Source organism: Talpa europaea, assembly GCF_964194135.1.
Source record: "Talpa europaea genome assembly, chromosome: 7".
NCBI classification, from domain to species: domain Eukaryota; kingdom Metazoa; phylum Chordata; class Mammalia; order Eulipotyphla; family Talpidae; genus Talpa; species Talpa europaea.
The window spans coordinates 64,442,365-64,495,718 of NC_140074.1; the positions used below are offsets into that span (position 1 = coordinate 64,442,365).

At 48.7% G+C, this 53,354-nt stretch overlaps 3 protein-coding genes across 3 annotated transcripts; all 3 read left to right on the forward strand.

Annotated features, from left to right (window-relative positions):
* Positions 1-9,159: 9,159 nt before the first annotated feature.
* Positions 9,160-12,172, forward strand: LOC311173726 (alpha-1-acid glycoprotein-like; the record flags this gene model as incomplete). Its single annotated transcript, XM_084237818.1, has 5 exons — positions 9,160-9,273; positions 9,605-9,747; positions 9,949-10,019; positions 10,985-11,088; positions 12,098-12,172. The coding sequence occupies 5 exons, from the start codon at positions 9,160-9,162 to the stop codon at positions 12,170-12,172; spliced, it is 507 nt and encodes a 168-aa protein (XP_084093944.1).
* Positions 12,173-29,838: 17,666 nt separating this feature from the next.
* Positions 29,839-32,846, forward strand: LOC311173727 (alpha-1-acid glycoprotein-like; the record flags this gene model as incomplete). The annotated part of the gene is made up of 6 exons (XM_084237819.1): positions 29,839-29,952; positions 30,280-30,422; positions 30,620-30,690; positions 31,405-31,512; positions 31,660-31,763; positions 32,772-32,846. 6 exons carry the CDS (start codon positions 29,839-29,841, stop codon positions 32,844-32,846), a joined length of 615 nt encoding a protein of 204 aa, XP_084093945.1.
* A 17,112-nt stretch (positions 32,847-49,958) lies between these two features.
* Positions 49,959-52,911, forward strand: LOC311173728 (alpha-1-acid glycoprotein 1-like; the record flags this gene model as incomplete). The annotated part of the gene is made up of 5 exons (XM_084237820.1): positions 49,959-50,072; positions 50,400-50,522; positions 50,723-50,807; positions 51,769-51,872; positions 52,879-52,911. 5 exons carry the CDS (start codon positions 49,959-49,961, stop codon positions 52,909-52,911), a joined length of 459 nt encoding a protein of 152 aa, XP_084093946.1.
* Between the last annotated feature and the right edge of the window lie 443 nt (positions 52,912-53,354).

Sequence of the window (53,354 nt, forward strand, 5' to 3'; positions counted from 1 at the left end):
GGGTTTTCATCTTGGGCACAACGCAGTGAGTCATGCACAGTTACCCTGGCTCTCCCAAGAAGGGCAATCTGGGTCCAAATTGGTTAGGTACACCACCCAAGATCACAAAGCAGGACTTGAACAAATCTTTGGGGTTATTTCCTCAGCGTAGACACAATATCTCATTAGGACCATTGTATTCTCCATGGTTATTCATGGGGTAGGTCACCAGCTAGTCCTCAGACACAGGACTCTACCCTGGATGTGATGAAGAGACATGAAAAGTGGCTTTTTCACTTGGTTGTGAATAGGTGTGTTTCCCTGATGGCCTAACCTCACCTGTGTGTGACTATTCACAAGATCACCTTACATCTTTAAGCCATTGGTTTCCTCATGTGTCTACTGGGGGAAATACCCTATTTTCTGGATTCTTCCATAGACATAATTTTGTATTTTGAGGTCTTTAGAAGGTGATATCCTGCAAACTGACGTGTTTATGATTCAGGATTTTTTTCTCTCCATCCTTGAGTGTTGCTAAACTGGTGGTGAATGTTAATGTAATAGGTGGACCCTTAGAAGCAAGTCTGTTTCATTTAATATGCATTTTACTGATTGAACTGATTTAATCCTCTTTAACAACCCAGTGAAATAGAAGCTTTTATTCTTCCTATTTTGCAGGTAGGGAAACTGAGGGACAGAGACACTAAACGACTTGCCCAAAGTCACACGGTCAGCAAGTGGTAGAGCCAGGACAATGTTTGAACCACCATCTGACATACTTCTGGTCAATTTTCTGTCTCTTTCCTGCCAAACTTCTCTTGATATTGTCAGGGTCAATGGAGATTTGGGCTGGGGGTGGTGGCTACCCAGAATCTCAATCCACAGAATTAGGAAAATATCCCTGAAATGTAAGAAAATAGAAGATAATTGTCAGGGTAGTGCTGAACACACTTGGAGGCACAATTTGTATTACCTCTTTGCAGGGAGAGGAAGACCCCAGAGGCAGCCAGAAGGACAGTGAGAATGAGGACTTTAGAGGAACAGTGAGGACCACCTCAGCCAGTGGATGGCGCTCATAGCCACTTTGATGATACAAAGAGTGGCTTTCTAGACTCCACACCCCTCATGTCAACTCTATAGCAGAAGGCGGAGCTTTTAAAACTCCACCCCCAAGGGCAGGCTGATGGCTAAAAGGGCAGACCTAAGGCTTTTGACTGTTAAACTGTTGGGGCTTTGGGCAGTTGAACCCGTGGGGAAGAGGGGCTTCTGAGAGAAGCTGCCGGCTTGCCACTTATGGCCTTGGCTTAGTCCTTGGACTCTGCTCAGAGGATGCTAACTGGGGTCTGACTCTCAGCATCTGGCCACATGCCAGCCTGTGAATTCTCTCCCTCCTTCCCTCCCTTTTTCTCACTGTGTAAATAAATCCTGTCATTGTTGTTTCACACTGTGTCTACTTTGGGCTTATATCTGCAGTTATACACTGGCATTCAGCTGTGGGGTGAGGAAGCACCAACCAGGTCACGCCCCTGCCCCTTTGTGGTCAGTGTCAGGAGGACTGCCTCTGCGAAGAGGTTCTCTGCTTATCACTGCAAGTGCAGCCTTACTTTTTCCCAATACTCTGGCCACCGAAGTGGGGGTTTTCTCCTGCACCCAATGATCCGGTGACTTCAGAGGACACCTCATGCCCTCAATTCAATTCTGTTCTGACAGTAACTGGAGACACCAGATCGCACGAAGGGAGGGCTCCTCAGTTCCACAAGATCAGTATGAAGTCCAGTTGTCACTTGTGCTTCTGACTGACCGGCCCTATCCTTGAGGCTTTATCATTTGTGAGAGCAACTGAAAGAACTCAGGAAAGCCGCTTTCTTACTAGATCAACAGTTTATTATAAAACAGTGCAGGCCAGGAACAGTCAAATGGCAGTGGGGGTGGGGGTGGTAAAAGGGCAAGTTATGTGGGAAGGGCTGTGGAGGATACAGGGCCTGTAGGTGTATCCCTCTCCATTCACCTCTACGTGGTCCCCAACCTGGACCCTGGAACTTAGGAATTTTTTGGAGGAGTCATTACGTAGGCCTGGTTGGTTAAACCATTGGCTGTCGATGATTCAATCAACCTCCAGTCCCTCTCCCCTCCCCATGTTGTAGAGCAACCCCGATACAAAACGGGGTGCCTGACTGTGGGTCCTCACCCGTGCGCTTAAAAGGACTTATTAATGCTCTACTGTAGGCACACGCGAAAGGTTAATAAAAGGTTTATTTACAAGGGAAGGGGAAATGAGGAAATGTACAACTCAGGGATAAAAGTGGGAGACAAAGTTTTAAATAAGTCCTACCCGATCCGCCAATCAGGAATCCCAAATGGCGCTCTGAGAGCTGGCCGCAAGCCAGGAGCCATAAAGCCAGGAGGCAAGCGACAGCGAGCCCCCCAAGGCCCACGTGTTTGGTTTTTATACCCAACCTGGCTGCTTAACTCCACCCTCAGGTCCCAGCCACCTTCCCTTTGAGACAGGGCAAGCTAGGGTTATTAGGCAGTTTTTAGGGACAGTGCAGGAGGGGACCGCTGAAGAATTTAGGGAGGCTTCAGAGATAAGGACAACCAAAGAAATATAACCAATTCCATTAGGAAAAACAAACATGCCAGGACCAAGGACAACATTGTTAATGCTGGTCCTGGTTTCCTTCAGGTGGTAAAGGGAGGCGGAGATTGGAGAAATGGAGAGTGGTTTAATTTATGGTCACATTAGAAGGGCAGCTGTTTAACTTCAATGCAGGGATGCCCATCCAGAAGACTGGGCCATAAATTTAAAGATGCAACTAATGGGGAAAGAGAAAGCTGTTAGATAAGGAATGTGAAGATCCCCCACTCAGTAGCAAATTGAGTGAGACAGCCGAGAACTGACCAATCACAAAGAGACTGGTGAAGTTTTAGAATAATGAGGGAAAAAAGGTATATATTCCCTAAGACACGACTCTACTTTGGCTTCCTTGCCCCTCCCAGGCCTGGTTCCCTGGCCTGGGAGTCCCACTTTATTTCTGCTCTTTTCCTCCTCAATAAACTTTTTCTTTCTATAAACGAACCTGCCTCGTCTCGCTTGCTTGCCTGAGCATCTGCGAAGTTCCTGCTGCGGCGGCTTCGTGAGACACCAACCCTGGGGGGTCTAGTGGCTGGACTCAGCGCTGCCCTGCAGCCTGAGATCTGTTCCTGGCTGGGAGACTAGACCTGACAATTCCGGTATCACCTTTGGTGGTGATGGGATTTGTCTTTCCCAATGTCTTGATGGCTTTAGTCTGGAGTGGGGGTGGGGTCCACAAAGCCTGCATGGGATTAGCTCAGGACATCATTTCTCCCTAACACCCAGAGGTCTGGAGGTGAGACTGAAAGTTGCAACCCTGTAATCACTGGGTGGGTTCCCCTGGTAACCAGTTCCCAACCTCAGGCTGCCCCAAAGCACTGGCCTCCTCCATAGCCAGCAATCACCTCATTATTGATACGTGATTTCAGGTTTCCAGGCCTAGTCTCCCAGCCAGGAACGGATCCCAGGCTACAGTGACAGCGCCGAGTCCCAAGCACTCGACCACTGCTGGTTGGTGTCTCACAACGCCGCAGCAGGAACTTGGAAGACACTCAGGCAAGCAAGTGAAAAGAGGCTGATTTGTTTAGAGGAAAAAAAAGTTTATATTATTATTTTTAAAGATTTATTTATTTATGCCTACAAGAGCTGGGGGACAGGCCAGTGGTGTGAGGGGTGAGAGGTTTCACCAGAGACAGAGTGGGGAACATAATGTAATAGGACAGCCCTGATATTTAATGGGTTCCTGGCTGTGGGTCCTCACCCGTGCGCTTAAAAGGGACTTATGAATACTCCACTACAGGCACACACAAAAGGTTAATAAAAGGTTTATTTACAGGGGAAAAGGAAATAAGGAAAATGTACAACTCAGGGAGAAAATAGGGAAATAAAGTCTTTAGTGCATCCTACCCGATCCGCTGACCTGTAAACCCAAAGTCACTCTCAGAGCTGGCTGGACACTGCGAGCTGGCGGAGAGCCAAAATGGGGGACCCCCCCAAAGCCCACGTGTCTGTCTTTATACTCACTTGGCTGCTTAACCCCATCCTCAGGTCCCAGCCACCTTCCCTTTGTGGTGATGGGTTTTGGAGTTCCCAGTGTCTTTTGGCTTTGGCCTGGGGTGGGGGTGGAGTCCACAAAGCCTGTATGGAATTAGCTTTAGGACATCCTTTTCCCCCTAACAATAACAGGCTGACTGACTGAAGTACACTGCTGAGGGGAGCAGCAGGAGAGTCAGGAGAGATCTGCTGCGTCAGTGGGTAGCTCCCTGGCTGGCCTGGGATCGAACTTGTGTTGCAGTGGCTGCGGACAGTTTTCATAGGTTGTGTCTTAATGCCTTGCGCCACCAGGGAGGCCCCAAGAAAAATTTATCAAGTAGAAAGGGAACGAAACTAAAGTGGACTCCCAGGCCAGTGGAACCAGGCCAGGGAGGGGCAAGGGAGCCCAGTGGAGTCGTGCCTCAGGGAATGTAGACCTTCTTTCCCTAATTATTCTAAAGCTTCACCAGTCTCTTTGATTCGTTAGTTCTCAGTGGTCTCATGCGCTGCCCTAATGTCACTGTGCCCAGAATGAAGTCTCTGTGTCCCAGCCCTTATCTTAGCATACATTTCTTTCTCATCCTTGCTCTGGCATGTCCAGTTGCCCCTAGTCCTGGGGTGTTTGATTAGTTCCCTTTGAAATTTGTTGCCCTTATCTCTGGAGCCTCCTTCCTCCTCTGAGGCTTTTCCTGTTCTATTCTGACCCTCAGGGCTCTGCGCTTGCCCTAAGACTCATTACTACACAAAAAGACAAGTAGAGATCACAAGGATTTTAGTAGCTGTGCGTGGGCAAACAAGAACAGAGATCAAGGCCTCCCTGGTGGCGCAAGTGGTTAAGATGCAGCACTATGAAACTGAGACAGGGCAAGCAAGGGTGATTAGGCAGTTTTAGGGACAGTGCAGGAGGGGACCTCTGAAGAATTTAGGGAGGCTTCAGAGATAAGGACAACCAAGAAAATGTAACCAATTCTACTGGGAAAAACAAACATCCTAGCACCATTGTTAACACTAGGGGAAAAACAAACATCCTAGCACCACAAATAATCTTGTTCAGGATGGTCCTGGTTTTCTTCAGATGATAAGATAAAGTGTAAAGATGCTCACCGGGAGGGCTAGACCATAAAGATAAAAATGTAACAAATGGGAAAAGACAAACCTGTTAGATAAGGAAGATCCCCCACTCAGTAGCAAATTAAGTAAGACAGCCTAAAACTGACCAATCACAAAGAGACTGGTGGAGCTTTAGAATAATCAGGGAAAGAAAGTATATATTCCCTGAGACACAATTCCACTTTGGCTTCCTTGCCCCTCCCAGGCCTAGTTCCCTGGCCTGGGAGTCCCACTTTATTTCTGCTCTTTTTCTCCTCAATAAACTTTTTCTTCTAAACAAACCTGCCTCTTCTCGCTTGCTTGCCTGAGCGTCTGGGAAGTTCCTGCTGCGGCTTCGTGAGACACCAACCCGTGGGGGTCTAGCGGCTGGGGCTCAGCGCTGCCCTGCAGCCTGGAATCTGTTCCTGGCTGGGAGACTAGGCCTGACAATTCCGGTATCAAAACTATCTGCAGCCTCTGCAGTACGAGTTTGATCCCCTGTCAGGGAGCTACCCACATGGCGCAGCAGAGCTCTCCTGTATTTCAGTCAATCTGCCTGTTCTGTTCCCCACTTTGTCTTTAGTGAATCCTCTCACCCCATACCTCTGGCCTGTACCCCAGTTCTTGTATGCATAAATAAATAACTCTTAAAAAAAAAAGGAATGGAGATCAAGCATATTTCTTTTTTTTTTTTTTTTTAAGACATAAAAACAAGTTTATTGTCAGATAATAACAGGACAGCTCTCTGGACAGAGAGAGGTCCCAAATATATTTCTAATCACACTACATACCCTGAGGGGTCACTTCTGGAGGCCTGCAGGTAAGGCCAGAGCTAGAGGCTCTGGACAAAAGAAGTTGAGTCCTGCTCTGGGTCGGCCCAACACCCACTCAGGCTCCCCCTTGCATCTCTACCCACGAGCAAATACAGGCCCACAGACCAGGATTCAACACCCAGGGGGTAGCCATCAAAAGCACTTAAGTAAAGCCGACTTGAACATTTTTAGCTATGGAGATTTATTTAATGAATTTATTTAATGAATTTTAGCTATGGAGATTTATTTAATGAATTTATCTATTGTGTTCAAATATTTCATAAATGGAAAACCCTTCCTAATGTGAGCAGTCAAGCTCTAGCTGCCAACGTCAAGAGTCAAGACTGTCCACCAATATGTCTTCCATCTACCTCCCTACACATCAGAGTGCTCAGAATGACTACGTGGCCAAATGTTCCTCAGCGATCATGTGTAATGCTTGTAAACACTGCCTATGTCTAACTAGGGAGGCCCTCCCCAATCCTGTGTTGTAAGAAAGTGGACTTTTGGCATGATTGTGAAACAAGGGTTAATATCGCAAGAGTTTGTTGTCTCTGTTTAGAGAGAAGGATGAGAACATTAGTCTTTCCTCTTACCTCTAAATCTCCCCAAATCCTCCCTGACCTCTAGAACAGTGTCCACCTCCTGTATCAGCAGTAGGGAACCCAAAAAGCCCCAGGACACTTGATACAGTGGTTTCAAGTGGTTTCAGGGGTAAAGTGACACGTGGTTCTCTAGGGGTCTGAATGGTGTTGGCGGTGAGAAAACATGTTTAAGGTTTTGGGTCACTTAGCACCAGATCCCAAGTGATTATGTGTTATTTAAAAAACTGTGTGTATGTTATTGGGGTGAAGGGAACTATACCTACTCAAACTCTGGGCTCTGAGCACGAACCCCACTTGACAAAGCACAATGGTGGCGCTGTCGCCACTCAACCCTCAGCCTCTCCTTGCATACACAGTGCCTTGGATCTACCCGTACCCCCGTCAGGTTTCACCAGGACCACACAAGGGCTTCCATCTGTCTCTCAAATCCATGCTCCTATTTCTACCTTCTTTTATCCTCACTGGAGCCAAGAAGACGCTTCCCATCCTACGCTACTTAAAACCTCCCCATTTCTCCTCATACACCCAGAGCCCACTGCCAACTCTTCAGCCTGGCACAGATGCTCTGCAGGCTTCAATTCCACCAACCTCTCCAGCCTCAATCTGGGTTGCTCCAGTCACCCCAGACACCATCACACACTCCAGCTACAGACCTTCCAGGTCCTTCCTGCACCTCTCTCTCATTTGCAATCTTTCCTCTAAAAAAACCCTGATCATTTCTTCAAGTATCAAGTTAGAGCAACACGAATCCAAAAAGCTAATGGAGCTTGCAAAAATAATGAAAAAAATAAGGGAAATTCTAGTGTTGACAAGGATGTGTAGAAAGAGACTTATTTGAACACCAGCAAATTTGTATAACCTCAAAAATCATTATTATTGATTTGTCAAGTTTTGTTTTGTATGTTTTGGAAAGAGATTTTTTTAAATCAAATTCATTGAGGCATAAAATAAAATGTGCACATCTGAAGTTTACAGTTCATTGAATCTTCACCAATGGACATACAGGTGTAAATGCCATCACAAAGATAATACAGAACATTGACATCTATTGCAGAGAGTTCCTTTGTGCCTTTGCAGTTAAATTGTTCTCCTCGCCCTAGGCAACCTCTGACATGATTTCTACATTATAGATGAATTTGAACTATTCTATCGCTTCACATAAATGGAATCATATAGGATGAGCAGACTGACTTCTGCTCAGCATGTTTTCAAGATTTATTCATGTTGTTACCTGCATCTCTGTCATTCATTCCGTATCATTGCTCAGCAATATTACACTGATTGAAATACTACCGTATGCTTTCCCCTTTTCTTATTGGTGGATGGATATGTGAATGGTTTCTAGGTTTCTGCTATTTTGAAAAAAGCTCAAGTCTTATATAGACATATACTTTTCTTTCTCTTCGCAATTTTCACAAGCAATGTGGTCACTCTCTGGATGAGACTTCGAAGGGGCTATCACAGTATAAAACGCTGAAGACATCTGTAGCTCAATAAAGCTGGAAAAGTAAAATAAAAAGCTATAGAGGACAGAATTAAGAAGGGTAGAATTTTGGACATGAATGAGAGGCTACAAATCCATTAAAATGATAACTATCAACTAGGGTGAACCGTGAGAAATTATTCAAAACATAATGCAATAAATAAGACTACACAATGGTCAGCATGCCATGAAAATGTGTTCTGAAAGCATTTATTTGGATGCAAAAAATTGGACAATCCCCTTGTGGTGTAGAAATACAAATGAGCAGTGGAATTATTGATCCAAGTAGTTACTGAATACCCACCATGTGCGGGGCACTGTTCCAGGATTGGGAACACATTGGGAAGAAGACAGACAAGCTCCCCACTCCCGTGCTGGGGGTGGAGACACAAGGTTTTAATGTCCTGTTTAGAGGTAGGGAGATGGTTCCAGTGATACATTTACTACACATAGACGTCAACTGAGATGCTCTCCTCTTTCGGAACTGTCCCTGCCTGCAGGGCTAGCTGAGACCCCGCTGAACTTTTGCTCTTCCATGGTTGTTGCACACTAAGTTGGAGTAGACTCCATATTTGCCCTCACCCTCCAAACTCTCCACTGCCCAACACCCCACATGATACCACACAGGCCAGGGAACTAAGGTGACTTCAACTTTTGATTGGTGCCTCTACCTGCTCAGGTGTTGGTACTTTGGAACAGGAAGTGGATGAAAACCTGTGCAATTGCTTCGCAGCCCCTGGATTGAAATCCACACATGTTAATTGAAACCCTGCAGTCCACGCCCACCTTGGCTCTGAATAGACAGACCTTTGTGCCCTAGACACCCGTCCAGATCAGGGGTCCAAATTAGACTTGGAATGTGGATTTTGGGGAAAGGAGAAAAGGTTTTGTACAAGGTAGTTTCCAAACCCTCCCTGGAATGTGTCCCAGTCATGTCCCTAGATCTCGCCGAAACCAAGGTATTTTTCAAACTCTCCCTGGATTGTGTCCAATGAGGTCCTGAGGTCCCGCCCACTGTTCCCTACAAAAGTCCCTGCACCCTCCAGCTGCCAGTGCTGCCTAGCTGCAGGTGTCTCTCATATCAGTATGGCGCTGCCCTGGGCCCTCGCCGTCCTGAGCCTCCTTCCTCTGCTGAGTGCCCAGAGCCCAGAATGTGCCAACTTCACGGCGAAGCCCATCACCAATGTCACTTTGGACTGGGTGAGTGCCTGCGCACCATTTGGTGACGATCCGTGAACTCTCCTGGGTCCTGGGGTGCATTTCTGATCCACCAGGTAGAAGTTAGAGGCAATTCATGACCCCCAAAATCAGTGGCCCCATTCCAATTTCTTAGTAGGGAACACGGAGCTAGCACAGAGGGGCTACCCGGGCTGGGTGGGTGGTGTTGCATGGAGCGAGCTCTTGGATATGCACTCCCCACCTGGAGCCCAGTCTTCCTGTTTGCAAAATGGAGGGAGATCAGCCCAAGACTCGCCGCAGCAGAGCATCCAGGACTCAGCTCCAGCCTCCATCACCCCTGGCTTCTCCCTAGCTCTCTGGCAAGTGGTTCTGTATCGCGGTGATCTTCCGACACCCTAAGTTCAACCAGTCCGCTAAAAGTATCGACTCGTACTACTTCTACTTTGCCCCCAACAAGACGGAGGACAAGATATATTTCAGAGCGTACCAGACCATGTAAGACTCCCACACTCCCTGCTTCCAGTCCATGTTGCTGGATTGTGTGGATCCTCCCTCTTCCGGGTCTCTGCCTCCACATCCATGGCAGGGGAAGGGATGACTGTAATGGCCACCCAACTCTTGCCTGAATGTCTGCTGGGCAATGGCCCTCTTCTCCCTGACTGTCTTACTGCTTTTCTCCCCGGCTGTCTGGTCTAGTGGGGACCGCTGCATTTACAACAGTACTCACTTGTTGGTCAACCGGAAAAATGGGACAATGATCATCAAAGGTAAGGGTCAGGATGAGGGTAGGGATGGTTAGGAAGGAGGGTGGACCATGTGTAAAGGAGGGGAGCAGGACACAGGACAGGGCTTTGTGCACAGAGAACCCAGGACAGACGCCCATGCTGCACACAGATGCTCAGTAATAACTGCACGTTTTGAACTCGTGCTAGTGCCAGGCACTGTTGGAAATGCTTCACAGCAATGAACCCACTGAATTCTCACCTGCAGCCCTAGGAGAACATTACAGTGATCCGACGAGGAATTGGGGAAACAGAGACCTCAAGTGGTTTCCCCTGCGCCACACACCTGCAATTAGGGACAGGATTCAAATCCAGGGCTGACTCCAGACCTGCCTGTCTCTCAACTGCTTTCCCCTTTGGGAGCTAAGGGTGGTGACTTCACCCAGCCCCACTATCACCACCAGAGGGCACCCAGTGGGAGCACAAGAATGCTGACTCCACTGGCAGGCCTCAGGCTCCTGCTGGGGCCTCACCTCCTCTGTAGATGGCAGAGGGCACTGACAGCTGTTCTCCCCGGGAGGATCCATACTACTCAAAATAGTCAGGACAGGCCTGGCATGCAGTAGGAGCTGGGCCATGTTGTCCTGGCCTTCAACGATGGAGTCTGTGTCACCCTGGACACCCCCAGTGTCCTCGCCTGTGATACATGAACCACACTGACCCTGGCCCTCATTTCACCCAGAGGATTTCTCACCAGAAAATTACACAGAATTTCATGCTCACCTGCTGCTCAGCAAGCACCCCAGGACCTTCATGTTATACTTCTTTCCAGAGGACAAGCAGAAAATGGGAATTGCCATCTATTGTACGTACCCCAAGATATCATCGCACCCTGGCCTTGCTCCATTAATCATCCCCTACTGGGGTTTGTCCCCAGAACCCCAACCCTCCCTGATACGCCCTCCCCAGTATCCCAGCAGCCTCAGCCAGCCCCTTCCTCCTTCCTGCAGCTGACAAGCCCCAGTTGAGTGAGGAGCAGCTAAACGAGTTCCATGAAGTCATAGAGTGCATGGGCATGCACAAGTCGGAGATCATTCCCACAGATGAGAAAAAGGTGAGTGCAAGGAGCGCTGACAGTGCTGCCAGGGTAGCCCATTGGCCCAGGGAGGGAAAGCTGGCACCCAGGGTTGCACAGCAAGACCGATGTCCTGCTCTGAAACACCCTCTTGCTGCAGGGACAGTTGATCTTCGCAGAGGCCACAGGGTGGACTAGAATCCAGGAGGGAAAAGGCAGTGGGAACCTGAAAGAATGCTGGATGAGGTGGGGAATGTGAGAGGCTACCAGGAGGGGGCAGCACAGCCAAGGAGCTGCAGTGGGAATTTGGGGAAGAGACTCACACAGGGAATTCTCACTGATGACTGCTGCCACGCCCAGGTTTCTCATACTCCTACCGAGAGAATGGATACTGGGGGTTTTCAAAGTGCAGCAAATCCAGGTCACCATCCCAACTGTATAACAGTCTCCTTAACACTTTCTTTAAACCTGTGGAAGGATTTCCTTGCTGCTATTTGATGCAATACTCTGAAATCACAGCGCTGATAAGCAGTTTCCACTTACATGAAAGTACTTCATGATTATGAAAATGAGAAGAGCTTCCTCAGCTTTGCCCCTAAGGTCATCTCCCTTGACTACCGTGGCACCCCTCATCTCCTTGCTCCCAGGAACCCTTGGAAAGGCTTATGAACCCAGGCCCTGGAGTTGGTCACCTGCCCTGCAGCCTGCCCCTCCACCCACTGGCTGGGAGCCTAGGACAGGCCACGAGGCTGCCCCAACCTTCAGTTGCACCATCTACAAAATGGGGACGTTGTGAGGGATTCGGGAGACAGGGCGAAATGCTTGGCAGTTACATGCTCAGGAAGTGCCAGCCTTTCTCCCCCATTGTGGAGGTGAAGAAGCTGAGGCTCAGAGAGGGAAAGTGACTCACTCCAGGTCACACAACAAGGAAGCAGCCTATCCTGGGCTGCCGTCCTGATGGCCAGTGCCATTGTGCTGCGGTCAGTCCACTCCTGCCAGCAGCCCCTCGCCTCCCACCTAAGGTGTTTCCTTCTCCCACTACCTCTAGGATCAGTGTGGGCCGCTGGAGAAGCAGCACGAGGAAGAGAGGAAGAAGGAGCAGGAGGGGGCCAAAGAAGAGTGAGCACTGGGTTAGAACATCAGGGAATTTGGGGTTCATTTCCAGCACTTGCCCCACTCTTTGTACCTCAGTTCTTTCCCTCAGATGTATCGGTAAAGTCTACATTTGGCAAAGGCAGGTTGTTCTTTGCTCTTTCACTTATTCATTCATGATGAAGCAGCCCCCAGCTGAGCCTTGGCTGATTATGGGATGAGACCCTTCCTCTGGCTGGGATGGAAGAGCTCCTTGTAACGCCCAGCACATGGGTGGGCTGGATGATACACTTGTGCTTTGGGAGCCCAGCTGGACAAGGTTCCTTCTGCGGTGGGGAAATCTTAGAAGGCTTCCAAGAAGGGACATCTAAATAAGTCTCCTAAGATTAGCGGTGCTGGTGTGCATTGTTAGTTTAGCCCTTGAACCAACACAGGTTCTTTTCCAAAAAGCTGTGAAAAAGAATTTGCAGACAATTTAGATAAGCAGAGAGAAACAAACTTTAAGAAAGTGAATTTATTTAATGCCTGAAAGCAAGGACTCCCAGGTACACTGTACTTGTGAAGGGCAAAAAACCTTTTGTTGGCCTGTGTCTAGGGGTATTCAAACCTTTTCTCTATTCTGACACCTCAGCATCCTAATTTGTGATTGACTCTTTCTCCGAGAGAAGCTAATCCTCCAGGCAGATGTGCCAATTTTCCCAGCTCTTAGATTTTCTTTTTACCCAACCCCATCCAAGGTTTCTTAAAATTCACTGTCCTTATCTCAGAAATCTCTTCTCACTCACCCAAATTTCCAGCCTACACTGTCCCTGAAGATGCTTCATTAACCCGAACATGCCCTGGAGCACATTAGGAGATTAATAATACCGTTCTTCTTGCTATAAGCCAGGTATCTAAGAGAAGAAGTTTAGGGATCGAGGCAGACATAGAAGTTTAAGTTGCTGTGGCTAAGGGATGGCGAGAACTCTGGAACGTGGGCCATTCATGAGGGACCCTACAGCACGCCTCTCCTTGGCCATCTGGCTGGTGGGGAAGGCATGGCAGACATGAAGCTTCTGTGAGCACCTTGACAAGATTCTGGTTTGACAAGATTCTGGTGTCTGGGCCGGGACACAAGGGTAATCGGGAGGACTCGGGACCTCATTTCTCTATGAAGGGTTCTCTGGTGTCCACCAGGAAGGAGGGTAAAAGATCTAGGGGTGAGGTTGGCCAGAGAAACCAGCTGATGGCCTGCAAATGGTTTTGGAACAATTGATATGAGCCATGTGAGGCAGGTCCTCAGAGAGGCATAAGCAGAACTGAGCACCTGAAGCCAGGGATCCAGCAAAGAAGGGGACCTCTTTCCAGACCCCGGGGTTTTGGGATTTGTGGCTGTGTGAGGGGAGCAGCACCACTGAGGTGAGAACAAACACATTAAGTGAATGTCGATACTTGGGCAGCTCCACTGGTGAGCGTCCTGAGCCACCCAGAGTGACAGGATGATGACCGGCACCAGTGCCTGGTCCCGTGACTCACGTCAGCACCCTGTGTCTCCCCTCTAAGGGCCAGGCTGCCCAGACCCAACTCCAGCACCCTTTGCTTAAAGTGGGTGACTGCTCTGTGCAGGGGTAAGGATACAAGGTACTCAAGCTGTTTTTCATCTCCCAGCAGCCTCTACAGCCACCATCTGCGGCCTTGTTTTCCTCCCAGGTCGCACGACCTGCACATGATACCCTGTTAATGCAAAAAGCTCTTGGAGCACGAGCATAGGCACGTGCACCTATGGTTACCCACACCCAGGACAGGCTGAGCAGCAGAGGGCACTGGGTGCGTGCATATGTAAAATTGGACACCTGGGCAAAGAGGACGAGGGATAAAAGGGGAGATTTAGCAGGGGCTCAGTTGCTACCTCTCTGCCTACCTGTCTGGTTCCCTGCTTCAGTGTTAAGGTCCTGTCAAATCTCCCGAGGGCTCCAAAATTCTCTTTTTCTCTGCTTGAGTTAGCAATGAATCTAACCCACCAAGGCATGGGGTCTCTTTTCTGAAGCTGGGGGCCATGTTGGGCCTCATCTCAGCTCCCCCTCCTGACACCCCCCGAATCTGAGCTGAGACTCTCACTCCCAGAGAAGGGGCGGCACCAGGAGTTTCCTACCAGGAATCATCCTCCCTCAGGGTTACTTTAGCAGCTCTCCTTTGCAACACTGAGAAATACCAGCTGAAAAGTGTCCTGGGGGCCTGGGCAAAGTGAGCAGGCCTATTAGAAGAAGAGCAGATGATATATTCAAGTTGGGGTGAAAAACGTCATGGAGGTTTGGGAAGAGAAAAAAGAAAAAGGAGTTTGGGAAAAGAAGGTCATGGAAGCTTAGGAAGGGAACAAAAGAAAAATGTGAGGGAGAAAAATCTTCCTGGAGGTTTAGGAAGAGAAACCTGGAACAAGTAGCAGGCTGCCAGGTTTTCTTGGTGAAATCTCTCACCCCCCACACCTCTGGCCTATACCCCATTTCTTGTATGCATAAATCTTTAAAAAAAACTGGACGGTTGAGATGCCATGGGGAGTTCTGGAAGACATTCCTGTCAATAAGACCCATACCCACAGGACTAAGGTGTGGGCTGTGGGGAGCACATGGGGTTTAGTGCCTGGTGAAGGCAACTGTTTGCTGAAAAGGAGACCTAGGGAGTCCAGGCTTGCAGTTCTGCAAACACCCACATGCTGTTTCTCATGTCTCTGTCCTCAACACAAAGGGGCTCAGGCAGCTCCAGTGCAAAGGGTTACAGATCTGAGATAGGCAGGAGAAAGATGTGGAGAAAGAAGCCAGCAGAGGGGGGCAGGCTGGGTCTTGAAAAGTGCCCCCAACAGCTCCCCCAGGGGAGGGCTTGGCTCCGCATCCACCTTCTACCTGACAGGCGATTTAGAAACCAAATCCTTGACACATGCCACAGGTGTACACGGCTTCGGGAATGATTTTTTGTAGCCTTTCATTTCAGATCAACATTCACCTTCCTTCATTTGCCCTCCTAGTGAAAATAGAACTTTAAATGCTTCAAATATACAGACATCACTGACTGTAGCGGCAGGAATGGCCACAGGGCAGGATCTCTATGATCCCAGGTGACAGGGTAAAGGAGGAGTCCTGGAGCTCTCCGTACCTTTTCAGGCTTTTATTGCGTTTTACCAGGTACACAGCAGGCAGGGGTGCTGGAGGGCCGGGAGGCTGGCAGGCCTACCGCCCGCAGCAAGTGTTAACTCTTCCTGGGCCTCTGGGCTTCACTGGTGGCCACGTTCTCTGGTGACCTTGATTTCTCTGCTGCTCTCGTGGTTCTTCTTGCATCCCCATGATGCCGCCCTTATAAGACCAGTCTTAGCCAACGTGAATCACATTTACCTATGCCCACACCCTACTCCAGGTGCCTGCCATCAGGCATGCATTTAGGACCAGGATCCTTCATCAATCCTAATGGTGAGGGGCCAGAAAAGCCTAATACTTTTTCATTTACCCTACACTGATGCACACACATTCTAAAAATGCTGAGGTCCGTGCTCACGGGGCTTGGGGAGCTGGAGAAGGCTGTCCTGGTGGCCACGGTTGGGGTGGCAGGTAGCTGATCACTGACCAGAACCATACGGTTCCCAGGAGCAGGACTGGGAGCTCAAGATGAGGTCCTGAGAGGGATGGTGGGGTCTTCATCCCAGCAGACCCATGAGGAAGGCGCTCTCACAATGCAGAAGCTGGGAGCATGTCATCCTCAGGCCCGAAACCCCAGTGGTCTCAAACTGTCACAGAGCAACCCTGATATAAAACGGGTTGCCTGATTGAGGGTCCTCACCAGTGCCCTTAAAGGGGGCTTATAATGCCAAACTGCAGACACACACAAAAGGTTGATAAATGGTTTATTTACAAGGGAGGGAGAAATGGGGAAATGAGTAACTTAGGGAGAAAAAGAGGGAGATAAGTTCGTAAATGCATCCTACCCGTTCCACTGACCTGGAATCCCAATGAGCTGGGGAAAAGCTAGCACGCCAGGGCCGGGGCGACCCCCGGCCACATGGCCAGTTAAAAACTCTAACCGAGAACCTAGTTGCTTCACTCCGCCCTCAGGTCCTCCCAACCCTCCCTTCTGAGATCAGGGGATGTGTAGTGCGCAGTGTCTTGATGGAGCGCGGGTGGAGTCCACAAAGCCTGTACGGAGTTTGCTCAGGGCACCCTTTCCCCTAACAACAACGGCCTACAGACCAGCAGTCTCCAGGAGAACGTTCCCACCGCAGAGACGCGAACCCTGGAGTGGCTGGTCATAGGCAGGGGTTCGCTTTGTGCCAGAGACCCTGTTCTTTCACTTCTTTCTGGCCTTCTGAGGAGGCTCCCAGACCAGGAAAACTTGCTTTTAAAAAATAATCTGTCCATCTGGACATAAAATACACATATTAGCAGGAGGTGGGCTGTGCAAGAGGTCTAGAAAAGCCTCCCAGACACTGTGTGAGGACAAAAGGCGCCTCCGTCCCGGCACCCACTCCAGGCACGGCACTGGGAAGTTACTTCCCTTGATAACAAGATGTCCCTCCATTAAGAAAGTCGAAACCAGGCAGGACACCTTTTTCCCATGAGGGTCCTGCAGGGGCTTTCAGGAGAGGCTGCAGCCAGCGCCTGGCCTGGGCAACAGCTTGAGGGGTGCCCTCTTGCTAGCCTGCCCACCTGCCTGGGACCTGGGCTTCTGGCTGCCAACTGAGGCGCCCACTCTGAGTCTGGAGATCAGAAGGGGCAGGAGCCCTGCAGGCTACAGATGTCCCACAGGTGTGCACACAGGGAGAGGCTCATCTTTGTGGTAGAACTGACGCTCTCGGCTGCCTGCACGGCTTGGCTCAGCGTCTTGTTGAGCTCCCTCAGGTCCTCCAGGTACTCATTCAGGAAAGCAGGTGGCAGCACAGGCCCGTCAGCAAACAGGCACTGCCTCAGACACTGAGCATGCTCAGTCCTATCAATGGGCAGCTGGAGGAACTTCAGGGCATTATGCCCGAAGCCAAGCGGCATTTGGCACATCTGGGTTCCTGGCTACATTCTGTATACTAAGGGCTTTCCATGCACTGTTCCCTTAATCTTTACCACAACCCATTTCCCAGAGGGAAACACAGGCACAGATGAGCATGGTCACCTGGCTACGGTTATGCGGTACCTCAGGCAGGTCTGTGACACCAAAGCCCAGGGCTTTCCCCTCCTGTACAGCCACTGCTAGAAACAGCAATCTGGCAAATTCTGTCCCTAGATCTGAGCCCAGGGGGATTTGGTCTAACCTCAGGAGAAGTAAAATATCCCATGGCCAGTGTGGACACGGAGCTTTATCCTGGGTCACTGAATTCCAGCTTCGCTCCCCTACCTCTGCCCCTGCCCCTGAGAAGAGCACAGGCAGGAGTCTCCACCCACCTCAGATGCCTGTGCTTGCAGGAGCAGCTCCTGCCTGCTGGCAAGGAAGGCTCCTAACCACCTGCCTGGACTCAACTGGGAAGGCAGTCCCCAACTGTGAGTGGGTGGCACCTGGGGCTCCTGGTCCCACCAGTGCTGCCCTCAGAGACTCTGGGCTAGAAGCCAGACACAGGCTCTGACAGTGCCGCTGAGAGCTGTTATCCAGTGACAGCACTCTCTGCAAAGTCCAGTGTGTCTCACCTGGTTCTGCCATGTGCCTCATTTAATTCTCACAACTGGGCTGGTGAAGACTGTTGCCCCACCTAACACATGGGGAATGTGAGACTCAGCAGGATTTGTACCCAGGCCACAACGCCAACAAGTGGCAGACATGAGTCCAATGCAGCTTTAATACCCGAGGCCCTCTGCCTCGATGGCCGTGTCTGTTCTGTCTTCATGATGTCACAGCCAAATCCACGTAAAAAATGCTCCTCAAAATTATCAACTATGAAAACCAAGGAAAGTTTGAGAAGCTGGCAGAGCCCAGGGGAGCCTGAGGGGATCTGCCCACTAAACGCCAGGGGTCCTGGATGGGATCCTGGAAAAGAAAAGGGACTTCAAGTAAGAACCATAGAAACCTGAATGCACTATGGACCCTGGGTCATGATGACACAGTGATGGTGGTTCACTCACAAGAAATGCACCATAATAATGTCTGATGTTAAAAGTTGGGGAAAAAATTGCATGTATGCACACAGTTGGGATACACAGGAACTCTGTACTGTCTGCCTAATTTCACTATAAATCTAAAACTATTCTTTAAAAAAAGCGATTAAAAAGCGAGTATATATTACTAGGTTTCCGAGATACCCACAAAGAAATGGATGATGGTTTGGGATCTAGATCTCCTGAGGCTGACCTCCCAGAGGACAGGGCCCTGCCCAATTCCTTCACAGCTGGGCTGAGCACTGTCCCTGACACACAGAACATTCAGGGTTTGTTGAGCAACTGCTCGAGTGTCAGGCTTGAACTGCTCATTATGCACAAGGGGGAAACCTGGGAGTACACGGCACCTGGGTTCTCAGCTGCCTGACACAGGCCTGAATGCTAAGTATCAAGCAGTTAAGATGGAGTGGCTGGGAGGCCAGAATGAAGGTTCTTACCCAGTGGCTGATGGGTAGGACATGACAGGAACTGAGGAGACACAGGCAAAGGCAGAGAGGCTGGTACCGAGGGCACAGCTGCCAGTTCCCACAGTCCAGGGGCTGGCCAGTCTGGTGACCCCACCTGCTTGTTCCTTCTCTTGGGGCTGGACATTGAAGATATGTCTTTTTCTCATGGTGGTCTTCTCTGTCCCTGCCAGGGAGGGACACCAGAGTGACCACATGGGAAGATGTAGCAAAGAAGAAGAGCCCCCACCCCGCCTCACCTCCCTGTTACAGCTGGACACGCCGGCCATGTGGAGGGTCTTTAAGAAACTTTCCTGTTGGCTCTGTTCAGGCTGGTTGGACCTGCCCAGGCCCCGAAATCTGCATTCCAGAGAGCTCAGAGAAAAACCGAGTCTGTCCTTACTAAGGTGGCTGAGTCCGGGTTGGCTCCCTCTGAGTTGGACCCACCTAAACCACACAGGGGACATTGCAGGGTATCAGTGAGAGTTGGTTCCAGAGCTTCTATGGGGGCAGCACCCATTGGAAGTGGAGGGGGAGATGTCAGAAGAGAACTGTCTAAATCTCTTCATCCTCTGAGCAGGAAAACTTGAGGCTCCAGGAGGTTGAGGGATTTCCTGGGTTTCAGAGCTGTGGTGCTGCTGTCCTCTGGCTCTGGCCATTGCTCCACAGGGAGACAAGCCCCTTCCCCAGGTGGGAGTGGCCCCCATGTCCCTACCCTGGGCACCAGGAGTTCCTCAGAGAGTAGGGGAGCAGGAGGAGGGTCTGCATCCTTCTTGTCTTCCTGCACAAATCCTTAGCACTACATCTGGGTGAGTTCCAGGCGGATCTACTGCTTCAGGCCTCAGCTTGGACACCACTTCCTCTGGAAACCTCCTACCTCACCCTCCCTCACCCTCGGCTGAATTAGGTGCTGCCAGTCCTCCTCTGTGCTTCTGTCTCAACTGGGCCACTCTGCCTTGTCACTATAGCTGAGAGGTCTTTTGGGACAGGCCCAGTATGGGGAAGGGCTGGCTGCCTGGATAGATGGATGTTGGGACTCAAGGCAAGACAGAATGACACAGTGGTGAGGAGCCAGGGCTCTGAAGTAAAGACCTCAGATCCAGTCCTGGCTTTGTCACTTTATGCCCCTTAGGCATAGAATGGGCAAAACAGTAAAATGGGTAAAAGCTACTTCAGAGTTGTGCAGACTGATATCTGTAAAACCCTTCGCATGATGCTCTGTATACAGTAAGGGATTAATAAATGATGGTTCGTCATCACTGCTTGAAATGTCCTCAGATCACCTTAGACCTTCCATTAAATGTGGAGCCTCAGGAAAATATATAAGCAATAGAGGCTCACATCAAGAAACAAGAAAGAACTCAGAGAAACAACTTAATCTCAAAGCTCGAAGAACTAGAAAAAAGAACAAAAAAACCCAAAACCAGCTGAAGTAATAATAAAAATCAAAGCAGAAATGAGTGAAATCGAAACTAAGAAAAAATCCAAAAGATCAACAAACCAAAAGCTGGTTCTTTGAAAAAATAAAATAGACAAACTCCTAGCCAGACTCACAAAGGAAAAATGGGAGAAACCACAAATAAATAGGATCACAATGAAAGAGGAGCAATCACAACACACACAGCAGAATAAAAGAACAATCAGAAACTACTATGAGCAGTTATATGCAAACAAGTTCAACAATCTAGAGAGATGGACAAATTCCTACAACTCTACAATCAACCAAAGCTAGATAAAGAAAAATAGAACACCTAAACAGCCCAATTACAAGCAGCGAAATTGAAATGGTAATCAGAAACCTCCCCCAAAATGTGAAGGATCTATACAAAGAAAACTATAAAACACTGTTAAAAGAAATAGAGGAAGACTCAAAGAAATGGAAAGACATCCCCTGCTCATGGATTGGAAGAATAAACATTATTAAAATGGCCATCCTACCAAAAGCAATATACCGATTCAATGCTATTCCAATCAAAATCTCAATGGCATTCTTCAAAGAAATATAACAATTATTGATGAAATTCATACGGAATCAACAAAAACCCCAAATAGCCAAAGCTCTCTTGAAAAGAAAAGGAAGGGAATGGAGGCATCACACTCCCAAACTTCAAACTATACTACAAGCCATAATATCAAAACTGCATGGTATTGGAACAAGAACAGACATTGGACCAACGGAACCAAAAGAAAATCCAGAAATAAACCCACATATGGTCAACTAATCTTTGACAAAGGAGCAAAGAATATGAACTGGGGCAAAGAAAGTTTGTTCAATAAATGGTGCTGGGAAAACTGGGTCACTACATGCAAAAGAATGATGCTTAACCACTACCTCACACCATACACAAAAATCAACTCAAAATGGATTAAAGAACTACACATAAGACCTGAAACCATAAAATACATAGAAGGAAATATAGGCAATACACTAGATGACATGCCCCTCAAAGACATCTTTACAGACACATCACCCAAAGCAGTGATAGTGAAGGCAAAGATAAACAGCTGGGACTACATCAAATTAAAGAGCTTCTGCACAGCAAAAGAGACAATAACCAAAACAAAGAGAAACCCCACCAACTGGGAGAAAAGTATTTCACACAACACTAATGATAAAGGGCTGACCACAATAATCTACAAAGAGCTGATGAGTCTCAACAAAACAAAGAAAATAATCCAGTCAATAAATGGGCAGAAGCGCTAAAAAGAAACTTCTCCAAAGAGGAAATGCAAATGGCCAACAGGCATATGAAAAAATATTCACATCACTAGTAATCAGGGAAATGCAAATCAAAACTACCATGAGATACCATCTCACACCAGTGAGAATGGCACATATTAAAAAACTAGCAACAACAAATGTTGGAGAGGGTGTGGAGAAAAAGGAACTCTCCTGCACTGCTGGTGGGAGTGCAAACTGGTCCAACCACTACGGAGAGCTGTGTGGAGATTTCTTGACCTACTAAACATAGAGCTTCCATATGATCCAGCAATTCCACTCCTAGGTATTTACCCAAATGACACAGAAACATTAATTCCAAAGGGCACCTGCACCTCTATGTTTATAGCAGCACTATTTACAGTAGCTAAGCTTTGGAAACAACCCAAATACCCAAAAATAGATGACTGGATCAAGAAGATGTGGTCCATATACACCATGGAATATTACTCAGCCATCAAAAAGATAAACACATGCAGTTTGCAGCAACCTGGATGGAGCTGGCAGGGATCAAGCTCAGTGAAATAAGCCAGAAAGAAAAAGAAAAATACCGGACGGTCTCACTCATAGCAGGAATTTAGAAAACCTAAACAAGGGACCAGGAAAAAGACTAATTAATACAAAGTAAAAATCAAAATCAACAAGCAACTATAAACCAGAGACACACAATGGGGCGGGGGGCGGGGAGCAGGGAGAGGATGGACTAGGGTCAAAAAAAGGGGGGGTGCAACTGTATGGGGAATATAAGCAAAATGAAAATGCATACATTGTGCAAAAATGAAAAATGATGTAAGAATTGTATAAAATAAAATATTTTAAAAAAATATGTGGAGTCTCAGGCTCAGAAGTGAAACTGGCCTAAGATCCACAGCGGAACCCACCTAGAACTGGTGTTCCTATTCTCAGCCACTGTTTTTCCCACGACTCCTCCTTGTTGGTTTGGGGGAAAGGGAGGCGTGGAGGGAGGATGGAGGGGAGATGAGACATCATCACCACTGCCGCCCCCTGTGCCAGCACCCCCTTGTCAGGCTACTTCGGGAAGAGGGCTGAGCCGGGAGGACAGGAGGCAGGTCTACACCACAGCCTGCCTGCCAGGCCCTCGGCAGCATCTGAGGGACTTTGATGGTCAGGGAGGGCATGAGGCAGTCAGGAAGAAGGGCTGGGGGTGGGGGAATGGGGATAGTAAGGGGCTATGTTAAGCTGTGACACCGCAATTCTTGGCTGGGTGACCTCAGTGACCTGGGGCGCCTCTGTGACCTGGTCAGTGAGGCTGGGGAAGCCGGGCCAGTTCATTCCCAGCCAGGGTGGGCAGAAGGTCATGGAGACAGGGCCTGGGCTCCCCAAGCAGCAAATACCAATGTCTTGTTGTATAACCAAGTGTCAAGAAACCGCCAGGGTGAACTTCGCTGGCCCTGCCAACTCTGGGGAAAAACCTAGGTCAGCCTGTTTGTTTTGTCCACAATGATTCAGACTGTGGGTAGCTCTAGCCCACAGTCACCAGCAGCTTGCTGGGTTCCAGGCCCAGTTCCTGACCAGAGCATGGTCTTGGGTGTGTCCTTCTCTCTCTGGGCCTCAATTTCTCTCTCTGCAAAGTGGGGGTGATATGGTCTTCCCTGCTTATCAACCACACAGTGTGATTGCTCCAACATAGTAGGGTAAATTTTATGAAATATTGTATCCGCCAACTTTTTGAACAAGAAAATCCACAGTTTTGTATAGTTCAACCCCCACATAGCACCACTGAAAAAAACAGTGGCTACAAATTCCTGTGCTCTGGCTGTGAACTGGGAGTCATATGGAGTGTGTTGGGTTTTCATCTTGGGCACAACGCTGTGAGTCATGCACGGTTACCCTGGCTCTCCCAACAAGGGCAACCACGGTCCAAATTGGTTAGGTACACCACCCAAGATCACAAAGCAGGACTTGAACAAATCTTTGGGGTTATTTCCTCAGCTTAGACATGATATCTCATTAGGACCAATGTATTCTCCATGGTTGTTCATGGGGTAGGTCACCAGCTAGTCCTCAGACACAGGACTCTACCCTGGATGTGATGAAGAGACATGAAAAGTGGCTTTTTCACTTAGTTGTGAATGGGTGTGTTTCCCTGATGGCCTAACCTCACCTGTGTGTGACTATTCACAAGTTCACCTAACATCTTTAAGCCATTGGTTTCCTCATGTGTCGACTGGGAGAAATTCCCTATTTTCTGGATTCTTCCATAGACATAATTTTGTATTTTGAGGTCTTTAGAAGGTTATATCCTGCAAACTGATGTGTTTATGATTCAGGATTTTTTTCTCTCCATCCTTGAGTGTTGCTAAACTGGTGGTGAATGTTAATGTAATAGGTGGACCCTAAGAAGCAAGTCTGTTTCATTTAACATGCATTTTACTGATTGTACTGATTTAATCCTCCTAACAACCCAGTGAACTAGAAGATATTATTCTTCCTATTTTGCAGGTAGGGAAACTGAGGGACAGAGACACTAAACGACTTGCCCAAAGTCACACAGTCAGCAAGTGGTAGAGCCAGGACGATGTTTGAACCACCATCTAACATCCTTCTGGTCAATTTTCTGTCTCTTTCCTGCCAAACTTCTCTTGATATTGTCAGGGTCAGTGGAGATTTGGGCTGGGGGTGGGTGGCTACCCAGAATCTCAATCCACAGATTAGGAAAATATCCCTGAAATGTAAGAAAGAAGATAGTTGTCAGGGTAGTGCTGAACACACTTGGCGGCACAACTTGTATTACCTCTTTGCAGGGAGAGGAAGACCCCAGAGGCAGCCAGAAGGACAGTGAGAATGAGGACTTTGGAGGAACAGTGAGGACAACCTCAGCCAGTGGATGGCGCTCTTAGCCACTTTGATGATACAAAGGGTGGCTTTCTAGACTCCACACCCCTCATGTCAACTCTATAGCAGAAGGTGGAGCTTTTAAAACTCCACCCCCAAGGGCAGGCTGATGGCTAAAAGGGCAGACCTAAGGCTTTTGACTGTTAAACTGCTGGGGCTTTGGGCAGTTGAACCAGTGGGAAGAGGGGTGTCTGAGAGAAGCTGCAGGCTTGCCACTTATGGCCTTGGCTTAGTCCTTGGACTCTGCTCAGACGATGCTAACTGTGGTCTGACACTCAGCATCTGGCCACATGCCAGCCTGTGAATTCTCTCCCTCCCTCCCTCCCTTTTTCTCACTGTGTAAATAAATCCTGTTGTTGTTGTTTCACACTGTGTCTACTTGGGCTTATATATGCATTTATACACTGGCATTCAGCTGTGGGGTGAGGAAGCACCAACCAGGTCACTCCGCTGCCCCGTTGTGGTCAGTGTCAGGAGGACTGCCTCTGCGAAGAGACTCTGCGCTTATCACTGCAAGCGCAGCCTTCCTTTCTCCCAATACTCTGGCCACTGAAGTGGGGGCTTTCTCCTGCACCAAAAGATCATGTGACTTCCGAGGACACTTTGTGCCCTGAATTCAATTCTGTTCTGACAGTAACTGGAGACAACACCAGATCGCACAAAGGGAGGGCTCAGTCCCACAAGATCAGTTGAAGTCCAGCTGCCACTCTCGTCACTTGTGCTTTTGACTGACCTGCTATAAATCAGAGGTGCCCAATCCTTCAGGCTTTATCATTTGTTGAGACAACTGAAAGAACCCAGGAAAGCCGTTTTCTTACTGGATTAACAGTTTATTATAAAACAATGCAGGCCAGGAACAGTCAAATGGCAGAGGGCTGGGGGTAATAGGACACGGTATGTGGGAAGGCCTTGGTGGCTCCAGAGCCTGTCCAGGTGTGTCCCTCCCCACTCACATGTACATGGTCCCCAACCTGGACCCTGGAACTTAGGATTTTTATGGAGGCGTCATTACGTAGGCGTGGTTGGTTAAACCATTGGCTGTCGATGATTGAATCAACCTCCCATCCCTCTCCCCTCCCCAGAGGTCTGGAGGTGAGACTGAAAGTTGCAACCCTGTAATCACTGGGTGGGTTCCCCTGGTAACCAGTTCCCAACCTGAGGCTGCCCCAAAGCACTGGCCTCCTCCATGGCCAACAATCACCTCATTACTGATATGTGATTTCAGGTTTCCAGGCCTAGTCTCCCAGCCAGGAACGGATCCCTGGCTGCAGTGACAGCGCCGAGTCCCAAGCACTCGACCACTGCTGGTTGGTGTCTCACAACGCCGCAGCAGGAACTTGGAAGACACTCAGGCAAGCAAGTCAAAAGAGGCTGATTTGTTTAGAGGGGAAAAAAGTTCATATATTTTTTTAAAGATTTATTTATGCATACAAGAGCTGGGGGACAGGCCAGTGGTGTGTGGGGTGAGAGGATTCATCAGAGACAGAGTGGGGAACAGAACAGGCAGACTGAAGTACACTGCTGAGGGGAGCAGCGGGAGAGTCAGGAGAGGTCTGCTGTACCATGTGGGTAGCTCCCTGGCCAGCCTGGGATCCAACTTGTGTTGCAGTGGCTGCGGACAGTTTCGTAGGTTGTGTCTTAATGCCTTGTCCACCAGGGAGGCACCAAGAAAAATTTACTAAGTAGAAAGGGAACAGAACTAAAGTGGACTCCCAGGCCGGTGGAACCAGGCCAGGGAGGGGCAAGGGAGCCCAGTGGAGTCGTGCCTCAGGGAATGTAGACCTTCTTTCCCTAATTATTCTAAAGCTTCACCAGTCTCTTTGTGATTTGTTAGTTCTCAGTGGTCTCACGCACTGCCCTAATGTCGCTGTGCCCAGAATGAAGTCTCTGTGTCCCAGCCCTTGTCTTAGCATACATTTCTTTCTCATGCTTGTTCTGGAATGTCCAGTTGCCCCTAGTCCTGGGGTGTTTGATTAGTTTCGTTTGGAATTTGTTGCCCTTATCTCTGGAGCCTCCTTCCTCCTCTGAGGTTTTTTCTGTTCTATTCTGACCCTAAGGCCTCTGAGCTTGCCCTGTGACTCATTAATACACAAAAAGACACGTAGAGATCACAAGGATTTTGGTAGCTGTGCGTGGGCAAACAAGAACAGAGATCAAGGCCTCCCGGGTGGCGCAAGTGGTTAAGACCCAGCACTATGAAACTATCTACAGCCTCTGCAGTATGAGAGGCTCGCCTATATTTCAGTCAATCTGCCTGTTCTGTTACCCACTCTGTCTTTAGTGAATCCTCTCAACCCCCACACCTCTGGCCTGTACCCCAGTTCCTGTATGCATAAATAAATAACTCTTTAAAAAAAAGGAATGGAGATCAAACATTTTTTTTTTAAACATAAAAACAAGTTTATTGTCAGATAACAACAGGACAGCTCTCTGGACAGAGAGAGGTCCCAAATATATTTCTAATCACACTACATATCCTGAGGGGTCACTTATGGAGGCTTGCAGGTTAGGCCAGAGCTAAAGGCTCTGGACAAAAGAAGTTGAGTCCTGCTCTGTGTTGGCCCAAGACCCATTCAGGCTCCCCCTTGCATCTCTACCCACAAGCAAATGGAGGCCCACAGACCAGGGCTCAATACCCAGGGGGTGGCCATCAAAAGCACTTAAATAAGGCCGACTTGAACATTTTTAGTTCTGGAGATTTATTTAATGAATTCAAGCTTGTTCAAATATTTCATAAATGGAAAACCCTTCCTAATGTGAGCAGTCAAGCTCTAGCTGCCAACGTCAAGAGTCAAGACTGTCCACCGATCTGTCTTCCATCTACCTCCCTACACATTAGAGTGCTCAGAATGATTACGTGGCCAAATGTTCCTCAGCAATTATGTGTAACACTTGCAAACATTGCCTATGTCTAACTGGGGAGGCCCTCCCCAATCCTGTGTTGTAAGAAAGTGGACTTTTGGCATGATTGTGAAACAAGGGTTAATATTGCAAGAGTTTGTTGTCTCTGTTAAGAGAAGCATGAGAATATTAACATGTCTTTCCTCTTACCTCTAAATCTCCCCAAATCCTCCCTGACCTCTAGAACAGTGTCCACCTCCTGTATCAGCGGTAGGGAACCCACAGAGCCCCAAGACACTTGATACAGTGGTTTGTTGTTTCAGGGGTAAAGCAGACGGTGCGAGACGTGGTTCTCCAGGGGTCTGAATAGTGCTGGCGGTGAGGAAGCCTGTTTAAGGTTTTGGGTCACTTAGCACCAGATCCCAAGTGGCAGAAATGCTTTTGTGTTATTTAATAAACTGTGTGTGTGTTGTTGGGGTGAAGGGAACTATCCCTACTCAAACTCTGGGCTCTGAGCACGAACCCCACTTGACACAGCACAATGGTGATGCTGTCCCCACACCACCCTCAGCCTCTCCTTGCATACACAGTGCCTTGGATCTACCCCCAGGCCCCATCAGATCACACCAGGACCATGGAAGGGCTTCCTACTGTCTCTCAAATCCATGCTCCTATTTCTACCTTCTCTTATCCTCACTGTAGACATGGAGCCAAGCAGACACTTCTGCTCCTACCCTACTTAAAACCTCCCCATATTTCCCCATTCAGCCAGAGTCCACTGCCAACTCTTCAGCCGGGCACAGACACTCTGCAGGCTTGAATTCCACCAACCTCTCCAGCCTCAATCTGGGTTGCTCCAGTCACCCCACACACCATCACACACTCCAGCTACAGACCTTCCAGGTCCTTCCTGCACCTCTCTCTCATTTGTAATCTTTCCTCTAAAAAGGCCCTAACCATTTCTTTTAGTATCAAGTTAGAGCAATACAAATTCAAAACACAAATGAGCTTGCAAAAATAATGAAAAAAAAAAAGGGAAATTCTAGTGTTGACAAGGATGTGTAGAAAGAGACTTATTTGAACACCGGCAAATTTGTGCAACCTCAAAAATCATTATTACTGATTTGTCAAGGTTTGTTTTGTATGTTTTGGAAAGAGATTTTTTTTAAATCAAATTCATTGAGGCATAAAACATCTGAAGTTTACAGTTCATTGAATCTTCACCAATGGACATACAGGTGTAAATGCCATCATAATGAAAAATATAGAACATTGCCGTCTGCTGCAGAAAGTTCCTTTGTGCCTTTGGCAGTCAAACTCCTCTCCTCACCCTAGGCAACCTCTGACATGATTTCCATCATTATAGATGAATTTGGACTATTCTATTGCTTCATATAAATAGAATCATATAGCATGAGCAGACTGATTGCTGCTCAGCGTGTTTTTAAGATTTATTTTGATGTTACCTGCATCTGTCATTCATTCCGTATCATTGCTCAGTAATATTCCATTGAATGAAGTACCACCACATGCTTTCCCCTTTTCTATTGGTGGATGGATATTTGAATGGTTTCTAGGTTTCTGCTATTTTGAGAAACGCTCAAGTCTTATGTTAGACATATACTTTTCTTTTTCTTCACAATTTTCGCAAGCAATGTGGTTACTCTCTGGCATGAGACTTTAAAGGGGGTTATCACAGTATAAAATGCTACAGACAACTGTAGCTCAATAAAGCTGGAAAAGTAAAATAAAAGCTATAGAGGACAGAATTAAGGAGGTTCGAATTTTGGACATGAATGAAAGGGTACAAATCCATTAAAATGACGGCTACTAAATAGGCTGAACTGTGAGAAATTATTCAAAACATTTTGCGATAAATAAGACTACACAATGGTCAGCATGCCATGAAAATGTGTTCTGAAAGCATTTATTTGGATGCATAAAGATTTGACCCTCCCCCTGTGCTGTAGAAATACAAATGGGCAGTGGAATTATTGATGGCAATTAGTTACTGAATACCCAGCATGTGCCGGGAACTGTTCCAGGATTGGGAACACATTGGGAAGAAGACAGACAAGCTCCCCACTCACATGCTGGGGGTGGAGATGCAACGTTTGAATGTCCTGTTTAGTGTAGGGTGATGGTTCCAGTGACACAATAACTAGACATAGACATTCAACTGAGATGCTCTCCTCTTTCGGAAATGTCCCTGCCTGCAGGGCTAGCTGAGACCCCACTGAACTTTGGCTCTTCCATGGTTGTTGCACACTACTTGGAGTAGAATCCATATTTGCCCTCACCCTCCAAACTCTCCCCTACGCCACACCCCACATGGATACCGCACTAGCCAGGGAACTAAGGTGACTTCAACTTTTGATTGGTGGCTTGACCTGCTCAGGTGTGGGTGCTTTGGAAAAGGAAGTGGATGAAAACCTGCGCAATTGCCTCACAGCCCCCAGTTGAAATCCAGACATGTTAATTGATACCCTCCAGTCCACGCCCACCTTGGCTCTGAATAGGCAGAACTTTGTGCCCAGACACCTCTCCAGGTCAGGGACCCAAATTACACTTGGATTGGGGATTTTGAGGGAAGGAGAAAAGGTTTTGTACAAGGTATTTTCCAAACTCTCCCTGGATGTGTCCCAGTCAGGTCCCTAGATCCCGCCCACACCTCCATACAAAAGTCCCTGCACCCTCCAGCCGCCAGTGCTGCCTAGCTGCAGGTGCCTCTCATATCAGCATGGCGCTGCCCTGGGCCCTCGCCGTCTTGAGCCTCCTTCCTCTGCTGAGTGCCCAGAGCCCAGAATGTGCCAACTTCACGGCGAAGCCCATCACCAATGTCACTTTAGACTGGGTGAGTGCCTGCGTACCATTTGGTGATGGTCCGTGCCCTCTCCTGGGTCCTGGGGTGCATTTCTGATCCACCAGGTAGAAGTTAGAGGCAATTCATTACCTCAGGCCAGTGGCCCCTTTGCAATTTCTTAAGGAACACTGAGCTAAGCAGAGAGGGGTCACCCGGGCTGGGTGGTTGGTGTTGCATGGAGCAAGCTCTTGGATATCCACTCTCCACCTGGAGCCCTGTCTTCCTGTTTGTAAAATGGAAGGAGATCAGCCCAAGACTCGCCGCAGCTGAGCATCAAGGATTCAGCTCCAGACTCTATTACCCCTGGCGTCTCCCCAGCTCTCTGGCAAGTGGTTCTATGTTGCCGGGATCTTCCGACACCCTCTGCACAATCAATCGGCTAGAAGTGTCCCCTCGGCCTTTGCCTACTTTGCCCCCAATCATACGGAGGAGAAGATATATACCAGAGTGTACCAGACTGTGTAAGACTCCCACACTCCCTGATTCCAGTCCCAGTTGCTGGACTTGAGTGGATCCTCCCTCTTCCTGGTCTCGGCCTCCACATCTATGGCAGGGAGAGGGATGACTGTAATGGTCACTGTTGCCCCAATGTCTGATGGGCAATGGCCCACTTCTCCTTGACTATCTTACTGCTTTTCTCCCTGGGTGTCTGGTCTAGTGGGGACCGCTGCATTTACAACAGTAGCCAGGTGGTGGTCCACCGGAAGAATGGGACAATGGTCACAAAAGGTAAGGGTCAAGGGGAGGACAGGGCTGGTTTTGAGGGAGAGTAGACCAGCCTAAAGGAGGGGAGCAGGTACCAAGTCTCTGAGGACTTTGGGCACAGAGAACACAGGACAGACGCCCATGCTGCACACACCTGTCAGTAATAGCTACACGTTTTGAACTCTTGCTGTGTGCCAGGCGCTGCTGGAAATGATTCACAGCAAAGAACCCACTGAATTCTCACCTGCAGCCCTAGGAGAACATTACAGTGATCCGACGAGGAATTGGGGAAACAGAGACCTCAAGTGGTTTCCGCTGCGCCACACACTTGTAATTAGGGCCAGGACTCAAATCCAGGGCTGACTCCAGAGCTGCCTCTCTCTCAACTGCTTTCCCCTTTGGGAGCTAAGGGTGGTGACTTCACCCAGCCCCACTATCACCACCAGAGGGCACCCAGTGGGAGCACAGGAATGCTTACTCCACTGGCAGGCCTCAGGCTCCTGCTGGGCCTCACCTCCTCTGTAGATGGCAGAGGGCCCTGACAGCTGGTCTCCGGGAGGATCCATACTACTCAAAATGGTCAGGACAGGCCTGGCATGCAGTAGGAGCTGGGCCATGTTGTCCTGGCATTCAATGATGGGGTCTGTGTCAACCTGGACACCCCCAGTGTCCTCGCCTGTGATACATGAACCACACTGACCCCTGGCCCTCATCTCACCCAGAGGTTTTCTCCTCCAGAAAATGACACAGAATATCACACCCACCTGCTGCTCAGCAAGAACCCCAGGACCTTCATGTTATCCATCTTTCCAGAGGATAAGCAGATAATGGGAATTTCCATCTATTGTACGTACCCCAAGATCTCATCGCACCCTGGCCTTTGATCCATTGACCATCCCCTCCTGGGGTTTGGCCCCCAGAACCCCAACCATCCCTGGTATCCTAGCCGAAATATCCCAGAAGCCTCAGCCAGCCCATTGTTCCTTCCTGCAGCTGACAAGCCCCACTTGAGTGAGGAGCAGCTGAATGAGTTCCATGAAGTCATAGAGTGCATGGGCATGCACAAGTCGGAGATGATTCTCAGTGATGAGAAAAAGGTGAGTGCAAGGAGCGCTGACAGTGCTGCCCTGGACATCCCCAGAGGCCCAGAGAGGAAAGCTGGCCACCAGGGCTGCACACCAAGACCAATGTCCTGCTCTGAAGCACTGTCCTTGCTGCAGGGAGAGCTGAGATTCGCAGAGACCACGGGATGGAATAGAATCCAGGAGGGAGAAGGCAGTGGGAATCAGGAAAAATGCTGGATGAGCTGGGGAATGCCGAAATGCTTGGCGGCAGCACAGCCAAGGAGCTGCAGTGGGAATTTGGGGAAGAGACTCACACAGGGAATTCTCACTGATGGCTGCTGCCACGCCCAGGTTTCTCATCCTCCTACCAAGGGAATGGATACTGGGGTTTTTCAAACTGCAGGAAATCCAGGTCACCATCCCAACTGTATAACAGTCTCCTTAACACTTTCTTTAAACCTGCGGAAGGATTTCCTTGCTGCTATTTGATGCAATACTCTGAAATCACAGCGCTGATAAGCAGTTTCCACTTACATGAAAGTACTTCATGATTATGAAAATGAGAAGAGCTTCCTCAGCTTTGCCCCTAAGGTCATCTCCCTTGACTGCCGTGGCACCCCTCATCTCCTTGCTCCCAGAAACCCTTGGAAAGGTTTATGAACCCAGACCCTAGAGTTGGCCGCCTGGCCTGCAGCCTGCCCCTCCACCTACTGGCTGGGAGCCTAGGACAGGCTACGTGGCTGCCCCAACACTCAGTTGCACCATCTGCCAAATGGGGATGTTGTGAGGGATTCAGGAGACAGGGCGAAATGCTTGGCAGGTACATACTCAGGAATTGCCAGACTTTCTCCCGCATTGTGGAGGTGAAGAAGCTGAGGCTCAGAGAGGGAAAGTCACTCACTCCAGGTCACACAGCAAGGAAGCAGCCAATCCTGGGCTGCCATCCTGGATGGCCAGTGCCATTGTGCTGCGGTCAGTCCTCTCCTGCCAGCAGCCCCTCGCCTCCCAGCTATGGTGTTTCCTTCTCCCACTACCTTCTAGGATCAGTGTGGGCCGCTGGAGAAGCAGCACGAGGAAGAGAGGAAGAAGGAGCAGGAGGAGGCCAAAGAAGAGTGAGCACTGGGTTAGAACATCAGGGAATTTGGGGGTCATTCCCAGCCCCTTGCCCCACTCTTTGTATCTCGGTTCTTTCCCTCAGATGTATCAACAAAGTCTACATTTGGCAAAGGCAGGTGGTTATTTCCTCATTTACTTATTCATTCATGATGAAGCACCCCCAAGCTGTGCCTTTTCCGGTCATGGGATGAGACCCTTCCCCTGGCTGGGATGGAAGAGCCCCTTGTAACGCCCAGCACATGGGTGGGCTGGATGATACACTCGTGCTGTGGGAGCCCAGCTGGTCAAGGGTCCTTCTGCGGTGGGGAAATCTTAGAAGGCTTCCTGGAAGGGGCATCTAAATCAGTCTCCTAAGATGTGCGATGCTGGTGTGCATTGTTAGTTTAGCCCTTGAACCAACACAGGTTCTTATCCCACAAAGCTGTGAAAAAGAATTTGCAGACAATTTAGATAAGCAGAGAAACAAACTTTAAGAAAGTAAATTTATTTAAAGCCCAAAAGCAAGGACTCCCAGGTACACTCTACTTGTGAAGGGCAAAAAACCTTTTCTTGGCCTGTGTCTAGGGGTATTCAAACCTTTTCTCTATTCTGACACCTCAGCTACCTACTTTGTGATTGACTCTTTCTCCAAGAGGCCCTACTCCTCCAGGCAGATGTGCCCATTTCCCAGCTCTTAGATTTTCTTTTTACCCCACCCCATCCAAGGTTTCTTAAAATTCACTGCCCTTATCTCAGAAGTCTCTTTTAACTCTCCCGAAGTTCCAGCCTACACTGTCCCTGAAGCTGCTTCATTAACCCGAACATGCCCTGGGACTCATTAGGAGATTAATAATACCCGCTGTTCTTGCTATAAGCCAAGTATCTAAGAGAAGAAGTTTAGGGATCGAGGCAGACGTAGAAGTTCAAGTTGGTGTGGCCAAGGGACGGCTAGCACTCCGGCACTTGGGCCATTCATGAGGGACCCTACTGCACGCCTCACCTTGGCCATCTGGCTGGCGGGGAAGGCATGGCAGACAGGAGGCTGCTGTGCGAACCTTGACAAGAGGCTGGTGTCTGGGCCGGGACACCAGGGTAATCGGGAGGACTCGGGACCTCGTTTCTCTATTAAGGGTTCTCTGGTGTGCACCAGGAAGGAGGGTGAGAGACCTAGGGGTGAGGTTGGCCCAAGAAACCAGCTGACGGCCTACAAATGGGTTTGGAACAGTTGATGTGAGCCATGTGAGGCGGGTCCTCAGAGAGGCATAAGCAGAATTGAGCGCCTGAAGCCAGGGATGCAGCAAAGAAGGGGACCTCTTTCCAGACCCCGGGGTTTTTGGATTTGTGGCTGTGTGAGGGGAGCAGCACCACTGAGGTGAGAACAAACACATTAAGTGAATGTAGATACTTGGGCAGCTCGACACATGAGCTGCCTGAGCCACCCAGAGCAATTGGACGATGACCGGCACCAGTGCCTGGTTCCGTGACTCAGGTCAGCTCCCTGTGTCTCCCCTCTAAAGGCCAGGCTGCCCAAACCCAACTCCAGCACCCTTTACTCAAAGTGGGTGACTGCTCTCTGCAGGAGTAAGGAATACAAGGTACTCAGGCTGTTTTTCATCTTCCAGTAGCCTCTACAGCTGCCATCTGTGGCCTTGTTTTCCTCCCAGGTCACATGACCTGCACGTGATACCCTGTTAATGCAAAAAGTACTTGGAGCACAAGCACAGGCACGTGCACCTATGGTTACCCACACCCAGGACAGGCTGAGCAGCAGAGGGCACTGGGTGCGTGCATATATAAAATCACACTCCTGAGCCAAGAGAGTGAGGGATAAAATGGGAGATTTGGCAGGGGCTCAGTTGCTACCTCTCTGCCTACCTGTCTGGTTCCCTGCTTCAGCGTTAAGGGCCTGTCAAATATACCGAGGGCTCCAAAATTCTCTTTTTCTCTGCTTGAGTTAGCAATGAATCTACCCTACCAAGGCATGGGGTCTCTTTCCTGAAGCTGGGGGCCATGCTGGGCCTCATCTCAGCTCCCCCTCCAGGCACCCCCAGAATCTCAGCTGAGCCTCTCACTCCCAGAGAAGGGGCGGCACCAGGAGTTTCCTACCAGGAATCATCCTCCCTCAGGGTTACTTTAGCAGCTGCCCTTTGCAACACTGAGAAATGCCTGCTGAAAAGTGTCCGGGGGCCTGGGCAAAGTAAGTGAGTGGGCTTATTAGAAGAAAAGCAGATGGAAGATTCAAGTTAGGAGAAAGATTTCATGGAGGTTTGGGAAGAGAAACAAAGAAAAAGGAGTTGGGGAGAAAAAACGTCATGGAAGCTTAGGAAGGGAACAGAAGAAAAAATTAGGGAGAAAAAACTTCCTGGAGGTTTAGGAAGAGAAACCTGGAACAAGAAGATGGGCTGCCAGGCCTCCCTGGGGGCGCAAAATGTTAAGAAGCAACCTATGAAGCTGTCCTCAGCCACTGCAGTATGAGTTCGATCCCCAGCCAAGGAGCTGCCCATATGGCGCAGCAGACCTCACTGGCCAGCTGCTCCCCTCAACAGTGTATTTCAGTACATCTGCCTGTTCTGCTCCCCATTCTATCTCTGGTGAATCCACCCCCCACACCTCTGAACTGTACCCCAGTTCTTGTATGCATAAATCGTTAAAAAAAAACTGGACGGTTGAGATGCCATGGGGAGTTCTGGAAGACATTCCTGTCAATAATACCCACACATACAGGACTAAGGTGTGGGCTGTATGGAGCACATGGGGTCTAGCGCCCGGTAAAGGCAGCTGTTTGCTGGAAAAGGAGACCTAGGGAGTCCAGGCTTGCGGTTCAGCAAACACCCACTCACTGTTTCTCATGTCTCTGGCCTCAACACAAAGGGGCGTAGGCAGCTCTTCAGTGCAAAGGGTTACAGTTCTGAGATAGGCAGGAGGGGATGCTGGAGAAAGAAGCCAGCAGAGGGGGGCAGGCTGGGTCTGGAAAAGTGCCCCCAATAGTTCCCCCAGGAGAGGGCTTTGCTCCGCATCCACCTTCTACCTGACAGGCGATTTAGAAACCAAATCCTTGACACATGCCAGAGGTGTACACGGCTTCGGGAATGATTTTTTGTAGCTTGTCATTTCAGATCAACGTTCACCTTTCTTCATTTGCCCTCATAGTGAAAATAGAACTTTAAATGCTTCAACTATACAGACATCACTGATTGTAGCGGCAGGAATGGCCACAGGCCAGGATCTCTATGATCCCAGCCGACAGGGTAAAGGAGGAGTCCTGGAGCTCTCCGTAGCTTTTCAGGCTTTTATTGGGATTTACCAGGTACACAGCAGGCAGGGGTGCTGGGGGGCCAGGAGGCTGGCAGGCCTCCCAGGTTCCAGCAAGTCTTCACTCTACCTGGGCCTCTGAGGTTCTCTGGTGGCCACGTTCTCTGGTGGCCCTGATCTCTGCTGCTCTCGTGGTTCTTCTCGCATCCCCATGATGCCGCCCAAATAAGCCCAGTCTTAGCCAAGGTGAATCCCATCTACCTATGCCAACACCCTACTCCAGGTGCCCGCCATCAAGCATGCATTCAGGACCAGGATCCTTCATCAGTCCTAATGGCGGGAGGTCAAAAAAGCCTGACACTTTTTCACTTACCCTACACTGATGCACACACATTCTAAAAAATGCTGAGGTCCGTGCTCTCGGGGCTTGGGGAGCAGGAGAAGGCAGGCCTCATGGCTATGGATTGGGGTGGCAGGTAGCTGGTCACTCACCAGAACCTCAGGGTTCCCAGGAGCAGGCCTGGGAGCTCAGGATGAGGTCCTGAGAGGGACGGTGGGGTCTTCATCCCAGCAGACCCATGAGGAAGGCTCTCTCACAATGCAGAAGCTGGGAGCTTGTCATCCTCAGGCCTGATACCCCAGTGGTCTCAAAGTGTCACAGAGCAACCCTGATATAAAACGGGTTGCCTGATTGTGGGTCCTCACCCACGCCGTTAAAGGGGGGTTATAATGCCGAACTGCAGACACACAAAAGGATGATAAAAGGTTTATTTACAAGGGAAGGAGAAATGGGGAAATAAATAACTCAGGGAGAAAGAGGGCTCCCTCTTTTTCGTAAGTTCGTAAATGCATCCTACCGGTTCCACTGACCTGGAATCCCAATGACCCGCCGAGCTGGGAAAAGCTAGCCCGCCCGGGCCAGGGCGACCCCCGGCCACATGGCCAGTTAACCTTGTTGCTTCACTCCACCCTCAGGTCCTCCCAACCCTCCCTTCTGAGATCAGGCGATGTGTAGTTCGCAGTGTCTGGATGGAACGCGGGTGGAGTCCACAAAGCCTGTACGGAGTTTGCTCAGGGCACCCTTTCCCCTAACAACAACGGCCTACAGACCAGCAGTCTCCAGGAGAACGTTCCCACCGCAGAGATGCGAACCCTGGAGTGGCTGGTCATAGGCAGGGGTTCGCTTTGTGCCAGAGACCCTGTTCTTTCCCTTCTTTCTGGCCTCCTGAGGAGGCTCCCAGACCAGGAAAATGTGCTTAAAAAAAAAAAATCTGTCCATCTGGACATAAAATACACATTATTATCAGCCATGGGCTGTGCAGGATGACTAGAAAAGTCTCCCAGACACTGTGTCTGGAATAAAGGCGCCCCGTCCCGGCACCCCCTCCAGGCGCTGTCCCTGGGAAGTTACTTCCCTTGATAACTAAATGTCCCTCCATTAAGAAAATCGAAACCAGGCAGGACACCCTATTCCCATGAGGGTTCTGTGGGGCTTTCAGGAGAGGCTGCGGCCAGTGCCCGGCCTGGCGAACAGCAGTGGGGGGTGTCCTCCTGCTAGCCTGTCCGCCTGCCTGGCACCTGGGCCTCTGGCCACCATCTGAGGCTGCCCACTCTGATTCTGTGGACCAGAAGGGGCAGGAGTCCGGCAGGTTGCGGGTGTCCCACAGGTGTGCACACAGGGAGAGGCTCATCTTTGTGGTAGAGCAGACGCTCTCAGCAGCCTGCACGGCTTGGCTCAGGGCCTTGCTGAGCTCCTCAGGTACTCAAGGTACTCATTCAGGACAGCAGCAGGTAGAAGGGTGTCCTTCCCAGCATGGATCTGCAAGAATGAGGGGGTTCTGCCTGAAAATGCTGGGGTGACGGGCTGACAACCCATGAGACAGATTAGTGCTACCTCCACAGCCAGAGCTGAGTAGTAGATGCTGACCCAGCAGACGGTGCCACCACCTGAGCCCGATGAATGGGCTTCCTGGATCCAATTCTCTGCTTCAGGGGCAATCTCATGTAATTACTGCTCCCCTTCCTACACTGTTCTTTTGTTCAGTTGATAACCAGCCGGACCCCAAGTTACCCCTTAGAGTAGAAGCTACAAAAATGCTCTCCTGCCTAGAAAGGCTCCAGGGCAGGGGCTAGAAGACAGATGGCCAGCAGGTGGCAGCACAGGTCCGTCAGCTTACAGGCACTGCCTCAGACACTGAGCATGCTCAGTCCTATCAATGGGCAGCTGGAGGAACTTCAGGGCATTATGCCTCAAGTCAAGCAACATTTGGCGCATCTGGGTTCCTGGGTACATTCAGTGTACTAAGGGCTTTCCATGCACTGTTCCCTTACTCTTTACCACATCCCATTTCCCAGAGGGAAACACAGGCACAGAGGAGCACGGTGACCTGGGCAAGGTTACGTGGCTCCCTCAGGCAGAGTCTGTGACACCAAAGCCCAGGGCTTTCCTCTCCTGTACAGCCACTGCTGGAAACAGCCATCTGGTAAATCTGTCCCTAGATCTGAGCCCAGAGGGATATGGACTAACCTCAGGAGAAGTAAAAGATCCTGTGGCCAGTGTGGACACTGAGTTTTATCCTGGGCCACTCAATTCCAGCCTCGCCCACTCCTCTGCCTGCCCCTGCCCCTGAGAGGAGCACAGGCAGGAGTCTCCACCCACCTCAGATTCCTGAGCGTGCAGGAACATCTCCTACCTGATGGCAAGGAAGGCTCCTAACCACCTGCCTGGACTCAGCTGGGAGGGCAGCCCCCAACCGTGAGTGGATAGCGCTCCTCAGTGCTGCCCACAGAGACTCTGGCCTGGAAGCCAGACACAGGCTCTGACAGTGCCGCTGAGAGCTGTTATCCAGTGACAGCACTCTCTGCAAAGTCCACATGTGTCTCACCTGGTTCTGCCATGTGCCTCATTTAATTCTCACAACTTGGCTGGTGAAAACTGTTGCCCCACCTAACACATGGGGAAACTGAGACTTAGTAGGGTGTTGAACCCTGGCCACAGGGCCAACAAGTGGCAGACAAGAGTCCAACGTAGCTCTAACACCGGAGGGCCTCTGCCTCGATGGCAGTGTCTGTTCTGTCTGCATGATGTTACATCCAAATACACATGAAAAATGCTCCTCAAAACTATCAACTATCAAAACCAAGGAAAGTTTGAGAAGCTTGTATAGCCGAGGGGAGCCTGGGGGATATGCCCACTAAATGCTGAGGGGTCCTGGAACAGAAATTGGACTTTAAGTAAGAACCATAGAAACCTGAATGCACTAGGACCCTGGTTCATGATGACGCAGCGATCGTGGTTGACTGACCACAAATGCACCATAATAATGTCTGATGTTAAATCTTGGGGAAAATAATCGCATGTATGCACACAGTGGGGATACACAGGAACTCTGTACTGTCTGCCTAATTTCACTATAGATCTAAAACTATGCTTCATAAAAAGCCCCTTAGAAAACAAGTATATATTATTAGGTTGCCGAGATACCCACAAAGAAATGGATGATGGTTAGGGATCTAGATCTCCTGAGGCTGACCTCCCAGAGGACAGGGCCCTGCCCAACTCCTTCACAGCTGGGCTGAGCACTCTCCCTGACACATGGAACATTTCGGATTTGTTGAACAACCACTCAAGTGTCAGGCTTGAACTGCTAATTATGCACAAGGGGGAAACACGGGAGTACACGGTGCCTGGGTTCTCAGCTGCCTGATACAGGCCTTAATGCTAAGTATCAAGCAATTAAGTGGATCGGCTGGGAGGGCCAGAATGAAGGTTCTTACATGGTGGCTGATGGGTAGGGTATGAAAGGAACTGAGGAGACTTAGGCAAAGGAGGAGGGGTGGGTGCAGAGGACGCAAGTGCCCGTTACCAGTTCAGGGGCTGGCCGGTCTGGTGACCCCCACCTGCTTGTTCCTCTGCTTGGGCTGGGCGTTGAAGATATTTTTTTCTCATGGTGGCCTTCTCAGTCCCTGTCAGGGAGGGTCACCAGACAAAGTGACCACATGGGAAGATGTAGCAAGAAGAGGAGCACCGACCCCTCCCTACCTCCCTGTTACAGCTGGACAACCGGCCATGTGGGGAGGGTCTTGCTTTAAGAAACTGTCTGGTTGGCTCTGTTCAGGCTGGTTGGACCTGCCCAGGCCCCAAACTCTGCATTCCAGACAGTTGAGGGAAGAAACTATTCAGTCCCTACCAGAGGTGGCTGAGTCCGGGCTGGCTCCCTCTAAGGGGGACCCAACTAGACCACACAGGGGATATCCCAGGTATCAGTGGTAGTTGGTGCCAGGGTGTCCCTGGGGGTAGCACCACCTGGAAGCGGAGTGGGACGTGTCAAAAGAGAATTGTCTAAATCTCTACAGCCCTCTGAGCAGGAAAACTTGAGGCTCCGGGAGGTTGAGGGACATCACTTCCTCTGGAAGCCTCCTACCTCAGCCTCCCTCACCCTTGGCTGAGTTAGGTGCTGCCCGTCCTGCTCTGTGCTTCTGTCTCAACTGGGCCACTCTGCCTTGTCACTGTGGCTGAGAGGTCCTTTGGGACAGGCCCAGTATGGAGAAGGGCTGGCTGCCTCGATAGATGGATGTTGGGACTCAAGGCAAGACAGAATGACACAATGGTCAGGAGCCAGGGCTCTTGGGTCAAAGATTTCAGATCCAGTCCTGGCTCTGTCACTTTATGCCCCTTAGGCCTAAAAGGGGCAAAATAATAAAATGGGAAAAACCTACTTTAGAGTTGTTCAGACTGATGTCTGTAAAACCCTTAGCATGATGCTCTTTATACAGTAAGGGCTTAATAAAAGATGGTTTTTCATCACTGCTTGAAATGGCCTCAGATCACCTAAACCTTCCATTAAATGTGGAGCCTCAGGAAAAGATATAGCAATAGAGGCTCAAATCAAGAAACATGAAAGAACTCAAAGAAACAACCTAATCTCAAAGCTCAAAGACCTACAAAAAGAACAACAAAAACCCCAAAACCAGCAGAAGAAATAATAAAAAACAAAGCAGAAATAAATGAAATAAAACTAAAAGAAAGAATCCAAAAGAGCAAGGAAACCAAAAGCTGGTTCTTCAAAAAAAAAAAAAATGAATAAAATAGACAAACCCCTAGCCAGGCTCACAAAGGAAAAATGGGAGAAACCACAAATAAAGAAGATCTCAAATGAAAGAGGAGAAATCACAACAGACACAGCAGAAATCAAAAGAATAATCGAAACTACTATGAGCAGTTATATGCAAACAAGTTCAAATCTAGAGAGATGGACAAATTCCTACAACTCTACAATCATGCAAAGCTAGATAAAGAAGAAATAGAACACCTAAACAGCCCAATTACAAGCAGTGAAATTGAAATGGTAATCAAACACCTCCCCAAAGACAGAAGCCGAAAGAATTCTACCAAACATTCAGAAACGAATTAGAGCCTATCCTTCACAAACTCTTTCAAAAAATTGAGAAGCAAGGGATAAGACCAAACACTTTCCATGAAGCCAACATTACAATAATGCCACACCGAACAAGGACAACACAAACAATAAATCTGAAGAAGAAGAAATCAAAAAAACCATCCCTTTTGTTATTGAAACAAAAAAAATCAAATATTTGGGAATAAATCTAACAAAAGAGGTAAAGGACCTATACAAAGAAAACTATAAAACACTGTTAAAAGAAATAGACACAAAGAAATGGAATGACATATCCTGATCATGGATTGGAAGAATTAACATATTAAAATGGCCATCCTACCAACAGCAATATACTGATTCAATGCTATGCCAATAAAAATTTCAATGACATTCTTTGAAGAAATAGAACAGTTATTAATGAAATTAGTATGGAATCACCACAAACCCCAAATAGCCAAAGCTCTCCTGAAAAAAAAGGAGGGACTGGAGGCTTCACATTCCAGACTCCAAACTATACTACAAAGCCATAATCGTCAAAACTGCATGGTTATTGGAACAAGAACAGACACAGGGAACTACTGAACCGAATAGAAAATCCAGAAATAAACCCACAGATTTATGGACAACTAATCTTAGACAAAGGAGCAAAGAATATGCACTGGAGCAAAGAAAGTTTGTTCAATAAATGGTGCTGGGAAAACTGGGTCACTACATGAAAAAAATGATGCTTGACTACTACCTCACACCATGCACAAAAACCAACTCAAAATGGATTAAAGAACTAGACATAAGACCTGAAGACATAGAAGGAAATATAGGCAAAACACTACATGACATGCACCTCAAAGACATCTTTACAGACATCTCACCCAAAGCAGTGATAGTGAGGGCAAAGATAAACAGCTGGGACACATCTAATTAAAGAGCTTCTGCACAGGGACCTCCCTGGTGGTGCAAGGGGTTAAGCAACGCACTATGAAGCAATCGGCAGCCACTGCAGCACGAGTTCAATCCCCGGCCAGGGAGCAACCCACATGGCACAGCAGACCTCTCCTGTCACGCCCGCTGCTCCCCTCAGCAGTGTATTTTAGTCAGTCTGCCTGTTCTGTTCCCCACTCTGTCTCTGGTGAATCCTCTCACCCCCTGCATGTACCCCAGCTGTACATGTAGCTGCTGTACCCCAGCTCTTGTATGCATAAATAAATAAATCTTTTTTTAAAAAAAAAAGAGCTTCTGCACAGCAAAAGAGACAATAACCAAAACAAAGAGAAACCCCATCAACTGGGAGAAAAGTTTTGCGTACAATACTAACGACGAAAGACTGATCACAAAAATCTACAAAGAGCTGATGAGACTCAACAAAAACAAAGAAAATAATCCAGTCAATAAATGGGCAGAGAGCTAAAAAGAAACTTCTCCAAATAGGAAATGCAAATGACCAACAAAATATGAAAAAATGGTCAACATCACTTGTAATCAGGGAAATGCAAATCAAAACTACAATGAGATACCATCTTACACCAGTGAGAATGGCACATATTAAACAAACTAGCAACAACAAATGTTGGCGAGGTTTTGGAGAAAAAGGAACTCTCCTGCACTGTTGGTGGGAGTGCAAACTGGTCCAACCACTATGGAGAGCTGGGTAGAGATTTCTTGACCTACTAAACACAGAGCTTCCATATGTTCCAGCAATTCCACTCCTAGATATTTACCCAAATTACATTAATTCCAAAGGGCACCCTTATTTTTAAAGCAGCACTATTTACAATAGCTAAGCTATGAAAACAACCCAAATGCCCAAAAATAGCTGACTGGATCAAGACTGTGGTCCATATACACAATGGAATATTACTCAGCAATCAAAAAAGATAAATACATGCAGTTTGCAGCAACATGGATGGAGCTAGAAGGGATCACGCTAAGCGAAATAAGTCAGAGAGAAAAAGAAAAATACTGGATGGTCTCACTCATAGCGGGAATTTAGAAAACCTAAATAAGAGACCAGGAAAAAGACTAATTAATACAAAGTAAAAATCAAAATCAACAAGCAACTATAAACCAGAGACACACTATGGGGGGAGATTTGGGGGAGGGGTGGGGAGAGGAAGGACTAGGGTCAAAATAAGGGGGGGGGGCAACTGCATGGGGCATATAACCAAAATGAAAATGCATACATTGTGCAAAAATGAAAAATGATGTAAGAATTGTATAAAATAAAATATTTAAAAAAAAATGTGGAGCCTCAGGCTCAGAAGAGAAACTGACCTAAGATCCACAGCAGAACCCACCTAGAACTGGGTGTTCCTATTCTCAGGCCACTGTTCTTCCCAAGACTCCTCCTTGGTTTGGGGGAAAGGGAGGCGTGGAGGGAGGCTGGAGGGGAGATGAGACATCATCACCACTGCCGCCCCCTGTGCCAGCACCCCCTTGTCAGGCTACTTCGGGAAGAGGGCTGAGCCGGGAGGACAGGAGGCAGGTCTACACCACAGCCTGCCTGCCAGGCCCTCGGCAGCATCTGAGGGACTTTGATGGGCAGGGAGGGCATGAGGCAGTCAGGAAGAAGGGCTGGGGGTGGGGGAATGGGGAGGAGTAAAGGGCTATGTTAAAGCTGTGACACCGCGATTCTCGGCTGGGTGACCTCAGTGACCTGGGGCGCCTCTGTGACCTGGTCAGTGAGGCTGGAGAAGCAGGGCCAGCTCATTCCCAGCCAGGGTGGGCAGAAGGTCATGGAGACAGGGGCTGGGCTCCCCAAGCAGCACTATGAAACTATCTGCAGCCTCTGCAGTATGAGTTTTATCCCTGGTCAGGGAGCTACCCACATGGCACACCAGACCTCTCCTGAATTTCAGTCAGCCTGCCTGTTCTGTTTCCCACTTTGTCTTTAGTGAATCCTCTTACCCCCCACACCTCTGGCCTGTACCACAGTTCTTGTATGCATAAATAAATAACTCTTAAAAAAAAAAAGGAATGGAGATCAAACATATTTCTTTTTCTTTTCTTAAGACATAAAAACAAGTTTATTATCAGATAACAACAGGACAACTCTCTGGACAGAGAAAGGTCCCAAATATATTTCTTTTTTTTTTCTTTAAATAATAAATTTTATTTTTATATTCCCCCATACAATTGCAAACGCCCCATTCTGACCCCAATCCTTCCCCTCCCGCCCCCCACCCCCCAAAAAGTGTCTCTGGTTCATAGTTTTTTGTTGATTTTGATTTTCACTTTCTTATATTCATTTTCCTGGTCCCTTATTTAAGTTTTCTAGATTCCTGCTATGAGTGAGACCATCCGGTATTTTTCTTTTTCTTTTTGGCTTATTTCGCTGAGCATGATCCCTTCCAGCGCCATCCATGTTGCTGCAAATTGCCTGTGTTTATCTTTTTTGAATGCTGAGTAATATTCCATGGTGTATATGTACCACATCTTCTTGATCCAGTCATCTATTTTTGGGCATTTGGGCTGTTTCCAAAGCTTAGCTATTGTAAATAGTGCTGCTATAAACCTAGGGGTGCAGGTGCTCTTTGGAATTGATGTTTCTGTGTCCTTTGGGTAAATACCTAGGAGTGGAATTACTGGATCATATGGAAGCTCTATCCAAATATATTTCTAATCACACTAAGGACCCTGAGGCGTCACTTCTGGAGGCCTGTAGGTTAGGCCAGAGCTAGCGGCTCTGGACAAAAGAAACTGAGTCCTGCTCTGGGTTGGCCCTAGGCCCACTCACCTCCCCCTAGCATCTCTGCCCACAAGCAAATGGAGGCCCACAGACCAGACCTCAGTGCCCAGGGGGTGGCAATCAAAGCACTTAAATAAAGCCAACTTGAACATTTTTAGTTCTGGAGATTTATTTTATGAATTCAAGCTTGTTCAAATATTTCATGAACGGGAAACTCTTCCTAATATGAGCAGTCAAGCTCTAGCTGCCAACGTCAAGAGTCAAGACTGTCCACCGATCTGTCTTCATCTACCTCCCTATACATTAGAGTGCTCAGAATGACTAAGTGGCCAAATGTTCCTCAGTGGTCATGTGTAACGCTGGCAAACACTGCCTATGTCTAACTGGGGAGGCCCTCCCCAATCCTGTGTTGTAAGAAAGTGGACTTTTGGCATGATTGTGAAACAAGGGTTAATATCGCAAGAGTTTGTTGTCTCTGTTAAGAGAAGCATGAGAATATTAACATGTCTTTCCTCTTACCTCTAAATCTCCCCAAATCCTCCCCGATCTCTAAAACAGTGTCCACCTCCTGTATCAGCAGTAGGGAACCCACAGAGCCCCAGGACACTTGATACAGTGGTTTGTTGTTTCAGGGGTAAAGTGGACGATGTGACACGTGGTTCTCTAGGGGTCTGAATGGTGTTGGCGGTGAGAAAGCATGTTTAAGGTTTTGGGTCACTTAGCACCAGATCCCAAGTGGCAGAAGTGCTTTTGTGTTATTTAATAAACTGTGTGTGTGTGTTGTTGGGGTGAAGGGAACTATCCCTACTCAAACTCTGGGCTCTGAGCACGAACCCCAGTTGACACAGCACAATGGTGGCGCTGTCCCCACACCACCCTCAGCCTCTCCTTGTATACACAGTGCCTTGGATCTACCCCCACCCCCCATCAGTTCACACCAGGACCATGCAAGGGCTTCCAACTGTCTCTCAAATCCTCGCTCCTATTTCTATCTTCTCTTATCCTCACTGTAGACATAGAGCCAAGCAGACGCTTCCGCTCCTACCCTACTGAAAACCTCCTCATTTCTCCCCATATACCCAGAGCCCACTGCCAACTCTTCAGCTGGCACAGACACTCTGCAGGCTTGAATTCCCCCAACCTATCCAGCCTCCATCTGGGTTGCTCCAGTCACTCCGGACACCATCACACACTCCAGCTACAGACCTTCCAGGTCCTTCCTGCACCTCTCTCTCATTTGCTTTCTTTCCTCTAAAAAGGCCTTAATCATTTCCTCAAGTATCAAGTTAGAGCAAAACAAATTCAAAACACAAACGGAGCTTGAAAAAATAATGAAAAAAATAAGAGAAATTCTAGTGTTGACAAGGATGTGTAGAAAGAGACTTATTTGAAAATGGGCAGAAGAGCTAAAAAGAAACTTCTCTGAAGAGGAAATGCAAATGGCCAACAGGCATATGAAAAAAATGTTCAACATCACTTGCCATCAGGGAAATGCAAATCAAAACTACCATGAGATACCATCTTACACCAGTGAGAATGGCACATATTAAAAAAACTAGCAACAACAAATGCTGGCGAGGGTGTGGAGAAAAAGGAACTCTTCTGCACTGTTGGTGGGAGTGCAAACTGGTCCAACCACTGTGGAAAGCTGTGTGGAGATTTCTGGACCTACTAAACATAGAGCTTCCATATGATCCAGCAATTCCACTCCTAGGGATTTACCCAAAGGACAAAGAAACATCAATTCCAAAGAACACCTGCACCCCTATGTTTATAGCAGCACTGTTTACAATAGCTAAGCTTTGGAAACAACCCAAATGCCCAAAAATAGATGACTGGATCAAGAAGATGTGGTCCATATATACCATGGAATATTACTCAGCATTCAAAAAAGATAAACACATGCAATTTGCAGCAACATGGATGGCGCTGGAAGGGATCATGCTCAGCGAAATAAGCCAAAAAGAAAAAGAAAAATACCGGATGGTCTCACTCATAGCAGGAATCTAGAAAACTTAAATAAGGGACCAGGAAAATGAATAACTATAAGAAAGTGAAAATCAAAATCAACAAAAAACTATGAACCAGAGACACTTTTAGGGGGGCGGGGGCGGGAGGGGAGGGATTGGGGTCAGAATGGGGGGGCTGCAATTGTATGGGGAATATAAAAATAAAATTTATTATTAAAAAAAATAAAAAATAAAAAAAAATTAAAAAAAAAAAAGAAAGAGACTTATTTGAACACCGAAAATTTGTGCAACATGAAAATCATTATTATTGATTTGTCAAGTTTTGCTTTGTATGTTTTAGAAAGAGATTTTATCATTTTTTTATAAACTTTTTTTTTTTCTTAAAGATTTATTTATTTATTTATTTATACAAGCACTAGATACCGTCAGAAGCGCGGGAGGGTGAGAGAATTCACCAGAGCCAGAGCAGGGAGCAGAGCAGGCAGAAGGACCGAAGTACACTGCTGAGGGGAGCAGCGGGTGGCAGGAGAGGTCTGCGCGCCATGTGGGACCCTCCCCTGGTGGCCTGGGACAGCTGGGAATCGAACCGGCGCTGCAGAGGCTGCGGGCAGCTTTGCAACCCAGCGCTCAACCGCTGGGCCACCGGGGAGGCCCGGAAAGAGATTTTTTTAAAATCAAATCCATTGAGGCATAAAATAAAATGTGCACATCTGAAGTTTACAGTTCATCGAATCTTCACCAATGGACATACAGGTGTGAATGCCATCATAAAGAAAATATAGAACATTGCCGTCTACTGCAGAAAGTTCCTTTGTACCTTTGCAGTCAAATTGCTCTCCTCGCCCTTGGCAACCTCTGACATGATTTCTATCATTATAGAAGAATTTGGACTATTCTATCTCTTCACGTAAATGGAATCATATAGTATGAGCAGACTGACTTCTGCTCAGCGTGTTTTCAAGATTTATTCATGTTGTTACCTGCATCTCTGTCATTCATTCCATATCATTGCTCAGTAATATTCCATGGACTGATACCATCATATGCTTTCCCCTTTTCTTATTGGTGGATGGATATTTGAATGGTTTTTAGGTTTCCGCTATTTCTTTTTTTTAAGATTTATTATTTATTTATGCAAGCACTGGGTACAGTCAGAAGTGCGGGAGAGTGAGCGAATTCACCAGAGTCAGAGCAGAGAGCAGAGCAGGCAGACTGATGAAGTACACTGCTGAGGGGAGCAGCGGGCGGCAGGAGAGGTCTGTGGGCCTTGCGGGACTGTCATCCGGCGGCTGGGAATTGAACCGTTGCTGCCGAGGCTACGGGCAGCTTCACAACCCAGTGCTCAAACGCTGCGCCACTGGGAGGCCTGGTTTTGGCTATTTTGAAAAACACTCAAGTCTTATGCAAGACACATGCTTTTCTTATTCTTCGCAATTTTCGCAAGCAATGTGGTCACTCTCTGGCATGAGACTTCAAAGGGGCTAACACAGTATAAAACGCTGGGACAACTGTAGCTCAATAAAGCTGGAAAAGTAAAATAAAAAGCTATAGAGAAGGGCCTCCCTCGTGGCGCAGCAGTTGAGCGCTGGGTTGTGAAGCTGCCCGCAGCCTCTGCAGGGCTGGTTGGCTCCCGGCCACAGGAGAAGGGTCCCACATGGTGCGCAGGCCTTTCCTGCCGCCCGCTGCTCCCCTCAGCAGTGTACTTCATCAGTCTGCCTGCACTGCTCTCCCCTCTGGCTCTGGTAGATTCTCTCACCCTCCTGTGTTTCTGACTGTACCCAGTGCTTGCATAAATAAATAAAATAAATTAAAAAAATAAATATAAATAAATCTTTTTTAAAAAAGCTATAGAGGACAGATATTAAGTAGGGTAGAATTTTGGACATGAATGAGAGGTTACAAATCCATTAAAATGATAACTACCACCTAGGCTGAACCGTGGGAAATTATTCAAAATATGATGCAATAAATAAGACTACACAATGGTCAGCATGCCATGAAAATGTGTTCAGAAAGCATTTATTTGGATGCATAAAGATTTGACCCTCCCCCTGTGGTGTAGAAATACAAATGGGCAGTGGAATTAGTGATTGCAAGTAGTTACTGAATACCCACCATGTGCAGGGCACTGTTCCAGGATTAGGAACAAGGTGAAGAAGAGAGACAAGCTCCCCACTTGCATGCTGGGGGTGGAGACGCAAGGTTTTAATGTCCTATTTAGATGTAGGGAGATGGTTCCAGTGATACACTTACTAGACATAGACGTCAACTGAGATGAGCTCTTTCGGAAATGTCCCTGCCTGCAGGGCTAGCTGAGACCCCGCTGAACTTTGGCTCTTCCATGGTTGTTGCACACTAAGTTGGAGTAGAATCCATATTTGCCCTCACCCTCCAAACTCTCCCCTACCCCACACCCCACATGATACCACACTAGCCAGGGAACTAAGGTGACTTCAACTTTTGATTGGTGGCTCTATCTGCTCAGGTGTTGGTACGTTGGAAAAGGAAGTGGATGAAAACCTGCACAATTGCCTCACAGCCCCTGGATTGAAATCCAGACATGTTAATTGATACCCTCCAGTCCACGCCCACCTTGGCTCTGAATAGACAGACCTTTGTGCCCTAGACACCTCTCCAGGTCAGGGACCCAAATTACACTTGGACTGGGAGACATTGGAGGATGGAGAAAAGGTTTTGTACAAGGTATTTTTCAAACTCTCCCTGGATTGTGTCCAATGAGGTCCTGAGGTCCCACGCACTTTTCCCTACAAAAGTCCCTGCACCCTCCAGCCCCCAGTGCTGCCTAGCTGCAGGTGCCTCTCATATCAGCATGGCGCTGCCCTGGGCCCTCGCCGTCCTGAGCCTCCTTCCTCTGCTGAGTGCCCAGAGCCCAGAATGTGCCAACTTCATGGCGAAGCCCATCACCAATGTCACTTTGGACTGGGTGAGTTCCTGCGCACCATTTGGTGATGGTCAATGCCCTCTCCCGGTTTCTGGAGTGCAGTTCTGATCCACCAGGTAGAAGTTAGAGGCATTTCATTAGCCCCAAAGTCAGTGCCCCACTGCAATTTCTTAGGGGACACTGAGCTAAGCACAGAGGAGCCACCCGGGCTGGGCAGGTGGTGTTGCATGGAGCGGGTTCTTGGATATGCACTCCCAACCTGGAGCCCAGTCTTCCTGTTTGCAAAATGGAGGGAGATCAGCCCAAGACTCGCCGCAGGTGAGCATCCAGGACTCAGCTCCAGCCTCCATAACCCCGGCTTCTCCTCAGGTCTCTGGCAAGTGGTTCTATGTTGCCGCGGTCTTCCGACATCCTGTGGTCAATCAGGAGGCTAGAAGTGTCCATTCGACCTTCTTGTACTTTGCCCCCAACCAGACGGAGGACGAGATATATGTCAGAAAGTACCAGACCATGTAAGACTCCCACACTCCCCGCTTCCAGCCCCAGTTTCTGGACTTGAGTGGATCCTCCCTCTTCCTGGTCTCGGCCTCCACATCTATGGCAGGGGGAGGGATGACTGTAATGGTCACTGTTGCCCCAATGTCTGATGGGTAATGACCCACTTCTTGACTGTCTTACTGCTTTTCTCCCAGGCTGTCCGGTCTAGTGGGGACCGCTGCATTTACAACAGCACTCACTTGTTGGTCCAGCGGCAGAATGGGACCGTGGTCAGAAAAGGTAAGGGTCAGGGGGAGGATAGGGGTGGTTTGGAGGGAGGGTGGACCAGTCTAAAGGAGGGGAGCAGGGACCAAGGTCCTGAGGGCTTTGGGCACAGAGAACACAGGACAGACACCCATGCTGCATACAGATGCTCAGGAATAGCTACAAGTGTGAACTGTTGCTGTGTGCCAGGCTCTGTTGAAATGCTTCACAGCAATGAACCCACTGATTTCCCACCTGCAGCCCTAGGAGAACATTACAGTGATCCAACGAGGAATTGGAGAAACAGAGACCTCAAGTGGTTTCTCCTGCACCACTCACTTGGAATTAGGGCTAGGATTCAAATCCGGGGCTGACTCCAGACCTGCCTCTCTCTCAACTGCTTTCCCCTTTGGGAGCTAAGGGTGGTGACTTCTCCCAGGCCCACTATCACCACCAGAGGGCACCCAGTGGGAGCACAGGAATGCTGACTCCACTGGCAGGCCTCAGGCTCCTGCTGGGGTCTCACCTCCTCTGCAGATGGCCAGAGGGCCCTGACAGCTGGTCTCCCCGGGAGGATCCATACTACTCAAAATGGTCAGGACAGGCCTGGCATGCAGTAGGAGCTGGGCCATGTTGTCCTGGCCTTCAACAATGGGGTCTGTGTCCTCTGGGCACCCCCAGTGCCCTCACCTGTGATACATGAACCACCCTGGCCCTCATCTCACCAAGAGGCTTTTTCCTCCAGAAAATGACAGGAATTTCATGCCCACCTGCTGCTCAGCAAGAACCCCAGGACCTTCATGTTATCCTTCTTTCCTGAGGACAAGCAAAAAATGGGAATTTCCATTTTTGTACGTACCCCAAGATCTCATCGCACCCTGGCCTTTCTCCATTAACCATCCCCTCCCGGGGTTTGGCCCCCAGAACCCCAACCCTCCCTGGTACCCTCTCCCCAGTATCCCAGCACCCTCTGCCAGCCCCTTGCTCCTTCCTGCAGCTGACAATACCCAGTTGAGTGAGGAGCAGCTGAATGAGTTCTATGAAGTCATGGAGTGCATGGGCATGCACAAGTCGGAGATCATTCCCACAGATGAGAAAAAGGTGAGTGCAAGGAGCGCTGACAGTGCTGCCCTGGACATCCCCAGAGGCCCAGGAGGAAAGCTGGCCGCCAGGGCTGCGCAGCAAGACCGATGTCCTCCTCTGAAGCACCGTCCTTGCTGCAGGGAGAGCTGAGATTCGCAGAGGCCACGGGGTGGACCAGAATCCAGGAGGGAGAAGGCAGTGGGAATCAGGAAAAATGCTGGATGAGGTGGGGAATGTTGACAGGCCACCAAGAGGCAGCAGCACAGCCAAGGAGCTGCAGTGGGAATTTGGGGAAGAGACTCACACAGGGAATTCTCACTGATGGCTGCTGCCACGCCCAGGTTTCTCATACTCCTACCGAGAGAATGGATACTGGGGTTTTTCAAACTGCAGCAAATCCAGGTCACCATCCCAACTGTATAACAGTCTCCACTTTCCTTAAATCTGTGGAAGGATTTCCTTGCTGCTATTTGATGCAATACTCTGAAATCACAGCGCTGATAAGCAGTTTCCATTACATGAAAGTACTTCATGATTATGAAAATGAGAAGAGCTTCCTCAGCTTTGCCCCTAAGGTCATCTCCCTTGACTACCATGGCACCCCTCATCTCCTTGCTCCCAGGAACCCTTGGAAAGGCTTATGAACCCAGGCCCTGGAGTTGGTCGCCTGGCCTGCAGCCTGCCCCTCCACCCACTGGCTGGGAGCCTAGGACAGGCCACGTGGCTGCCCCAACATTCAGTTGCACCATCTGCAAAATGGGGATGTTGTGAGGGATTCAGGAGACAGGGCGAAATTCTTGGCAGGTACATGCTCAGGAAGTGCCAGCCTTTCTCCCCCATTGTGGAGGTGAAGAAGCTGAGGCTCAGAGAGGGAAAGCGACTCACTCCAGGTCACACTGCAAGGAAGAAGCAAATTCTGGTTTGCCGCCCTGGATGGGCCAGTGCTACTGTGGCGGTCAGTCCACTCCTGCCAGAAGACCCTCGTCTCCCACCTATGGTGTTTCCTTCTCCCACTACCTTCTAGGATCAGTGTGGGCCGCTGGAGAAGCAGCACTAGGAAGAGAGGAAGAAGGAGCAGGAGGGGGCCAAAGAAGAGTGAGCACTGGGTTAGAACATCAGGGAATTTGGGGGTCATTCCCAGCTCTTTGTCCCACTCTTTGAACCTCAGTTCCTTCCATCAGATGTATCAACAAAGTCTACATTTGGCAAAGGCAGGTGGTCATTTGCTCATTCACTTATTCATTCATGATGAAGCAGACCCCAGCTGAGCCTTGGCTGATCATGGGATGAGACCCTTCCCCTGGCTGGGATGGAAGAGCCCCTTGTAACACCCAGCACGTGGGTGGGCTGGATGATACACTTGTGCTGTGGTTTGGGAAGAGAAACAAAGAAAAACGAGTTGGGGAGAAAAAACGTCATGGAAGCTTGAGAAGGGAACAGGGAAAAAAAAGTTAGGGAGAAAAAACTTCCTGGAGGTTTAGGAAGAGAAACCTGGAACAA